This window comes from Lactuca sativa, chromosome 2 (assembly GCF_002870075.4).
Source record: "Lactuca sativa cultivar Salinas chromosome 2, Lsat_Salinas_v11, whole genome shotgun sequence".
Lineage (NCBI taxonomy): Eukaryota > Viridiplantae > Streptophyta > Magnoliopsida > Asterales > Asteraceae > Lactuca > Lactuca sativa.
Window position 1 is genome coordinate 187,502,713 of NC_056624.2, and position 72,089 is coordinate 187,574,801.

A 72,089-nucleotide genomic window follows, 5' to 3' on the forward strand; every position below is an offset into this window, starting at 1 on the left:
TCAACATATCAAACTCAAAAAATATCACACAATCTTTAAAAAAAAAAAATCCAGATTATTCATCCATTTCAAAAGTGCTTTCTCCTAAACCTAACAATTATTTTGTATAATTTGGTGAAGAACCCATATTTTAGATGTTTTACGGATGATTAAGGTAATGATAACATGATATTGCCATATGGGACTATGGGAGTCCCACTGCAAAGGGAGTCTACTTTTTGCCAGCTATCCTTTTATCTTTGTCATGTAGTCAATTAGCACCCTAATATAACCATTTCCCATTTGTCTTTTCCCCGAACTCTGAAAACATTACCCTACAACCGACCCCATCAATCTTTATGTTGATTGAATATTACCCTACAATCTCTACACAGTCCAATTCTTCTTCTTCTTCTTTTTCTTGATCTTGGTCTTCTTCTTCCCTTCAACAATGGCAGAAGCTTTCCATTAAATGCTTCACCAGTGTCTTCTTCGGTGCTTCCAACCACCCTCCATTATTTGCACCTCCTTCCTTCCTTTCTTTTCTGCCTTTTATTTACAACAGTCACGATCCCATTTTGCATAAAACACGGTGCCTTAATTGCCCACAACCAAACCCTATTGTCTTTGGTTGTCTCCTTTGTACTCTTCCCTTTAACTTCCCCTCTAAAACCAGCTTCCCCAAACATTCTTTTTTTAACTAACTTTATCTTTCTTTTTATCTCGATTCAATCCAAGCATTCATTACACAAATCTCTATCACCCAGTTGGATGTTGATTTGGTTTCTATATTTTATAATGATTTATCTCAGATTCATGCTTTTAATGCTCTGACTACTTCCTTTAAGTAGTTTTGAATGATAAAGTTGGAAACTTTAATCTCATGCCTTGTCTTTATCTCATTTTTTTATGCTAATTTGCTCTATTGTTGAGAATCTTGAATGGGGATCCATTGGTTTCATGTTCAATTCAAGGAGATAGTTTTAGGGTTTCATTAAACAAACTTTTGGAGTCAAATTTCGTTACCAGATGGGGTGCTACTGCTCAAATTTGGTGTTCTTCATGCTGTTTCTTTCATGGGGTTTCTTCATCTCAAGCACCCATCAATTACAATCAACTCAAACTCAGATTCTTCTCCAACTCAGAAAACATTTGGAGTACCCACTGCAATTAAGCAATTGGGAAAATTACAATGGTGATTTTTGTAATTTGGTTTCAAACCCACAAGTGAGCATCAAATGTGAAGGTAATTCAATCTCCGAGCTCAAAATCATGGGAGACAAGCTTAAAAAGGTTAGTGATTTTCATGGGTATGCAGTTCAAAATCAAACTTTATCTGAAACTTTCTCCATTGATTCCTTAGTAGTCACATTAGCAAGATTGAATACCTTAAGGGTGCTTAGCTTAGTGTCGTTAGGAATTTGGGGCCCACTTCCTGAAAAAATCCATCGGCTTTCCTCTCTCGAACTTCTAGACATGAGCTCAAATTTCATATTCGGTTCTATTCCAAATGAGATTTCAAAGCTCGTAAAGCTTCGTACTTTGACATTAGATGGAAATTTCTTCAATGAATCCATCCCCAATTGGTTCGATTCATTATCAAACCTCACCATTCTGAGCCTGAGAAACAACAAATTCAACGGTCAGTTCCCTTCTTCAATTTGCAAAATCACATCTCTCACTGAAATTGCTCTTTCTCACAACAACCTCAACGGTAAATTACCCGATCTGACCCCTTTATCTAGTTTAAACTTATTGGATTTGAGAGACAATCATTTCGATTCTGAACTCCCGTTGTTACCCAAAGGAGTTACTACAGTTCTTTTGAGCAATAGTTCATTCAAGGGCCAAATCCCTGAAGAATTTGGCAAACTTAATCGACTGCAACACCTTGATCTATCATCCAATTCCTTGGTGGGCACGCCACCATCCAATCTATTCTCCTTGCCAAACATAAGTTATCTGAATCTTGGATCCAATATGTTAAGTGGGTCCCTTCATAACATCATAAAATGTGGCGACAATCTAGGGTTTGTTGATATTTCAATCAATAGGTTAACCGGTAATCTTCCTCCTTGTTTGGATACGAATTCTAGCAACAAAAGAGTTGTGAAGTTCAATGGGAATTGCTTGTCTGGGGTTAACAACCAGAAGCATTCAGATTCAATCTGTAAAGAAGATAATGTGAAGAAGAAACAATCTTGGGGTAGTGCAGCCATATGGGTTACAATTGGTGTGATTGGTTTGATGGTGATCTTTTTGGTTATAGTTGCCTTTATTCGGTTATTCTTTCATAAAAGGTATAATCGAAGAGAGACTGTTACACTACAGCACACAGTGCCAAAGTTTATCCAGGAAAGTTTACCTTCAGGGATTTCTTCTGAAGTTCTTGCAAATGCCAGTAAGTTATGTTAACTATTCTTATTTCTGGTTCATATAGAGATCTAGCATATAAACCATACATATGTGGAAAATAAATTGTAGTTTAAAATAATAAAAAAGGGCTAAATGCACACACCATTTTGGTCTCAGGGATCATATCGGAAGCATCTAAGTTAGGGACTCAAGTTGCACCATCATGTCGTGTGTTTTCTATAGAAGAGTTAGCAGAAGCCACAGATAATTTCTCTTCATCAATGTTTCTAGGGGAAGGTTCAATTGGAAAGGTATCATTAGAATAGTTTCTGCTTTTCTTTAAATCGAATGTTTAAATCCAAGTTTTGACTTTTGAGGTCAAATCACCCAAAATTCCAACTTAAATTTGGTTTGCCTTTTCAAAATTTGGAGCAACACTTCACAATCCCATTAATTTTATAATACCATACTTTACTTTAAAAAAGCACACATATGAAATCCATGATCAAATTTGCTTCATTTCGTTTCTTTAAAGTATCAGGTTTGACCTCAAAAGTCAGAATCATGTTAAAAACAACTTAAAAAACTAGTTGCTTGCTTTTTGCAGCTTTACAAGGGAAGATTGGAAAATGGAGGCTATATTGTCATACGATCTCTCTCATTATATAAAAAATATTCAATCAGAAATCTGAAAGTTAGGTTGGATTTGCTCTCAAAGCTTAGACACCCCCATCTTGTTAACTTTTTGGGTTATTGCATTAATGATGTGGGTTTAGAAGATACCACTTCAAGCAGAGTCTTCTTAGTGCATGAATATATATCAAATGGAAATTTCCGGACTCATCTCTCAGGTTATTATTATATTTTTTTTTTGAGACATGACTTAATCTGATAAGCTGTATCTTTAATGCAGAAAGACCGACTTAATACAGAAAGTCAGTCCCTTTAAGTCATAAGTAACTTTTACAAATTTGTTTTCAAATATTTTTTAAACATCATTTATCCAAACAACATTTGCAGAGTGTTCTCCACATCAGATTCTCAAATGGTCTGATCGGTTGGCTGTTCTGATTGGGATTGCTAAGGCTGTTCATTTTCTGCATACTGGTGTAATTCCTGCTTCTTCTAGCAATCGATTAAGAACAAATAATATATTGCTTGATGAGCATCGTATTGCAAAGCTAAGTGACTATGGAATGTCCATCATTACAGAAGAATTAGAACAGTTTGAGGTTTTTCTTTCCCTCTTTCTTTGATTTTTTACTCAAAAATTTGTGTCCTAACATGGAATTATTTTGATGTAGGCAAAGGGAGACGCTCCAAAATCATGGTAACAAACCCTATAATATTAATTCTTCATAAACATTTGATAGGATACTCATGTGTCAATGGGACAAAAGACATGAATGCCCTTCTCATCCCATCCAATCTTGTTCAATGTAACAAAAAAGAATAATTTCTTAACTCAAATGTTTCAGGCATATGAAGAAGTTGGCAGATGATGTGTATGACTTTGGGTTCATTTTGCTCGAAGCACTTGTGGGGCCGATTGTAACAGGAAAAGGCGAAACATTTCTGCTGAATGAAATGGTTTGTGATATCTCATTTTTAAGATTTTCTTGAAAAAGATTTATAAATATCAAATCTTTTTTTTCTTGTGTTATGCAACAGAAATCGTTTGGAAGCCAGGATGGTAGGCAAAGAATTGTGGATCCAGTGGTGTTAACAACATGCTCACAAGAATCGTTATCAATTGTGATATCAATCACCAATAAATGCATATCAATAGAACCAGAAAATCGGCCTTCGTTTGAAGATGTGTTGTGGAACTTGCAGTATGCAGCTCAAGTACAAACCACAGCTGATTATGAACATAAATCAGAGGGTGCACTTTAATGACATGTAGCAGCAGTAGATACAACTTGAATTCAAGATTCATTCATATTTTAGGCTAATAATAATTAGATGTTTAATGCAGCTTTGAGTCTCTCTGATCATCGTGTTTTCTATAAGATTCTTGTATCAAATCTGTAAATTCCAAGTTGTCTACTAATTCTTTGGTATGCTTTAGCAATAACGACAAATTCAGAATGAACACTCATGGATCAAAAGAATACATTATTAACTTGCTATGATTTATTACTTTATAGTTTATAAAATATCAAGCATTATAAAATTTTTAATTGTGAAAACAAATGAAACTACAAGAATTATAACACTCACAAACATCCGTTAATGTAAGTACAAAGAAAAATCAAGATTATCCGGTCTAAAAAACTGAATGAACCCTTGACATATACCTATCAAATATGATTGCACATATGTTATATGTATAATAGAAAATATATAACCAAGTACTATTAACGAGCTGATTATTTACATATTCGTTATTGAAAAGGTGAAGGAGCTGATTATTTGTTAATCGCTAATGTTCTTGATAACAAGAGGTTTACAAGAGCTTTCACTGATGGCGATTTGCTCTTCTTCCTCCCCTAATTCTGGTAAGAACTCCGCCGCAAGTTTAGACAACTTCTGCACAATTTCTCCGGCATTGGGCCTCAACATCGGATCATCCTCTACACACGCTGTAGCAAGATTCACTAACGTGATCGCTGCATCAAACGAATACTTCTCCCCTAACATGTTATCCATAAATTCATTCAGTTCTTCAGAAGAACCAATAGTACTTGATCGTAATATAAACTTGATTTTCTCAGATAGCAAAACAGTAACACCCCCTTCTTCTTCGCTCTCGGATTTATTGCTGCTGACTGGTGGTTTTCCTGATAAAATCTCAAGTAAAACCACCCCAAAAGCATAGATATCAGTGCTCGGAGTCGGATCGATTGCACTTGAACCTAAAAGTTCAGGTGCGATGTACCCTCTATCCCACGAAGAAGATGAAGAAGATTCTACTTCTTTGGGAAAGTGATCGTTTTTAACGCATTCTTCCATGCCAAAATTCCCAATCTTGGCATTGAAGTCTTCATCTAGAAAAATATTCCGACTCTTGATGTCTTTATGAACGTAACTTGGATTCATTATCTGATGCATGTACTGTAACGCAGTGGCGATATCCAAACAGATCCTTAGCCTCTGGTTCCATGTCAAGAAACAGTCGCATGAAGCAATGAAATGACTCTTTATTGCTAATCCACCATGAATCCAGTCTTTTAAAGACCCGTTTTTCGCATACTCGAACACCAAAAACCCACCTCCGGCCACCACACCGCCGCTTTCTTCATCGCCTGTACAACTCCCCAACAGCCTGATCATATTGGGATGGAAATGTGTTGCATCGTGAAGGAGCTCAAAGTTGATCTTGGAGATGGTGAAATGATCTGTGCGCTTGATCGCCAAGTTCTTGCCGTTCAGGCGGCCGTGATACACGCTGCCCTTGATGAGGTTGCTGGAGCAGAAGCCTGCGGTAGCTGCAGTTAGCTCCTCCACCGTGAAGCTTTCCATAACCACCACCACCTTCTGTGAAGAAGATTCAAACGAGACTTTGTTTTCGCTAACCGTGCGTATACTTAAACTCAACTGTTGAAGCTCCAAATCGACGCTCTTGTTGCATAAAGAACCATGATGCAGCTTTGTCTTCTTCCTCCGTAGGATCATGTAAATGGTGAATGCTGCAATGGCTACACATACAGTGAATATTGCAACAACAATTACGGGGATATAAACTTGAGGTTCCCACATTTTTCGACTATGATTACTGTATGCAAGTACTAATATTATAGGTCATATAAAGAAATCCACAGTTCAGTAACATACCCAACAAATGAACAAAATATAGATCTGGTCTTTTAAAAAAGAAACCATGTTAAATACCATCATTTAACGATAATCCCAAGAAGGCCAAAAAAAGGGATCATCATTTTGAAAAAGCTGACTCGATGAACATGTCAATTTGCCCAGGACGACAGAGAACACATGTAGATTTTTTTTTTTTTTTTTTTTTTTAATTTATAAATTTCCTAGCAAAATAGCGTTAATTAATAAAACTTTGCAAAAATAGGGTATTTTGAGATAGTAAAGTCATCATAAAACCATATTTTTCCAGACTTTAAAAAAATAAACACAACTCCTACTGGAGCTCTCATACTCAAATATAGGTCAAAGACCAACATGTTATGGTGCAATGTAGAGGTCATTAGTAAAAGAGAAAGTTATTAGTAACAACATCTTCCTTAATAAATGAAGGTTTTTTTGCCACATGTCTATCTCTCGTGAGTTTTGACACTTGTCATTTTGTAGTAATTTTGAAATAAATATTATCCACTTGTCAATTTTTGGTTAATTTGTTTCAATTTTTAAATTAAAGTCATATACTTATATATGTAAGTATTAAATATCATATATATGATATTAAATTACAATAAATACATTTATTTCTTTCTTATTTTAAAGTTATACATTAAAAAATATTTTATGTTTACATTATAATGTTTAATTTTTTTTTAAATCAACCCGTATAATATACGGGTCTCACACCTAGTTTTTTATCTTACCAAATATACCTTGCAATCTCTATCACCCTGCTCTCGAGTTCATTAAAGGAAAGAAAAGAAAAGAAAGGAAGAACAAGGAGAGAAAAGAAAAGGAAGAGAACGGAAATAATAAAGTATTCAGTGCTCCCAAGTTCGAAAGAAAGGAAAAGAAAGTATTCATTTTAAAGAAAAGAAAGTAAAAAAAGATAATTATACCCTTTTATGTTTTTGAGTAAATATTAAGTCTTTACATCCCCACATTCATTCTACCGTACCCCCTACCCCCCACCCCCCAAAAAAACCAACAAACAATAAGTACTTAAGTATGTACAGAAAAAATTAATTTTTAATATTGAATTTAAAACTTATTTGTTAACTGAACTTTTTGAAAAACCAACTTATAGTTTCTTAATTGCTTAAAAAAGGGTATATCTGGGAAAACCACAAAAGATCACAGGAATGAAATGAAAATATATAAAAAGTTTGTTATCATTAGTTCTATATATTTCTGCCCATTTGCTGATATATATTTACTGTGAGCAGAAAGGAAAAACAAATTTGCTATATAGTCATTTGCTGATATCTATTTCCAATTTGATTTTATTTCCAATTTTACCCTTTTTACTTGAAATATGAAAACAAGTTGTTGTTTATAAGAAGAAATTACATACAAAGAAATTATGTACAGAAGAATAACCAAAAACAAAACACAAGGAAGACGATCAAGAATAGAATATCTCCCAAAAAACTAGTTTGAAGCTGTATATATGAAGAAATTGTGCTGTATATAAGAAGCTGTACAAAAAAAAAAAGAAAAAAAAACAGTATATAAGAAGAAATTGTGCGTACCAGTTGGAGAAGGCAGTTGGAGAAGGCAGAAGGCTAGATGATGAAGAAGGTAGAATAGAAGACAGGGGCGTATCCTTTTATCATCAGGCTAAGGGTATTTTCGTCATAAGGTAACTTTTTATCTTCCATGCGTTTCTTTCTCTCCAATTCCTCCCGATTTGGGAGGAAAGTTTGGAGCGATACAATTCCTCTACAATCCGTTCTGTTCTTCTCTTCTCTTCTCAAAAAAAACTAGGGAGCAACCAAAATTCTCTGTTTTCCTTCCAAATCCTCTCAATTCCGTTCTGTTCTTTCGTTAAGTGATACTCAGGAGCGGGGCGTATATGACAAATCATCGTTTTGTTCTTTAGAAAATCTAACAAAATTTGTCTACAATGTCAGTGGCGGAACCAGAAACATTTAAAAGAGGTAGCACAAAAAAAATCCGATAAAAGATAGTAAAGTATAGTTTTTAATTACGATTTCAATAGAAATAACAAACTAGCGCAAAAGTTTTACATAACATTTCAAAGTTAACCTCTACGATTGCCCATTTTCCGAAAGCGTTCTATCACTCATTCAATCTTAACATCCATAAGTGCTTCTTTTTCTACACTACAAATCAAAACATCATTCAAAAAATTATCACCGATTTTATTACATAAGTCAGTCTTCAAGAGCTTTATTGCGGAAAAACATCTTTCAACGGTTGCGGTTGCTACGGGCAAAACCAAAGTCAACTTTAATAGCCTATAAACCAAAGGAAAAGAACGATGTTTCCCTGTTTCCACCATCAAACGAGAAAGTTCTGCAATTCCCTTCAAATTAGCAAATCTATCATCATCAATCAAAGAGTGATAATATGTTTCAAGTTAACCATCAACATACACTCTTTCCAAATCATTAAAATCATTTTGGTATAATTCACTTAGCTTCACCAACTTTGATTTTTCAAACATAGAAAATGTATTACAAGGACTCAAAGCCGCCATGTATTCTAGTAAATCGGTGCTCACTTCACTAAAACGGTCACCAAATTTTTGAATTTGCATATCCAAAACCGTGTTGAAAATATCAACTTCAAAGTGATGTTGATTAGTAACCTTGGTTCTACGGTTTCTTGGAGTAACATAAAATTCGGACATTTCCACAATTTCAATTTCATGTTTACGACAAAAAGAAAATACCAGTATTGAAGGAAACCCATTATTTCTTAAAGCTTTCAACGTTTTCATCGTTACTTTCACCAAAGAAGCCGCTTCCAAAATATTTTGATCCTTTCTTTGAAGATGTTTTGATAGAGTATTCGTGAAACCAAAAATGTCCAACATCAAGTGTAAATAAAACACAAAATCAAGCGTCTTAAAATACGACACAAAATACCGTACGCTTGATTTTAGTTATTTAAACTAGATCCTAACATTGTATTGAACTTTGTAAAGTTCAATGAAAGATATATTTAAAAATTTAAAAAGATTCATTTTTTTCTTTAAAGAATTCAATAAACATTGAAGAATTAGGAGTTCATTGATTAACGAAATCCATTTTCATTAAATGTCATTATAACACAATTTAATCATTTGAATGTCAATTAGTAGGTGTAACCGAGCCGAGTCAACTCGATTCAAGTTGAGCTCGAGCTCGAGCTCAAGCTACTTGAGTATATTATCGATTCGAGCTCGAGTATTGAAATACTCAGCCCGTGAAAGCTCGTGAGCTTAACCGAGCATAACTATATTTATACTTTTATCCTTTATTTTATTCATATTTTACATAATTGAGCTGAGTTGAGTCGAGCTCACGAGCTTAATCTTATTTTCATTTCAATCTAATGCAGTTATATATTTTTTGTAAATAGTTGAGTCGAGTCGAACCGAACTCGAGATTGTCGATTACTTTATTGAGCTCAAGCCCAAGTTTGAAATTTAGGCTCGAGTCAAGTTTTGATCCCGAGTTTTTTAGTCGATTCGATTTCCAAACTTGACAATACTTGACTCGACTCGACTTGATTACACCCCTATCAATTAGGTATATCACCTTATTCAACTCTTCCAACATGACATCTCATAATAGTAAAGTTTAATCAATTGAATGTTAATTACGCATACCACCACATTCAACTAAATCTCCGACATTATGAATGTAAAGGACAAAAAATAGGTTGTGTATCTTTATATTTGTCCTATTTAATTTAACAAACATACCACTTTATGTAACTATAACATCCATAAAATTTAAACTTTTCCAAACAACCATTTTTCTATGGAAGTGATTACAAAACCCATTGTTTCAATAACATTATTTAAAATCATGATCGTTCTCAACATAGTTTTCAAAACTTTGTCACTATCAGAGTATCCCAGAAATCATAAATCCAAAAACGCGAGGATGTGTACGGTTACGCCTTCACCATGACAATATCTTCTGAAGTACCTGAAACCATAAACCAAAACTGTAAGCACGAAGCTTAATGAGTTCCCCCAAAATACCAACACACAAACATATAACATATACCAAGACCAGCATACATACAGGGTCTTCAGCATGACTGAAATGCCCCACCGGCCTACAATCCATCTGGTACGCTCACAGAGCCTTCAGTCTGACAGGAACGCCCCACCGGCTTGTAGTCTATCTGGTACGCTCACAGAACCTTCAACACGATTAGTACGCCTCACCGTACCTTCAATCTATATGGAACGTTCTCCGGGCCTTCGGCCTGATTGGTACGCCCCATTGGCCTTCAGTATATCTGGAACACCCTGGGTCTGTAGGCCTTTAGCACAAAGCTGGATCGTCTCAACCCAACCACACATAAACCATGTCGAAATATACATAACAAATAAGCATACATATAACATACCGATATAAATATTATCGGGTTTGTTTATTGGCTGCACAAAGCAGTATAGTCTTAACCCAACCACACTACATAAACACATGCAACAGGTAAACATATAGCCAGAACATATAATAGACAGATCTAACAGATCACTAAGCATAACATCATCCTATCTACCATGATACATATCTAACATATCACTGCAACACTTAATCATATGATAAAACAAGATAACAATCCAAAGGGCCGACCTTCGTGCCTTCGACCCATATGTACAATGAGGAAGTCTCACCTCAAATACTGAAGTTCACTGCAAGAACCCTTAGCTGCTGCCCTGACAACACTTTCGATCTATTCGATCAAAATAACACCCAATTAGCAATTGGGTTTCATTCTAAGGCCCACCACCCATACTTAGTGTAAAATGACCATTTTACCCCTGACCCAACATGAACCAAAACTGAGGCCCAATTCCATTAACCAAAAGGTCCAAAACCAAAAGATCCACAAAGGCCCACTAGTGGCCTAATTTTCCAAATTGGGCCCTACCTAATATGAGTCTTATCCTAAGCCCATAATTTCCTTTATTACAATTTAGGTTACATCAAGTACCCCCCTTAGGACAACTTGGTCAAAGACAAAAAGTCAAAAGTCAAGGTCAACGGCCCGAGTTGGCCTAACTCGCCGAGATGTTCCCTCAACTCGCCGTGTTTTTATCATTTAACTGCAAAACCGATCCAACTCGTCGAGTCCGCTCAAAACCCAACAACTTAATACAATAAGCACAAAAGTCGGGAAAAATTGATCCAACTCGCTGAGTTTTTCAATAAACTCGCCGAGTCCGCTCAAAACCCAACAACATATGGCACTTAATCCATAAGGACATGGCCCCAAAACCTAGATATGACGTCCCTGAGTTGGAAAATCACGTAAAGTTGCCAACTTTATGTTCATGCATGTCTAAATGAAGTTCTTAAGCTTAAAATGGACTTAAGAATTGACTTAATGAATGCATGACACCAAAATTCTCATAAAGCTTGCAACTTTAAGCCAAATGAGGTCACAAAATGGCCAGATCTAAAATGACAACCCATTGAAACACTCAAATCCTTGGAGAATCCATCAAAGAAACCAATAATCAAGATAAAACTCCAAAAGAAAAGATCTAATCAACGAAGAAGAAAAGTACAAGCTTTATACCTCAAAGAGACTACAATAAGTGGGGAGGTTCTGGATCTAAAGCCTTTCCACTAAGCTAGACACTTTCACTTCAAGGCTTATTCAAAAGTGTACCAAAAATCAACACTCAAAGCTCTCCACAAGCTCACACACTCTACTATGGAAGATGATACTTGAATTTAGGGTTTATGGACATAGGAGGCTGATAAGGAGGCCAACCAAAGGACTTAAGGCCTTTAAATAGGGTGCAATACCTTAAAAATTAGTGTTTCCTTCCCAGCTGTCAATTTGCCGAGTTGAGGCTCCTCAACTCGCCGAGTGGCTTCATTAAATCCCGCGGCCAAAACATTCCTCAACACGCCGAGTTGAGGCTACCCAACTCGCTGAGTTCGACTGGAAAATCATACAAAAGATAATTCTTGTGCCTAGAAGTCGGGATGTTACAACTCTCCCCCGCTTAAATTAGATTTCGTCCTCAAAATCGTTCCTTTCTAACACTTAGATCATACCAACATCCCGAGGAACGCAACCGCACATTTTGCACATAAAACGACTTTCCCAAAACAATAAAACCCAAACAGAAACTACCAACCTGAAGAAGAACAACCCATAATCCCATGCAAGTACCCAACCTTATGATGGGTTTTATGCATATGAAACAATCATATATGCTCATACAAACCCTAATGCTTGGATCTAGGTTTCTCTATTGTACATGCTTTGAATCCAAAGCCATAAACCCTAGATCTAACATATAATTGTTGGGTTTTGAGCATTCTAACACTCCTATGGTGTACATGCAACCCTATAAACCTTGGATCTATGTTTTCTCTATTATACATGCAAATAAGAACTTTCCAAGGCTTTAATCCTAACTAGCATATTATGATGTTCTTAATCTACAAAGTACTAGTTAGAAGACATACCTTTTGATGTAGCTTGATGTCTTCAAGCTTTAAGAGCTTAGCCCCAATAGTGTGGAAGCCTCAAGTGGAATCACAAATCACCAAGACACCTTGGAAGACTTTAGAGAATATGAATACTTGGTTTTCTCTTAGTGAAATCGGCTAGCCCTCTTAGTGTATCACCACTAGTGCCAATTTCACCAACCAAAGACATCTTTATATAGTATGGAGGATTAGGGTTAAACCCTAATACCCATGACCTTTCATTTCCTAGGATCCATGGGTTAAACACTCCATGGACTATCCATGAAAGCTTAGCCCAACCTAAATGAACTTGGCCCATTCCATATATATAAGAGTCCATATTTAATTAGTTCCTTTTGATCACTTAATTAATTATAAATTAATTCTTGATCAATACTAGTTAAATAATATGATTCCATATTAATATATTAGAACTTATAATATATTAATATTAATCATAAACATACTATTCTCAAAAGATTATCCATATAAATTGTGTCGGTGAAGTGCAACCCAAATGGACCATGCCGGGTCGGGTCAAGTACATACCAAATATAGTTATGGACTTAGACATTAATCCAACAGTCTCCCACTTGGATAAGTCTAAAACTATTATTGCGTATGACTTCAAACCTAACTGGCAATCGTAGCTCTTAAAGCTGCTGTCGAACTCTGATCTTGTCAACGAACTTGTCCATTAGATAAGGGATCATATATTCCTCCATTCTAGATATCATATGGACTGAGACATGGATTATAATCATTCTCTCTGTCCATTTGTTGTTTCCCGATTTCCAATTTATGACGACTGACTAATTGAACGAATCAAATCAGTCCTGGCCCGGCCGAGCACTTCCATTTGTCATCATCAAATCATCGAGGGGCCCACAGATATCGCTTTTATCCTGAAGGTAAAAGGAATGGATAAACTTCGACTCATATGGCTTGTTCTACTACTTGTTGAATCATACACAAAGGCACGTTTTATAGCACCGAGTTACCAAATGCGTTTTCGTGCAATCAATGTACAACCAACTCATAGTAACAACTCATATCTCTAGGTTTGAAGAATATAAGATATTATCGTCTCATGATCACTCGTGATAAAATCCATGAAGTGATTCCAATGAGCGCGGGTTGAATCCAATACTCAGAACTTATGAGCACTCATGAGTGTTGTAGCCCTTTGTCCAACACCTTAGACCTCTACAAGCCAACCCATGACAGTCTTAATTCATATCTACTTCCAACATATGACCGACTGTGGATGGTTTGAATAACTTAGTCATTCCGGAAGAATAACCTAGTTTATTCGGGAAGTCAAAACATGCAAAGTGAAACACAATAATAATTGAATCCAATATGGTATCAAATCTTTGAACATAAATAAAACACCTTTTATTTATCACCATATGATTACACATTATTCATTGTATACTGTTTCAGCTATCAACTTTATTCTTGAATTTAAAACAATAGTTGTCCCATGCTCCAAGCATGTACACTATGTTTTCTTAAACACTAGTCATGCCACACACCAAGTATGCATACTATGTTTGTCTATGACCTTTACTTTGTGAACTAGATCAATTGAACATAACTTCAATGAATCTCTTTTCACATTCGCAAATCCTTACCGCAAATGCAAGAATTCCAAATTCATGCCATTTACTGAAATCTGTTAGATTCTAAACTTATATGCATTGATCCTCTTGTAACGATTATGCACAAACTCACAAAGACTTGACAACAATCATTACAGAGCATTACAAAGGAGATCAACTCCTTGGAAATATCCTTCTTGCATTAAGTTTCCTTAATCTTACACAGATTGAAATTTCTAACTTTGAAACATTTCCAGATTCCATTCTGACTTATCACTTCTGAACAGGAGTTGCCTCCTTACAGACTATGTCAATATGGTCCTTCCAGAATTATCACTGCCATTTACTGAAATCTGTTAGATTCTAAACTTATATGCATTGATCCTCTTGTAACGATTATGCACAAACTCACAAAGACTTGACAACAATCATTACAGAGCATTACAAAGGAGATCAACTCCTTGGAAATATCCTTCTTGCATTAAGTTTCCTTAATCTTACACAGATTGAAATTTCTAACTTTGAAACATTTCCAGATTCCATTCTGACTTATCACTTCTGAACAGGAGTTGCCTCCTTACAGACTATGTCAATATGGTCCTTCCAGAATTATCACTATACTTCCAACTGTCCTTGAGCAACCAATCTTTGGTAAACCTTAGATTGTCCTCGACAATTGTTTAATCCTTTTAGTCATATCCAGTTCTAAACCTTTTCCCTTCTTAATGCCCTAGGCATTTGGAAAATTTTTAGAAAGGATGAATATAGCACATGTAATCGATCCTATATCCGAAGCATATGGGACACGATTCATGATGTCTCACATAAAGACTAAACCAGTCTTTTGCTATAACATTTCCATTTCTATTTGCCAAGTTCTCATATTTCAGATTATGAAAAGGGATGCCGTAATCATAATCGAATTTTAGAACGCAAATAATGGACCCATATACAAAATTTCCTTATGTTGAGCCATTCCCACATGAAATTCATATATATCCTTGACTAAATGATTAAAACCTCATATCTAAACCTTATAGATTTGATATGAAGTATAATTTCCTCTCCCTTAATTATAGCAAAACAACTTTTTCCCAATTGAAATTTTTTGTTTTCTATAATTAACATTGCTAACTTGCAATACTTATCATAATTATCATGCTCCCACTAACATGATGATTATTAGCATAACACTTATGCTCCCACTAGCTTTGACATGTACTCAGAAATCAGCTGGACTTCTAGAAATCAATACTTCATTGACCAAAGTTCAGATTTCTGATGCTAGATTGTTTTGATAAAGTTGTATCAAAATCATACACCTTCCCTTAGATAGCACACTTGTGAGTCTAAACAATTATGAAGAGGTATGCCGTAATCATAATGGTTAGACCTTTTTGCCACTTCTCACAAGTCCAGGTTAGTGTGCCGGTTAACCACACGCGCTCCACTAATGACTTTGAGAATGCAAATATCACAATTGCTATCTAGATAAAATCTACTTAGTGAAAGTGTTTCCTCACCATCATTTTCATGAATCGGAGAGAAACCTTATGACACTTAGATTTATATGGTGTATGAGTTCCTACCCATATGAATTTGTCAAACCATAATCACAAGACAAAGATAATGACAAATCCAAAACCATATGGATTGAACTCAATCTTAACTTCTTGCCACCTGGCAGCTCAAGGGCCTGCCATTGCTTCCAAGTTGTTATGCAACAAACTGAGAACTCTAAGAACTCATATGCAAAGCCAACTTTAACTGGAATGGGCACAGATATGTCAACACAATAGATTATAAACCTCAAATTGTGTGCTAGAGAAGAACTTTAGGTTTTATTCTTGATTAGTTCTTGAGACTTTCAAGACCTTTAAGACTCCCACTGTCCTCTTGACATATAAGACTCCCTTGTCAAACATCCAAGAGATAGTGCGGATTCTAATCAAGAAAAACACTTTACCCAATTGGCCTAAGTTGGTCTTTGTTTTATCCAAAACATCACAACTTACCAATTTCAAATGTACAAGAGTAGAAAACTTTTACTCTTACATTTGACAAGTGTTTTAAACCTTCTTTAAGACATGTCACTCAAATGACAATCTTGGAGTATGACTCTAAGACTTGTATTGGAACGAAGTATGACTCATCTTCTTGATTTAACCATTTCAACAATTCAAGTTCCTCTTCTTAGTCATAAGAATGCACTAAGATTTCCTTAGAGAACTAATTTTGATATGGTTTCTTAATCATTAAGATGATCACAAAACTGATACTAAAGTACTCTCCCATCTTTTCAGATTTGAGAAACTTTTATCCTTCTGCCTTATTTGATTCTTCTTATCGATCTTTAGTGGTGGACTTAATCAGTGCACAAGAATGTGTACTCGATCCCTAAGTCCTTTACTTGACTCACACATCCATGTGAACAAGTAATTAGTCTTAATTTTCCAAAACTTGAAAGTTCTCATTCATCATGCTATACAACTTGCATGATTCCAAGTTCCGGTCCAATTGAAACTTGGGTGATGAGAATCTTTCCTTATTTGGTAAATTTAGACATTACCACAAATGAAAGAATCAATTTCATACTTCCACTCTTGCTACTAATGGAATCTTATAAGCAACAAAAATTTCCACAGATGCCATTGTAAGGATATTTTAAAATAAATAAAATCAAAAATTTCCTTTTATTTTAAAACTTTGCGGAAAAACTATCCTTACAATCCATATGAAAACTTGTTGTTATCTATTCCTAAGCAATATCTCATAACTCCTAAGAAGTAGCTCAAGAATCCGATTTTTCAAACTATGCGATAGAAATCCATCTATGCGATCAGATTCAGCATATTCTTCCTTTAAGTTTCTTCACTTTCCTTTGATTCTTAAACCATCACCATGCGACCCGGTCACATCATGTATCAAGAATCTCAGAATAGAAACTTAACAGAGTTAGATAGTGGATTTTACCTGAAGTAGAGTCAAACTTATTGACTTTAACATCCTTAGGTAAATTTTGGCAGCTTCGCAACCAATGCCCCTTCCTTTGGCAATATAAACATATGGACCCTTTGATAATGGTACACGAGACTATCACAGACTTAGCTTTTCTCTTTACCATTTGGTCAACCGAGTTGACTATGGCCGATCCCTTTCCATTGGGAAGAGAATGCTTTACTAGATATCCAATGTCATCATTGTCAATGTCCATAAAGTTTTAGGAAGTTGATCTTAGCAAATAGATAAGATCATTAAGGGTCTTGTCATAGTCGGTTTCATAGGTGTTCCAAAAGAACTCACTATATGACTTAGAAAGTAGTTGAACCACCAACTTTCTCAAGACTTTGACACCCAACTCTCCCGGCTTGTCAATATGTGAGTACATCTCCAAGATGTGCTCACACCTAGACCTTGCCTTGCCAATAGGGCTTGAGTGACCTTAAACTTTTCAAGAACTTGTGGGTTGGGGAGAATAATTGGAGGAGGTGAAAGAAGTATGATTTCCAAAGGACATCATCTTCATTTAGGAAACCTTGTTTCACTAGATTTGGGAAGATCATAGGTGTCTATTACAGACATCTTTTGGGAGATATTCAAGATAGTTGATTTAAAGTCCTTAATATGACACCCAATATGAAATATTAAGGCTAGGACCCAACAAACTATTTTATAACTTAGAAGAGGTATGCCGTAATCCAAGCTATAAAATATTTGAAGGTAGGTGAATGACGATTCACCAATTTCCACCAAGATAAACGAAATGTATTATTAGGTTTTAATTGGTTTTGAAACTCCTAGATCTTTGAGATTCATTGAACTGTTCAAAGGCATGTTTCAATCTCGAGTGTGCCCTTCAGGTTTTGTGACTGGGATGCCGAGGATCACAAAACAAGGTGTGAAGTAACCATGCAAATCACTTGGTACCCTTAATAAATTACCCCTCAATCGATGTGCCGGTTAACCACACACGCTCCATCGATACTATGATAAATATTAAGTCACCCTTTACCTACCTTGTTAAGTCCAAGTTAGTGTGCCGGTTAACCACACACGCTCCACTAACGACTTAGACAAAGTGTAAAGTGTAATTTCATGGGTTAGCACCTTATTCACATTTTTCCTAAGTAACTAAGATTGGGTATTATTAAGAGTTTAGTTACTTAGTATTATCATTAATACTTTTAATGAATGAGAATTATAGTCTTGTCAAACCCGTTCGGCTAACGACCCTCCACCGGTCAAGCAAGCGGTGGGTGAGAGTGGACACCCATTAAGTTGCCATTTTATAGGCAACAACCTTATACCCACCTTATAGACCGGCTTCGTGAATGAGGCGTACTAGCGGTAAGACTGACTTTACTCTTATACTTATATATATTATTAACTTATAATATTATAAAGTATAAGGGTTGAATTTTAACTTTTAAAATTCTAAGGGCTAACTTGGAATTAAAGTATTCATTAGAGAAAACTTTACAAATTCCAAAACTTGAGGGCAAGTTTTGAAACTATTCAAAACTAATTAATTCCATAACTTATGTGTTTAAAGTAGTTTTAATCCAAAAACTCTTCAAGTTCCATAACTTGAGGACAAGTTATGGAAGACTTTAAACTAATAAAAGAATTAACTTTTCTTTATTTTATAACTTATGGAATTAATTAAGGTTACACCTTTTTTTTTATTTTATTTTATTTTATTAAATGAAGAGACTCTTGGTCCTCCATAACTTGAGGACAAGTTATGGAGTCATAAAACCATTTAATTAGAACTAGACTCTTCATTTTGTAACCTTTGCCAATTTTTATGAGTTTTATGATTCTTAAATGTGACTTTTCATATAACTTGAGGACAAGTTACAAAAACACATTTTAGAATCAATTCTTAGATTAATTTGGATTAAAACCAACTATCACATAATTTTCATCATTAATCCAAATTCACTCATAAAACAAGATAACACAAAAAACTTTTGGTGATCCATAACTTATTCTTAAGTTATGTAATCCTTTAAAACATTAACACCAAATTTTGTAACTCCAAAAAAACTTTGAATCAATTTTTTTTTTTTTTTTAAAACCTTTTCAAATCCATAACTTATGGAGGTTTCAAAAAAAAATAAAACTTTTTAGATCAAGCTTTTAAAACTAATAAAATAATCATATTATTTTATCTTTTATTAAATTTGACCTAATTCAACTCATAAAGCAAATTATTCAAATTTTACAAATAATTAGTTTTTCACAAGAACAAGTAATTATCTTAAAATTTGACGAACTTCATGTTTTTTTTTTCTTTTTTTTTTCAACTTTGAAAATAAAATATTTGCATCAATATAACAGAAAACAACCTGGCTCTGATACCACTGTTGGGTTTTGAGCATTCTAACACTCCTATGGTGTACATGCAACCCTATAAACCTTGGATCTATGTTTTCTCTATTATACATGCAAATAAGAACTTTCCAAGGCTTTAATCCTAACTAGCATATTATGATGTTCTTAATCTACAAAGTACTAGTTAGAAGACATACCTTTTGATGTAGCTTGATGTCTTCAAGCTTTAAGAGCTTAGCCCCAATAGTGTGGAAGCCTCAAGTGGAATCACAAATCACCAAGACACCTTGGAAGACTTTAGAGAATATGAATACTTGGTTTTCTCTTAGTGAAATCGGCTAGCCCTCTTAGTGTATCACCACTAGTGCCAATTTCACCAACCAAAGACATCTTTATATAGTATGGAGGATTAGGGTTAAACCCTAATACCCATGACCTTTCATTTCCTAGGATCCATGGGTTAAACACTCCATGGACTATCCATGAAAGCTTAGCCCAACCTAAATGAACTTGGCCCATTCCATATATATAAGAGTCCATATTTAATTAGTTCCTTTTGATCACTTAATTAATTATAAATTAATTCTTGATCAATACTAGTTAAATAATATGATTCCATATTAATATATTAGAACTTATAATATATTAATATTAATCATAAACATACTATTCTCAAAAGATTATCCATATAAATTGTGTCGGTGAAGTGCAACCCAAATGGACCATGCCGGGTCGGGTCAAGTACAAACCAAATATAGTTATGGACTTAGACATTAATCCAACAATAATAAACTGAATTAGGGTTTAGAGAATTACCTTAGATTGTTATATAGCAATAACAATCAATTCCTTGCTTGGATTGGCTTCAAAAGCTTAGTGCCTCAAGTGTTGCACCTCTAATGGAGTCACAAACACCACTAAACAACTTGATGAAGAAGGAGAAGAGAGGAGGCACCCAAAAATGTCTAGAAACCCTAAGGATTCAGTTACCCATGTTTTTGGGGCCTAAGGGGTCCTTTATATACCTGTGTGGGTTGCTAGGGTTTCAGTCAAAACCCTAATGGACAGCTTAAACTTTAAGCAACCCATGGAACCTTCTGGATAAGGCCATGGACGAAAATATGATGGGCTCCCATCATAATTTCGTTAACCCCTTGTTCCTTTAGCATTCCTTAGCCCAATAACTCAATTATCCAATAATTGCAGTCCAGTCTGTGACATCCCCAAAATCTCGGCCAGAAAAGACCGATTTTCATTTATGCTTTTAAATATTTTCAGAGTAAATCCTTTTGATTTGAAAGAGTTGCGGAATTTGTTCCCAAAAACAAAACATGATAAAACAATGTTTACCGAAGCATTTCATAAAAGAAATGTATTTTCATTATAATCAAAACTCGGGGTGTCATGTTCCGATATAGACCAATAAGCATAAACGAATACATTACAAGTCATTTATCAAATATAAACATATGCAAACTTGTAAACAAAACAACTTGATGGATCATCCATCTCATGCCCTTCCGCCACTTCCTGTAATACAATTTAAAACTGAGTGGGTCAGGCTTGAGAGCCTGGTGAGCATATAGGGTTTTCAACCCACAATAAATATCATATTTAATTTTCACCAACCAACAATAACCCAATTACCCATTCCCGTTATTCTCACTTTAATGTCCCTAAAACAACTAACATAAGGGACCTAGTCTAAGAATATTTCATCGGGGCGACAACACATGCTTCGGGGGTACCTCAGCAATATAAGTCAAATAAGGCAACCATGAGGGGGATGGAGTACAGCGAATGAACACCCAAGTTCATTAACACCTACAGGTGGCGAACCTGCTAATGTTTCCACAAGACTGTCTAGAATAGCCAGTGGTCGTCATCTAAACTCCGCTAGATGACTCAATCAAACAACAACGAGGCCTCTCATCTGTTTATTACACACCAACTTTCTACCCATGTTCTACCCAACATATTAGTAGATAAAAATATACATTTGTATACATAGTTTAAAGAAAACCTGTATAGCATGCTTTAATCAACACATATATCACATAACAGATGAGGCACACACACACACATAACACATATCTCATAAAGAAATAAGCAGATCTATAAGATAGAAGAGAGTGAATACACGTTCACACGTAACACAACCAAATATATACACATAGCACGTATTTCATATAAAATACTTCGTATTATTGTATTAGAAAGAAAATAACTACACACTCACTTGATCAGAAGATGATCCGACAGCACTACGGCTTATAGAAGTAGTATTCCTCAGCAGATCTGGAAGATCTCCTCGAAAATCGAACTTCTCGCGGGCAGAGCTTCGACTCGGGAACCGCACTTCTCGGGATCTTCGGGGTCTCGGGACTTGCCTCGGGGCTAGAGTATGATACCGGGGCTTCGGGGTGGATCGGCACGCAAAACGATGCAAAAGACTAGAGAGAAGAGAAGAAATGAACAAGAATTTTGGCTGCCTTTGGATCCCCTTTTATAGTGCTGGACCCTCGCACGAACGCGGGGCGTACGCCTGTACGCAGGGCGTACAGGGCTCCGATGCGTCACTGCATGCGTCATCCGAAATGTCGACACTCTTCGGAGTACGTGGGGCGTACTCGAGTACGCAGCGCGTACCTCGGATCAGATCAATGACTCGCTTCGGATAAGGCTTCTGATTTTTGATTTAAATTTAAATACAAAATGATTAATAAACTTCGGAAATTCATAACTTCTTCATACGAACTCCGTTTTCGACGTTCTTTATATCCACGGAAAGGTGAGACCACGCTCTACGACTTTCGTTTAGACTCCGTCGGCTAATTTTGACTTTATTTTTATTAATTATTTTTAATAGGCCGGGACAGAAACTTTCGTTATAAATTCATAACTTCTTCGTTTGACGTCCGTTCTCGCCTAACTTTTTATCGCTTCGATACCAACAATGAGATCTTCGATTCTCATTTAGATTGCTTCGGCTAAAAAACCGCTCGATCTCAAATCGAGTAAAACAGGCTGTATACCGCTAAGTCGGAACTTCGATAAATCATAACTTCCTCATACGAAGTCAGATTTGGGCGTTCTATATATATTCGGAAACTTCGTTTCAATTACTACAACATTAATCAAAGATATTAAGTTTATTTTACACTTAAATTTTGACGCTGATTTTTATTCTTAATTAATCAAACCACATAATTAAGCAATTAAGCACAAAACACATAATACTCAAATAATACAATCTTATTATTTCAAAACGGGTTACAAAGGTTAACCTAGACTATTATATTGCTACAAATGGCAAGCCCGGAAACACAGGCGTTACATTTCTCTCCACCTTAGAATGATTCCGTCCCCGGAATCACACATCAACAAACAAATGCGGATAACGACTCAACATGTCACTCTCCGTCTCCTAGGTGAGATTCGGCCCATTCGCGTGTTTCCATCGGACAAGCACTAACCCAACCATTTTGCGTCACAACTTCTTAGTCTTTCGGTCAACAATTGCCTCTGGTTCTTCAATCAACCTTTTGTTCTCATTAATTCTCAATTCAGAAATTGGAATTATATCGGGAACTTCTCCCGTGAACTTCCTCAAATAACACACATGAAAAGTGTTGTGAATTCCATTCAGTTCTTCGGGTAATTCGAGCTTGTAAGCTTGGTTCCCAATCCTCTGAAGGACTTTAAATGGTCCAATAAACCTTGGAATCAACTTTCCCCTTTTACCAAATCTTATAAGCCCCTTCCACGGCGAGACTTTAAGCAAAACCGAATCTCCAACCTCAAAAGTCATCGGTCTTCGCTTCTTGTCAGCATAGCTCTTTTGACGATCTTGAGCTGCTAACATTCTTTCCCTAATTATTTTCAACTTTTCAGCAGTTTGATGAACCATCTCCGGTCCCATAAACTGCTTTTCCCCAGCCTCAAGCCAACAAGACGGTGTACGACACTTCTTTCCATACAAAGCTTAATAAGGTGCCATCTTAATGCTCGAGTGAAAACTATTATTATAGGAAAATTCTACCAACGGTAAATGTTCATCCCAATTACCTAGGAATTCCAAGGTACATGCTCTCAGCATGTCTTCAAGTGTTTGTATTGTTCTTTCACTCTGACCATCAGTCTGCGGATGGTAAGCTGTGCTTAAACATAACTTGGTACCCATTTCCTCTTGTAGACTTTTCCAAAACCTTGAGGTGAAACGGCTATCACGATCCGATACAATCGTTAACGGAACACCGTGAAGCCTCACAATTTCCTTCACGTAAGAATTCGCAAGCTTTTCCATAGACCATTTCTCCCTGGCCGCTATGAAATGCGCACTCTTAGTGAATCGATCAACGACCACCCAAATCATGTCGTGACCATTCTTTGTTCTGGGCAGTTTAGTGACAAAATCCATAGCAATGTCATCCCACTTACCCATAGGCACATGCGATGGTTCTAAACTCCCGTACGATTTCTGATGTTGTGTCTTGACTCTCGCACAAGTCACACACTCGGCCACATACTTTGCAACATCAAGCTTCATCGTCGGCCACCAGTAGTAAGGTTTCAGGTCCTTATACATTTTAGTGCTACCCGGATGAATTGAGTACATGGTTTTATGAGCTTCTTCCATCAGAAGATCCCTAATTCCTCCTGACTTAGGTACCCAAATACGATCTTGGAATACCTTCAGTCCATGACCGTTAGTACCAAACACCAACGTTTTACCCAAACGTTCCTCCTTTTGGTCATTTTTCTCAGAAGCTTCCTCTTGAGCTTTCTTTATACTTTCCACAATGGTCGAGACAACTTCAATTCTCAACGCTCTTGGCCTCTTCCTTTCAAGATTGACCTTCCGACTGAGAGCATCAGCAACAACATTAGCTTTACCGGGGTGGTAAAGTATCTCGCAGTCGTAGTCTTTAAGTAATTCTAGCCAGCGTCGTTGCCTCATATTCAATTCTTTCTGATTAAAGAGGTATTGGAGACTCTTATGATCAGTGAAAAGTTTGCACTTCGTGCCATAGAGGTAATGCCTCCATATTTTCAGAGCGAAAACTACCGCTGCCAACTCCAAATCATGAGTCGGGTAATTCTTTTCATGCTCTTTCAGCTGTCGAGACGCATATGCTATCACCTTTTCTCTTTGGGTCAAAACACAACCCAATCCAACACCAGACGCATCGCTATAAACAGCGAAGTCTTCAACTCCATCGGGTAGAGAAAGTATCGGTGCCTCGCATAGCTTCTTCTTTAACTTCTCGAATGCTTCTTTATGCTTCTCACTCCAAGCATAAGTAGCTCCTTTGTGGGTCAAAGCTGTCAATGGAGTAGCAATCGAAGAAAAGCCTTGGATAAACCTGCGGTAATATCCGGCTAATCCCAAAAAGCTTCGAATCTCCGTGGGACTTTTTGGTTGTTCCCACTTCGTCACAGCTTCGATCTTCGCTGGATCAACCATTATCCCTTCTTGGTTGACCACGTGACCCAAGAATTGGACTTCACGAATCCAAAAATCACATTTGGAGAACTTTGCATAAAGCTTCTCCTTCTTCAAAACTTCTAACACTCCTCGCAAGTGTCTGCCATGCTCCTCCTGGCTTTTCGATTAGATCAGAATGTCGTCTATGAACACTATCACGGATTTATCAAGGAAATGATTACAAACCCTATTCATCAAATCCATGAACGCTGCTGGAGCATTGGTTAGTCTAAACGACATAACCAAGAACTCGTAGTGTCCATATCTAGTTCTGAATGCAGTCTTCTCGATATCTTGCTCTCTTACTTTCAGCTGATGATATCCTAACCTTAGATTGATCTTCGAGAAATAGCTTGAACCTTGCAATTGATCAAACAGGTCATCAATCCTCGGCAACGAATATCTATTCTTTATTGTTTCCTTGTTCAGCTCTCTGTAATCGATGCACATTCTCATACTTCCATCTTTCTTCTTCACAAATAACACCGGAGCTCCCCAGGGCGATGAACTAGGTCTAATGAAACCTTTGTCCAATAACTCCTGAAGTTGCATCATCAGCTCCTTCATCTCCGTCAGTGCTAATCGATAAGGTGCTTTTGCTATTGGCGTGGTTCCTGGTAACAAGTCTATTCTGAACTCCACTTGTCTATCAGGTGGTAATCCAGGAAGATCCTTGGGGAACACTTCCGGAAAATCACACACCACTGGAATGCTCTGCATCACCTTCTTTTCCTTCTTAGCATCAATCACAAATGCTAAATATGATGTACATCCCTTGGTCAAACACTTTCTGGCTTTCATTAGAGAAATGATCCCAGAATTCACTCGCCGTTTGTCCCCATACACCATAAACGAATCTTTTCCAGGCGGGTTTACTTTAACTATCTTTTTCTTGCATAAAATTTCGGTATCATTGGCGCTAAGCCAATCCATTCCCAAGACGATGTCGAAACCATTAAGTTCGATAGGCAATAACGCCTCGTGAAACTTATTCCCATTAAGGCCGATCAAGACGTTTTTCATACGATGGCTAACAGGTACAAACTTGCCACTAGCTACTTCGACTAATAAAGCATTATCTAGTCTATCAATAGGCAAAGCTAGCTTTCTACCAAACTCATGCGAAATAAAGAAGTAGTTGGCTCCAGAATCAAACAATATATGAGCAGGTAATTCGTTTACGAGAAAGGTACCTGAAGCGACATCAGCTTCATCCTTCGCAGCTTCCAGTGTCATCTGGAATGCTCTCGCCTTTGGCTTTGGTGGAATGTTGGGCTTTGCTGCCTCCTTCTTCCTCGGACAGTCCTTCAAAATGTGCCCCTCTTCATTACACCCAAAACACATCCTTTTGTTGTTCGGACATTCATTGACAAAATGTCCAACCTTTCCACACTTGTAGCAGGTCACATCCTCGCTACATTTCCCAAAGTGCTTTTTCTTACACTTATCACACTACTTTGCTTCGCCTCCTTTTCCTGCAAACTTTTTCGAATCAGATTTCGAAAATTTTCCTTTCTTACCGGAACCAGATGTTCCCTCAAACTTTCTTTTCTCACCAACATCAGCCTTGTCGGTGGTTCTCCCCTTGATCATGTTTTCAACAGACTTGGCAGCCCAGATAGCTGCCTCTAGAGTAAGTGCCTGACGTACTGGCACCTCGTACTCCCATGGAAGTCCCTTCGCATACCGATCCACCTTTGTCAGCTCGTCTGGAACGATATGCAAGGCAAACTCCATCTTATCGGTGAATTTATTGGTGTATTCATCAAATGACATGCTACCCTTCGTCAATGTCAACAACTTATTCTTCAACTCCAACAGATTTTGAGCCGAGCAGAACTTACGCTTGAACTGCACCAAGAACTCTGCCCATGACAACTGCAGTGGCTCATTAGGGCTCAAAGTCTTCCCTAGAGTGTTCCACCAACGAACGGCTCCACCTCGGAACTGACGCACTGCATAGATAGTTTGCAACTTACCTCTGCAGCCACACGTCATGAAGGCTAGCTCCATTTCGGAGATCCAATCCATAACCCCAATCGGATCCTCCTTTCCATTGAAGGTCGATGGTTTGCAAGTCAAAAAGTCCTTGTACTTGCATCCCATTCCATCATTCCTTCCTTCATGGTTATCTTGCCTTACTATCGGTGGGTTGGCTGGACTAACAGACCCACTGAAGTTTCCACCTTCCGAGTGTCCTTCATTTAATTCAGGCTCTTCCACACGAATCGACATTTCTTCACGATTTTGTTGAAGCAACCGTCTAGTTTCATCCATCTGACGATCCAACATCGTCTGAATCATCAATTGCACACCAGCCATGGTTATTGGCTCAGGTGCTGCTGCTACGACAGGTATTGGCTCAATCACTGGTGGTTGATTCCTGTTTTCGTCAGCATTTCCAACTCCACTTCTTGTTCTCACCATTTTGATCTACACACCGAATAAGGTGAAATTAGATCCTCAATCATGATAGATATTCAAATCATCCTTATCACTCCGAAACGTTTACATGCTAGTTCTAATATCGTAGACGTACGCTTAGAATCCTACACACATAAGGTTTCTAGATCCGGTCGGCAACAGACCATAGATCCGAACAAATAATATCATATATATGGCAACATATAACATTTAGCACATAAAAGCATTTTAGGCAACTTTCCTAAAATAAACTAGTGCTCGTGTCTAAATCACAACAGACACACATCTCAAAACTTCACTTAGCATTCTAAGTTTAAGTCTAGAAATCCTACAAATTCCTAGTTCGCTTAAACTAATGCTCTGATACCAACTGTGACATCCCCAAAATCTCGGCCAGAAAAGACCGATTTTCATTTATGCTTTTAAATATTTTCAGAGTAAATCCTTTTGATTTGAAAGAGTTGCGATATTTGTTCCCAAAAACAAAACATGATAAAACAATGTTTACCGAAGCATTTCATAAAAGAAATGTATTTTCATTATAATCAAAACTCGGGGTGTCATGTTCCGATATAGACCAATAAGCATAAACGAATACATTACAAGTCATTTATCAAATATAAACATATGCAAACTTGTAAACAAAACAACTTGATGGATCATCCATCTCATGCCCTTCCGCCACTTCCTGTAATACAATTTAAAACTGAGTGGGTCAGGCTTGAGAGCCTGGTGAGCATATAGGGTTTTCAACCCACAATAAATATCATATTTAATTTTCACCAACCAACAATAACCCAATTACCCATTCCCGTTATTCTCACTTTAATGTCCCTAAAACAACTAACATAAGGGACCTAGTCTAAGAATATTTCATCGGGGCGACAACACATGCTTCGGGGGTACCTCAGCAATATAAGTCAAATAAGGCAACCATGAGGGGGATGGAGTACAGCGAATGAACACCCAAGTTCATTAACACCTACAGGTGGCGAACCTGCTAATGTTTCCACAAGACTGTCTAGAATAGCCAGTGGTCGTCATCTAAACTCCGCTAGATGACTCAATCAAACAACAACGAGGCCTCTCATCTGTTTATTACACACCAACTTTCTACCCATGTTCTACCCAACATATTAGTAGATAAAAATATACATTTGTATACATAGTTTAAAGAAAACCTGTATAGCATGCTTTAATCAACACATATATCACATAACAGATGAGGCACACACACACACATAACACATATCTCATAAAGAAATAAGCAGATCTATAAGATAGAAGAGAGTGAATACACGTTCACACGTAACACAACCAAATATATACACATAGCACGTATTTCATATAAAATACTTCGTATTATTGTATTAGAAAGAAAATAACTACACACTCACTTGATCAGAAGATGATCCGACAGCACTACGGCTTATAGAAGTAGTATTCCTCAGCAGATCTGGAAGATCTCCTCGAAAATCGAACTTCTCGCGGGCAGAGCTTCGACTCGGGAACCGCACTTCTCGGGATCTTCGGGGTCTCGGGACTTGCCTCGGGGCTAGAGTATGATACCGGGGCTTCGGGGTGGAATCGGCACGCAAAATGATGCAAAAGACTAGAGAGAAGAGAAGAAATGAACAAGAATTTTGGCTGCCTTTGGATCCCCTTTTATAGTGCTGGACCCTCGCACGAACGCGGGGAGTACGCCTGTACGCAGGGCGTACAGGGCTCCGTATCGTCACTGCATGCGTCATCCGAAATGTCGACACTCTTCGGAGTACGCGGGGCGTACTCGAGTACGCAGCGCGTACCTCGGATCAGATCAATGACTCGCTTCGGATAAGGCTTCCGATTTTTGATTTAAATTTAAATACAAAATGATTAATAAACTTCAGAAATTCATAACTTCTTCATACAAACTCCGTTTTCGACGTTCTTTATATCCACGGAAAGGTGAGACCACGCTCTACGACTTTCGTTTAGACTCCGTCGGCTAATTTTGACTTTATTTTTATTAATTATTTTTAATAGGCCGGGATAGAAACTTTCGTTATAAATTCATAACTTCTTCGTTTGACGTCCGTTCTCGCCTAACTTTTTATCGCTTCGATACCAACAATGAGATCTTCGATTCTCATTTAGATTGCTTCGGCTAAAAAACCGCTCGATCTCAAATCGAGTAAAACAGGCTGTATACCGCTAAGCCGAAACTTCGATAAATCATAACTTCCTCATACGAAGTCAGATTTGGGCGTTCTATATATATTCGGAAACCTCGTTTCAATTACTACAACATTAATCAAAGATATTAAGTTTATTTTACACTTAAATTTTGACGCTGATTTTTATTCTTAATTAATCAAACCACATAATTAAGCAATTAAGCACAAAACACATAATACTCAAATAATACAATCTTATTATTTCAAAACGGGTTACAAAGGTTAACCTAGACTATTATATTGCTACAAATGGCAAGCCCGGAAACACAGGCGTTACACAGTCCCATAAATTTAATTAATCTCTTTTAGCCACAAAATTAGTTCTTAATTAATTCTTGACTAATATTAATTAAACAATATGATTTCTTCTTTAATATATTATTCTCATAATATATTTATAAATCATATTTAAACTTTTCTCTCCTTAATTCATCCTACATATTGCTATGGTGAAGGTAAACCAAAAGGACCATGCTCATAATTGGGTCAAGTACATACCAAAATAGTTATGGTCTTAGACACTAATCCAACACCTTATATATCCGAACTTGGGTATCAAATTGGTCTGACTCACTGACAGGCCTCCCAAACTGAACCAATTGCTAAACCATGACACTTATCCACCGAACAATCTATTCAACCTGTGATGATAACAATTCCATAAACACAATAAGATACAAAATACATACTTCCTCAACTATTGGACCGATACACTGCTGCTAAGAGCCTAAAACCTCATCACTTGCCCTTCATTCACAAGGTGGAACCATCCTGGAGCACAAGTACATAAGCTAAATTCTGAACCCTCCCATTGATGCCTTTGACATAAAGATTTTTTAACCCCCTCTGTTCTGGATACGGACTTTGCACAAACCCACTCGCGATTCCCAACACGAGTTACCACCAAAAGCCTGCTTGAAAATGGCTACCCATGATACCTCCTCACGGAACCTTACCTAAAATTGATGAATATCCATTTGAATCCACCCCAACCCCTAACTGGGCACTACTAGAAACACGCGGAGTGATCCTTGAAACACATCGACCGCGAACTTTAACCAAAACCATACCATATGATAAACCAAAACCTTAACAATTCTTGGCTCTTTGCTATGTCATTACCAACCACTGCTTTACCAAGCGAAGATGATTAAACCAAGAATTTACCCGCTACTTCTAACTACTTATAGGCTCAAGTGTACCCCCACCACTCAAGACAAATTTGAAAAACTTTAGGACTTGCGACCTCATAAGAAATTTCCAGCTAGAGAATCAAAACCTTAACAACAGTTTGCCAACAACTGGAAATATAATGCATACATCCCACATAGACTTTCTGATACATGATTGATAACACACTGACCTTGTCGACACTCTCACAACGCCAACTGAGCACAACATAGCTGCTACCAAAGCAAAACCTTACGAAAACAAAGTCGCACACGATCTGCAGATAGGATAATAGTTGCACTCTTGATCCAAATCGGAAGCTGAAACCCAAGAGAACCATGCACAAAATTCGAACCAAGAGACCCAACGCCCTATTTCCTAACTCACAAGGAGCACCCCTATACCCATACTTAAGAAACCCATAATCTCCTCCGAAGAGAAAAAACACCATAGATAATTGAAAGGCCACCTTAATCAAAACAAAAAGCATCCTCATGATCGGTAAAACAAGACCCCATATTTGGTTGAGACTGGACGGATTCCATCACTACCCCACTAGCTCGAGAAGACCTCCAAGATGATCCTATAAGTTACCAAAAATTGAGTCTGCTATGAATCAGAACTCCACTTCACCATTGAGGGTAAACATACACAGGGACCAAGGGAACATAACATACTTCACTGGAGGGTAGGTGACACATTCCTTGATCTTTAACGGTCTCCACTTTCATCCTTTGGAGAATTCCCACTGAATGAAGAACTCAACGACCAATGGTCTAGAACACCTTGATGCATAAACTAGAGGACCACAGACCCACCTAGAGCTAAACATACCCGCTTCTAGAAAGGGTTCACCGATTAACATCTGCCCAACAAATCTAATAGCAGTAATCCGAACAACGAACTGACAATTTCCTCAATAACTGACACTCAACCTGAGAATCCCAATTCTCCCCCACTTAGAACTTGAGCCACCACCCACTGGTAGTGAAACCAAAACATAACCCAACTAGCCCAACCAGGTACAACCATACTTGACCATGGAATGAATATCATCCGCATAATGGTCCTCCTGATACGGATCAAATAAACCCCAAGAAAACCTGAATTCCTGCTGAAAACCTATGAATTTCCAATAATAACCACTTACAACGCATAGGAAACTACCGATTTATGATCAAAACATGCACCCCTTGCTTGCAACCCAAACGACAATCCGAAACCTGGCTTTCTCATCTCACAAGGATACGACCCTTGCTTGCATCGGAAGGTACTCGTGCCACATCAAACCACTTGCACACACCGACGTTGATATATTGTCGCCAACCACCGCGACCAACATACCTCAGGCTGAGAATCCAACCTAACTCAGGAGGTCACAAGCCTACCCACTCCTTCGAACTTAGAAATCTGAAGGGCAAGATCCTTGCCACGGATAAAGACAATCTACCACTTAAATCCCATATGCAATTTCTAAACTGATCATATCAACTGCTTCCTCCCTGTGCAGCCCAATCCAAAGATCGACAGATACGGAACCACTGCCTCGAACCATGGTATCCAACTATGTTATCTTCCCTGACTAGTCCTTAGAATCCCCGAAACGTCCCTTGATTCGAGTATGGATCATGTGCTTCCAGTAGTACGGGCCCAATACTACCTTCCACACCTATCCATACTTTCCTCACGGATCATCTCGGGTCCTCTAAGAGCTACTCATGATAATACTCCCATTACCCGCTCAACAGCAAAACCACCACCCTAAAATACTTCCTAGGCTCTCCTAGGATCCCCCATCTCCCCTGCCATCAGTTGTTGAAGAACTCCTCATAATTTCAATTAGCTACTTTATGAACACAATCACATGTAATAAAGCTCAAATAATCCCTCAAGTAAAAGACTTATCCCTATAACGGTTGGACTCAGACAAGAGCTGCGACATAGGGTCAAATCCATCACTCTGAGATTATTCAAGCTTAATTACATGTGACATTACATATTCACTTAACAACTAACTCACATCACTTAAGAGTCCCACAAAGCACAAAGCAAGCAACATTCGAGTAGTGGAGTCGACTGACACTAAAACATAATAAAATCCGACAGATTCCCGCACAAAGTTCCAGTCTCCAACTCCCAGTATCCTGGATACATACTAGCATACTTATGCACTCCATCCTCACTCCCTAGAGGAAGGATAAACATATCATGACTGGTCGGCTGACCCCACATAACTCATCCTACCACCAACTGCCACATGACCCTCCATTGGCGCCAGATGACTATCACATACTACACAACTTAAACAATCTTAGGCTAAAACATTCAATCCTGCAACGGTTGGACTTAGACCAGAGTTGGGCAACAGGACCAAATCCCTTAACCTAAGGCCATTTAACTCATGCAGTATGCAAATTAGCGCATTCACTCAATAGTCAGATCACACACGAAAGAGTCACATAACAGTCAAACAGGGAACTCTATAAGAACAAAGGCATCACATAATTAGGTAATTCTATCATGCAATTCCTGAAGATAACTTGCCTATTACTAGCATGTTGTTCTAACATATCATAACATAATCTCAAATAACTGTGTGGTAATTTAGGGTCTACTTACTGGCTCTGGCTGATCATACACATCGCATCCTCCTTGTTTATTTTGAAAACCATTTGAAAATCATTTTTTTTTTAATTTTTAATCTTTTTCCTTAGTTTGAGACTGGATTCACACGAGTGTTCCTCCAATTCACTCAAACCAAGGCTCTGATACCAACTTGTAACATCCATAAAATTTCATAAAACTTAAACTTTTCAAAACAACCCTTTTTCTATGGAAATGTTTACAAAACCCATTGTTTCTAAAACATTATTTAAAATCAGAATCGTTCTCAACATATTTTTCAAAACTTTGTCATTATCAGAGTATCCCAGAAATCATAAGTCCAAAAACGTGAGGATGTGTACGGTCACCCTAACAATATCCGCTGAAGTACATGAAACCATAAACAAAAACTGTAAGCACGAAGCTTAGTGAGTTCCCCCAAAGTACCAACACACAAACATATAATATATACCAATAACAACATACATGGCCTACAGCATGATTGGAACGCCCCACCGACCTACAGTCCATCTGGTACGCCCACAAATCCTTCAATCTGACTGGAACACCCCACTGGACTGCAGTCTGTCGGGTACGCTCACAGAACCTTCAGCATGACGAGTACGCCTCACCGAGCCTTCAACCTATCTGGAACGTTCTCCGGGCCTTCAGCCTGACTAGTACGCCCTACTAGCCTTCAGTCCATCCGGGACACCTTGGGTCTTTTTGCCTTCAACACAAAGAAGGACCGCCTCAACCCAACCACACATAAACCATGTCGTCATATACATAACATATAAGCAAACATATAACATATCAATATAAATATTACTGGGTTTGTTGACTGGCAGCATAAAGCAGTACAGTCTCAACCCAGCCACACTACATCAACACATGCAACTGGTAAACATATAACCAAAACAGATAACAGACAAATCTAACAGATCACTAAGCATAACATCATCCTATCTACCAGGATACAAATCTAACATATCACTACAACACTCAATCATATGATAAAATAGGATCACAATCCAAATGGTCGACCATGGTGCCTTTGACCCATAAGTACAATGAGGAAGACTCACCTCGAATACTGAAGTTCACTGCAAGAATCCTTAGTTGGTGCCCCGACGACACCTCCAATCTATTAAATCAAAATAACACCCAATTAGCAAGTGGGTGTCATTTTATGGCCCACCATCCATACTTGGGATAAAATGACTGTTTTACCCCTAACCCAACATAAACCAAAAATGAGGCTCAATTCCATTAACCAAAAGGTCCAAAACCAAAAGATAAACAAAGGCCCACTAGTGGCCCAAATTTCCAAATTGGGCCCAATCTCATATGAATCTTATCCTAAGACCATATTTTCCTTTATTATAATTCAGGTTGCCTCAAGTACTGTAACGCCCGTAGATCTGGGCTAGTCAACTTAAGGACAATGAGCGTCAAAAATGATTTTTTGGGAAATATTATCTAGAAGGAGTAATCTTAAATAAGATGGAGTTTATGTTATGAGGTTTCCGAATATATAAAGAATGTCGAAATCCGAGTTATAACGAAGAAGTTATGACTTGTCGAAGTTTCGCGATAGAACCGACACGACACGACGCGACGTAAATAGTGAATTAACGTTAGAGCGATATTTATCCAAAACAATCTAAATGAGAATTGAAGATATCATCGATAGTAGTGCAACGACAGAAAGACGGACAAAAACGAACGTCAGACGAAGGAGTTATGAGTTTATAACGGAGTTTTCCTGTCCCAACCTACTAAAAATAATATATAGGTAATATAATTATAATATATCAAAAATAAATTCAAAATTAGCCAATGGAGTCTAAACGCGAGTTGCAGAGCATAATCTCACCTTCGCGTCGATATAAAGAACGTCGAAAACGGAGTTCGTATGCGAAAGTTATGAATTTCTGAAGTTCGGGGCGCGAAACCCCCAAACTGTCAGATACCACAACGTGGCCAGTCTTCTGACACCTCCGGGAGTCCCCCTGATGCAACTTGAGATGACGCATGTAGTGATGACCAAGCCCACGACGTGGAAAAAGGTGCCACGACGTGGCAAAGGCAGATTTTGCCCTATAAATAGATTTGAAGGGCCAGCCGAGTTTGGTTGCTCATTCTCTCATCTCTCACCTGTACTGCATCGATTTACATGCAAAGAAATAGCCCCGAGGCCCCGATATCAACCCCGAGACCCGAAGAAAGTACCGAAGCCCGAAGATCCTGAGAAGAAAAGAGTTTCCGAGCCAAAGCTTTGTCCGCGAAAAACCCGGTGTGTGAAGTGATACCGGTTTCACCGAAGAATATCTACTTGAAGAGCCGTAGTACTGTCCGGTCATCTTCTGATCAAGTGAGTGTCTGGTCACTTTCTTCTAACACATAAATATTAAGTATTTGCTATGAAATACGTGCTATGTGTATAATATAATGTTGTTTATACGTGTAGGTGTATAGTCCCTTTCATAAACACGAGTATAATACAAGTATTGTTTGAATGTATTAAGTATATGTTTGGGTGAGTGTGTAGTTACTTTCTTCTAACACATAAATATGAAGTATTTTCTATGAAATACATGCTATGTGTTTATATATTATTTGTCTATTTGAGATGGGCATGGAATTGAAGTTTTATATAGGTTTTAAATGAGTTAAACTGTATATGTATTTATCTCTACAAATATGTTGGGTAGACGAAATAGTTGGTGTGTAATGAAGGATGAGTTTGAGGATGAGACGAAAGATAAACCTCGGTAGCTATGGATTTAGTACTGTAAAGATAAGCCTCGGTAGCTATGGATTTAGTACTGTATATAGATGAACCTTGGTAGCTATGGATTTAGTACCGTATAGACGAACGTTGCTAGCTATGGATTTAGTACCATATAGACGAACGTTGGTAGCTATGGATTTAGTATTGTTAGATAGACGATGATAGCTATGGATTTAGTACCTGTTAGATAAACGTTGGTAGTTATGGACTTAGTACCTAGTACCCGATGAATGAACCCATAACAGCTATGGAATTAGTGCTTTACGAAAGAACCCTGACAACTATTATCTTAGTGCCTAATAAAGAATCCTGGCAGCTATTGTCTTAGTGTCTATTACGGAGTGAACGAATAGATGACTCTTAGGGTAGACCGTTAAGAGTAAGGAAGATAATGGGGATGGGTAATTGGAATGATCGTTTGATGATTGAATATATATATATATATATATATATATATATATATATATATATATAAGATATAATATTGTGGGTTGAAAACCCTATATGCTCACCAGGCTCCTAAGCCTGTCCCACTCAGTTTTCTTTGCATTACAGGTAATGACACAAGGGTATAAGTTGGTGGACTTGACGAGAGATTTTGGATTATAGATCAGTAGTTATAAATAACTGTTGTAAGGTCTATTTTATATTGTTTATGCTTTTGGTCTGTTTCGGAACATGACATCCCGAGATTTTGTTATTTAATGAAAATACATTCTCTTTGAGAAATCTTTTGATAAATGGTTATCATATTTTGTTTTTGGAACAATTTTCGCAAATGTTTTCCTTAAAAATGATTACTTTGATTTTAAAACAAAGCATAAACAAATCGGTCTTTTTTGGCCGTGAAATTAGGGATGTCACAAGTACCCCCCTTAGGACAACTTGGTCAAAGACAAAAGTCAAAAAGTCAAGGTCAACGGCCCGAGTTGCCCCAACTCGCCGAGTTGTTCCCTCAACTCGGCGTGTTTTTCCATTTAACTGTAAAGTCGGGAAAAACTGATCCAACTCGCCGAGTTTATCAATAAACTCGTCGAGTCCGCTCGAAACCCAACAACTTAATACAATAAACACTTAATCCATAAGGACATGACCCCAAAACCTAGATCTGACTTCCTTGAGCTGGAAAACCACGTAAAATTGCTAACTTTACATCCATGCATGTCTAAATGAAGCTCTTAAGATTAAAATGGACTTAAGAAATTACTTAATGCATGCATGACACCAAAATTCTCATAAAGCTTGCAACTTTAAGCTAAATGAGGCCACAAAATGGCCAGATCTAAAATGACAACCCATTGAAACACTAAAATCCTTGGAAAATCCATCAAAGAATCCAATACTCAAGATAAAACTCCAAAAGAAAAGATCTAATCAATGAAGAAGCAAGGCACAAGCTTTATACCTCAAAGAGACTGCAATAAGTGGGGAAGTTCTGGATCTAAAGCCTTTCCACCAAGCTAGACACTTTCACTTCAAAGTTCATTCAAAAGAGTACCAAAAATCAACACTCAAAGCTCTCCACAAGCTCACATACTCTACTATGGAAGATGATACTTGAATTTAGGGTTTCTGGACAGAGGAGACTAGTAAGGAGGCCAGCCAAAGGACTTAAGGCCTATAAATAGGATGCAATACCTTAAAAATTAGTGTTTCCTTCCCAGCTGTCAATTCGCCGAGTTGCTTCATTAAATCACGCAACCAAAACATTCCTCAACACGCCGAGTTGAGGCTATTAAACTCGCCGAGTTCGACTGGAAAATCATACAAAAGATATTTCTTATACTTGGATGTTGGGATGTTACAATAACATATTTACAAAACATGATAAGTCTACTTATGTTTAATGGTTTAATGAAGTATATAACTTGGAATTATAAATTTAAAAAAATGTTCGGCGTAGTTAACCTAAATAGAGGATTTTGTGGCGAATGATTAGACGAACCACAAAAGGTGTTTGCCATAAACCAATAAAAGTATTGTCTTTCAAGACCTAATTTTTGTGACAACATGTTATTTAATAACCTCCAAACGAATTAAACGTTATGTATTTTTATAATTGAGTCTATAAATCTTACATATTCTCTGCATGCATGCCCAGTATTTCATGCATGAATCAACATTCAGCTTCATTTCTCTTTTTCTTATTAAAAACACCAATATTAGGTCAACCACAAAAACTCAACTCAATAAAGTCCATTTAAAATTAAAATTAAATTTATTTGTCCCATAAGTTATACAAGTGGGTACACAATTGTTTTTCACACATCTACAGATTTATACCATCTCAAGAATGAAATTGTCCCCTTCAAGGAAACCTATGTACTAAGGGTGCTTTGTTATGTGGGATTGGATTAGATGCAACTAGACAACAATAAGGATAAAATTTTCATTTTGAATGTCTTACATAACAAATGAGGGCTACATTACCATTTGCATTTACCATAAATCATAAATATGACTGTTAAATAATTGTTCATAGTTATAAAGATAAACACCACCTTTAAAAATTAAACATGAATTTATCTCCTTCAAACTTCAGACTTACGATCAAAGCATCAATTTTTTTTCGTATTCATCTCTTTTTGGGTTATCAAAAAAAAAAAAAAAAAAAAAAAAAAAAAAAACAAACTTTGGATCTATACAAAGAATAGTAGAGTTCATGGACAGGTTTATTGGGGTTACAAAATTACACACTTTGAACACTTTATGTCATTGCAACCACAAATCCAAGGGTTCAATTGCCAATGTTCCTTGGTTAGACAAAATCCTAAAGCTTTACTATGCATGTACATAACGCAATCGGAGCTGTGCATTGGTAATAAGTACATGAAGACAATACAGGCTACAAATGTCAATTTAAAATGTCCATTTAGAAAGTTTAAGCGGAAATAATGATGAGATTCTTGTCATAGGTTAAGAGATTGGTGACATACTTGCCATGTTTTTTATCATGTTACTACATTTGTGCCTGACACACCATTTTATATATATTACGAGAGACAAACGCAAAAATTTAGAAAATAAAAAGTGAAATTGATATAACAAAGTACAAAGAAAGGGTTAATATGACATTTTAAAAAATAAAGGGGAAAGCTGTCATTACACAACAAATTTTAAAAAATATAAGTGTACAAATTGTCATTTAAAAAGTTAAAGATGCAAATCCACGGTGGAATCCATTAACGTTGCCTTTTAATATATAATATAACTAATTTATAACCCGTGGGAACCACGGGTGCGAAATTAATTATATTTTCATACTAAAATATCGTAATTATTAATCAAATCATATAATTAAATTATTAATGAATACTTATTTTATGTAGTTATGTAAATTAAAATCGTTGATTCAAATAAGTATGTGAAATTAATTTTCAATATATATTATATAATTTTTATTTGTGAAAAAAAAAACATTACGATATAATATAATGATATATTAAATTTATTGTAAAAATAAAACAACCCCAATAAGTGAAGTAAATTAAAATTGATAAATAAATCAAAAATTTAAGTTGTTAAAATAAACGTATATTATAAAAAATAAGAAATAATAAAAGAAAAATTAACAAAATCTTATTAATAATAAGAAGAAAACATGTTATGAGGAATAAAATTTTACAAACAACTTACAAAATTTCTAAAAACTTCTTTATAAACAACATTAGAAGTTTTATTTGTAAGTTTACCATCCTTATCTAAAATTAACAATTTTAATCATTCTCTACTTTGAACTCTAGATAGCGCAACATATAATGACCATGTGTAAAAACCGGATCTTTCAAAAACAAACCAACCTTAGATAAGAATTGTCCTTGGCTCTTGTTAATTGTCATTGCAAAACAAACAGCTAATGGAAATTGTCTTCTTTGGAATTTGAATGGGATTTTTTTTTTCAGATGGTGTTAAGGTCATTCTTGGGATAAATGTCCGATTTCCAATATTACTTCCAGTTATGATAACTGCCTCAATAACACGTTTGCCCAAAGATATCATCTGTAGTTTAGAGCCATTACATAAGCCATTTTTTTTTATCAATGTTTCTCAGTAACATAACTGGAACCCCGACTTTCAAAACTAACTTATGATTAGGCATACCTGAGACTTTAAGACCATTTAAAACATCAGGTGAGTATAAATTGGCATCAAAGTGATCATGGACAAACTCATATTCACATAGTTTATCTGAACTTAGATATTAAACTTCATCTCCTGGAAATAATGCAAGCAAACAATCATTTATTTTTCCGACAACTTCATTTTTTGGAACAAGTATTGCTCTTTCTTGAAAATATTCTGGATTGCTAGAAGCTTCAAGAATTGAAGGATATACAAACTCGATTAACGAACCTATAGGATCATAAGGATCATTAATCAGAAGATCATCCGGAATATCAATAATCGCTTCTCCATCATTAAAACCACCAAGTTTCCCTTCTCCTATATCCAAAAGCCATTTTGCAAAATCCATTGTCTGTTGAAAAGTAGATGTATCACTTCCAACAGTTAGCCTCATATTCTTGGTTAGTTGATAGACTTTGCATTGTTGCCATAAATGTGATGAACTTAATGAAGCATTAACAATGTCTTGTCTACTACCACCTGGAATAACAGACAGAATTTGTCTAAAATCTCCTCCAAAAACAATTACTTTCCCTCCAAATGGCAAAGTTTCGTTTCTAGGATTATGACACTTGAATATATCTTTCAAAGTTTGATCTAAAGCTTCAAATGCATGCTTGTGAATCATGGGTGCTTCATCCCAAATGATTAATGAGGTTTTTCGTAATAAACTGGCGAGTTCACTATCTAGTGATATGGAACAAATAGAAACCTCAGTAAGAACCAAAGGAATTATAAACCTTGAATGTGTTGTCCTGCCACCGGTTAATAATAAAGAAACGATTCCACTTGAAGCAACATTTAAAACAATTTTAGCATTACATCTAACTACGGTCGATAATGTCTTCCAAACGCAAAAATTTAGAAAATAAAAAGTGATTGATATAACAAAGTACAAAATGAAAGGGTTAACATGACATTTTAAAAAATAAAGGGTAAAGCTGTTATTACACAACAAATTTTAAAAAATATAAGTGTAAAAACTGTCATTTAAAAAGTTAAGGGTGCAAATCGACAGTGGAATCCATTAACATTGCCTTTTAATATATAATATAATTATGATTTAGAGACATTAATATTTGGAAAGAGTAAATTTTATTTCTAGTTATATTAGTATTCATAGTCAAAGAGTTGTTTTTGAAAAAAAAAACAACTTTATATAAATTGTAACAAAACTAAAAAAGTGACCGGCAATTGACATTTTGACAAAATATATGATGACATATCGTAGTAAATAGCTACCTTACTCTCAATACTAATATAATCAAAGTATTTTAGTGATTTTCCTAGGGTAAATGACACAAAAAACACTTTTTTTACACAGAAATTCGATTTTGACACTGTGTTTTTTTTTTGTCAATTTTGACACTATGTTTTTCAATTTGTTACAATTCTGACCACTTGACCGGTTAACCAGGTTGCATGCTGATGTGGCATGATGACGTGTCAGTTTTGATGACGTGGCATGCTGACATGATATGCTGACGTGTCAAAATTGAATTTTTTTCTCACAAAAAACACTAAGTTTTCATTTTTTTTCGATTTTGACACTACGTTTAATTTTTTCTTTCAACTTTGACACTATGTTTTTTTGTTCCAAATCGAACATCATTTTTTCCAATTTTGTTCAATGTTGACAATTTTCTATTTGAAACCGTATAAATATTTTTTTAATACATTTAAACCATATAAATATGTTTTTTTTTCATGTAAAAACCATAGTTTTGTATAAATACATTTTTTTACACTCAAACCATATTTTTATGTATAAATATGTATTAGCTATATAAAAATTGTATTTTATATTAATATGCAACTTTAAAATGTGTTTGAAGGTTTATAGGCGTGTAGTTGATCAAAATTTGGATATCAAGTTTGCAACCCATCAAATTTTTATATCTTATTAGAAGCTTATGGTTAGTTTGATTCTCATGATATAACTAATGCTTTGAATGTAAGAAAAAAAACACCTTGTATTTCAATAAAAATGTGGTTTTTAAACGAAAAAAATATGTTATACGGTTTAAAATGTAATAAAAAAAATATATTTATACGGTTTCAAATGGAAAATAGACAAAATTGAACAAAATTTGATAAATGATGTTCGATTGGAACAAAAAAAACATAGTGTCAAAATTGAAATAAAAAATTAAACTTAGTGTCAAAATCAAAAAAAAGTGAAAACTTAGTGTTTTTTGTGGAAAAAAAATCAATTTTGACACGTCAGCATATCATGTCAGTATGTCACGTCATCAAAACTGACACGTCATCATGCCACGTCAGCATGTAACTTGGTTAACCGGTCAAGTGGTCAGAATTGTAACGAATTGGAAAACACAGTGTCAAAATTGACACAAAAAATAACACGGTGTCAAAATCGAATTTCTATGTAAAAATAGTGTTTTTTGTGTCATTTACCCATTTTCCTACGGTAACAATGTTGTTACATTTTTAACTCATAATATTTATATTAATATATTTTTTTTTATCAGTAATAAGATAATAACTAAGATAATAACAATATGTAACCCCAAACTCATAAATTTTACTATGTTGATGGTCTATAATAAGAACTAGTAAAATGTCCGGGTTTCGCCCCGGATCGATTATTTTTTTCTTTTTAAGTTTTTAAGTTCTTTTTTGTTTGGTGTGTTCTTTTTTTATTAGTAACTGTGGGTGTCGGATTATCAGGATTGTAATAAATTTGTTCGGCAAATGGTGCACAACTTATATCTTTTGAAGCGAATCAAAATACTCTATACTAGTTACACAAAATTATCAATTATATGTCTTGTTATTACAATCAATGGTTATATCAGTGGGGGGTACTTTCTCCACCAAATTGATCCACATATCACTTTCTGTTACAACCTACAAAATAATACTTAGAGCAAATCAATCCACCCTATTTTCAATACTTTCTCCACCAAATTGATCCAAATCACTTTCTGTTACAACCTATAAAATAATATCGAGAGCAAATCAATCCACCCTACTTTCAATGTTGTTAACAACATGTCGTCATCCATCCAGCTTATTCTTGCATAACATCACATGCCCAAAAGTACCATGGCCTAACACATCACAAGTTCACAACAAAAGGAATCAGAATTGAATAATAATTCTAGATGGAAGTAGACTCATAAAGTTTTGGGCAAAATAGACATTTCCACATAAGGAGTGAATATTTATTTAAATAAAAAAAATGAGAAAGTATCTTTTTCTTTATACTTCGCAGATTTGAAGTGAATATATACACACTAAAATATATTTTGTATTGCATAATATATAATAGTATTTAGCGAGTTGATATGGCTTTGTAAATTAGGGAATAAACTTATATGAACCCCACCACTATCATCCTCTCCAGATAAGCTTGTAACATTAAGCTTTTCTATAATACATCATTCCTCGCAGTGTATATGGTTAAGCAAATAAGATTATCTTCTTCATTCTCGATAAGTACCGATTTAGGGGTATTTTTGTAACATTTCAAAAATATTGATGAAAAATTTTTATTTTTAAAATCATCAAATCCATACATAATTTGATACATCATGTGTTTCAAAACTAATCATAATACAAATGTATCAAAATCATTAGAGTGAAATAATCATGATGCGGAAATCATAATGGATGTTGTACAGTTAAGTCGGGTCATTCTCTTTGAAACTAGAAGTATGTGAAATATGTTTAAACCGCAAACCATAACCATAAAACTTAGTGAGTTTCCAAAATACCACATACCATACAAATAGACCCGACCCAACATGTAAATGGGTCTTGCCCAACGTACATACAACTGGCCCAGCCCAATCATGCAAATGGGCCCAAACAAACATACATATACATGGACCAACCCAACATATAATAAATAGGTCCAACCTAACATATAGTAAATGCGCTCAACCCAACATATATATATATATATATATATATATATATATATATATATATATATATATATATATATATATATATATAGTGAGAATACTCACTTGTCTCACGGGATTAACTAAAACACAACTCACTGCCACGTGAACGGCACTACAACACATATATCGAATCAAATAAGGTCCCACCATAGTCTAACTACCAAAACTAGCCATTTTGACCAAAAGTCAAACCAAGTCAACGATCAAGGTCAAAGTTAACGGTTAGCACTTCCAACAACTGACCCTCATGTTGTGACCAACTCATCAGGCAGATCCAACTGGTACGCCATCTTGCCCTTCCAAGCAATAATCTTGAAGGGACCAATATACATAGGGGCCAACTTGCCCCGCTTCCTGAACCGGATGACACCTTTCCAAGGTGACACCTTCAAAAGCACAAAATCTCTGACCTGAAACTCGAGGTTTGAACGTCGCCGGTCAACATAACTCTTCTAGCGACTTTGCACAGTCCGCAACCGATCGTGTACATGCCATATCGGCTCGGTATTCTTGATTACTACCTTAGTACTCTCCATAACCCAATTTCCAACCTTACCCCAACAAACTGGGGTCCGATACTTGCTCCCGTACATCATCTCGAAAGGTGGCCGATCAATTATCATGATAACTGTTGTTGTAGGAGAACTCGACCAAATGAAGGTAAGTATCCTAACTCCGGCCAACATACACGCCCCGAGCATATCCTCGAGCGTCTGAATAGCCCGCTCACTCTCTCCATTGGTATGGGGTGGTATGCTATGCTGAAATGAAGCTGAGTATCCAAATCCTCATGAAACTACCTCCAAAACCTGGAGGTGAAACAGACATCACAGTTAGAGACAACATAAACTGGAACCCCGTAATGAACAACCACCTCCCTGATGTAGATGTCAACAAACTTTTTGGAAGAAATACTCTCAGAAATAGGTATAAAATGAGTACTCTTGGTCAATCTGTCAACAATCACCCATATAGAATCCACCCCTCGCGCCGTCCTAGGCAACTTCATAATAAAATCCATGGTAATCTCCTCCTATTTCCACATGGGGATGGGTAATGGTTGCATCTTCTCATGGGGTCTCTTCATGCAGGGGCACCAGTAACTCAACATCAGGTCTGGTACATCTTTGTGACTCTCGGATGAATCAAAAACTTCTACTTATGAGCCTCCTCCGATAATGTCTGCCTAACCTCACCAGCAACCGAAACCCAAACCCTACCACACTGAGTCAATAACCCACGAGTATCCATGACAAATAATGGAATATGACCCCTGATCCTCTCTTTATTCCAATTTTCTTCTTCAAACCTTCTACTTGAGCCTTCTTGATCAACTCTAACAATGATGAGACAATAACAATCCTCAATAATAATCTCCAGTAGGTGCACTTGTTGCCTTATGACTCAAGGCATCGGCCACAACATTGGCCTTCCTAGGGTGATACAAGATCTCGCAGCCATAATCTTTCCCCACGTCTAACCATCTCTGTTGTCTAATGTTTAAGTTCGGCTGATCCATCAGGTGCCTCAGGCTCTTTTCATATGTATAAATACTAAATAGTGTACCTGGCCCTCTATAAATAATGTATCTAAATATTGAGGTCAAAAACCATAGCCCCCAGCTCCAAATCGTGCGTAGGGTAGTTAGCTTTGTGAGGCTTCAACTGCCTCAAAGCGTATGGAATCACATAACCCCTCTGCATTAACACTGCTCCCAAACCCAAAATCGATGCATTGTAATAAACCAAAATATCGTCCATACCCTTGGGAAGAGTTAGAATCAGAACCTCACACAACCTCTGCCTCAAAGTCTCGAAAGTTGCTTGTTGATCAAGCTTCCACCGGAAAGTAACATTCTTATTCATCAATCGGGTCAAGGGAACAACAATCTTGGAGAAATATTGAATAAGTCTCCGATAATAACATGCTAAACCAAGGAAGCTCCTGATCTCATATGGTGTCTTCGGAACCTCCCACTGCATCACTTCCTCTATATTGGCCGGTTCAACCAATATGTCATTCTGGTTGACGACGTGCCCCAAGAACTGCACCTCGTGCAACCAAAACTCACATTTGGAGAACATGGCATAAAGCTTCTCCCCCCTCAACGACTCCAAGACCTCCTATAAATTCTCTTCATGTTGCTCCTTGGTTTTAGAATAGACCAAAATATCACCAATGAACACTATCACAGGCTGATCCAACATTGACCTACACACCCTGTTCATGAGATCCATGAACATTGTCGGTGCGTTAGTAAGCCCAAATGACATCACCACAAACTCGTAATGAACATAGCGAGTCCTAAAGGTCATCTTTTGTATATCCTCATATGGTGATATCTCGACCTCAAGTTAATTTTAGAAAACCAAGATGCTCCTTGAAGTTGGTAAAGAAATCGTAGATCCTAAGAAGTGGGTAACGGTTCTTCACTTTCAACTTGTTTAATTATCGGTTGTCAATGCACATCCTATGTGAGCCATCCTTATTTTTCAAAAAACAGGATCAGAGCTCCCCACGGGGAATTGCTCGGTCTAATGAATCTCTTGTCTAATATCTCTTATAGTTGTATAGAAAACTCTTGCATCTCCAGAGGTGTTAAACGATAGGGTGCCTTGGTTATCGGTGCCACACCCGGAATCAGATCAATGCGGAACTTAACTTGCCTCTCAGGAGGCACTCCCAGCAAGTCCTCGAGAAATACATCGGGGAAATCCCAAATAATGGGCACGTCGTCCACCGCCCTCTTACCCTCATTTCGCATATCTACCACGTAAATAAGGAACCCGTAACATCCCTGCTGAATATACCTCTTAGATCTCGCAATTGAATAGACTGATGGCCTATGTTGAGCACCCTCACCATGAATAACCAGTTCTCCCCCACTTGAGCTTCGAACTCCCACTAAATGATGCTCATAATCAATCATAGCCCTATTAGGATTCAGGATTGTCGAAATTTAGGATCCTCGATTGCAGGATTAAAGGTGTCGCTTCTTGAGGTTTGTGGATTTTTGCCCTTATCCTATCCACTTCCTTGAGTAGCGTTCTAATGTCTTCCTGTTATTGAGCAAATTGTTGTGTCAACGCCTTCATCATGGAGAAGAGTTCGTTATTGGAGACCGAGGCAGGAGGATCTTGGGATCCCAGGGATCCTGGAGCAACCGGATGAGTATTCTTCTTTGGCACACTTAAATTTTTCCTCTAGCCAAGTAGCCCGCTTGGAGGAGGTGGAAATTTTTTCGGAAGAACATAGGGAACAGAGGATGAGGAAAGGATTGGTTGTGTAGACATGATTTTTGGGGATTACGAACACCACAAACCCACGGTGGGCGTCAAGTCGTTTTGGTAGAAAATTAATCAATTAAAAATCAACCAAATTGTATGAAAGGTTGTGATGTTGTAATCAAATCAGGTGAGCAAATTAAGAGTAAGTGACACAAATGGTTTACAAGGAAAGTCCTTGATCCTTGCTAGGATCTCCAGCACAAAACCTTGGGAGGTGATAACCATCACCTGCCATGTTAATTTGTATTAATTTAAAGATGAGTTACGGATGAAATGATGAATGTACAGGTACAATTGTTGTAGTAAGTCTATATGTGTGTAATGTGTGTAAAATACATGTGTATTTATACTCTAGTCCAAGTAACAATATGTCTGATATTCACATGATCCTCTTGAATAAAAATGAAAGCGTTGGTTTGACTTAGTATTCCCGGGTTTTTTGTCTGGTTGAAGTATTTCTTCGTTGAGAATGAGTCTTATATTGACTAATTATGTACATGTGAGAAAAATACCAGAAATATATCCTTTAGAAGTATTAGGAAATTATAATATTACTTGTCAAGATCCTGAGATAGGTTTAGGATCCTAAAAGATCTTGAAGATCCAGGATCCTTAATAGGGTTGATGATCTTGGCCCTAACAATGATTACTTTGCATTATGAATAATTTTTCGAAACCCTTTGGGAAAAAAAAAGCAAATATAATTGTTACTATTTTAATCTACTACCTAGAATACTTGATCAGGAAGTAAAGTATACTTATTGTAAGTTTCCTCTACATAGGGATAAGCTTGAAGTAGGTTGCCTCATCTTACATATTGTAATTCTTCTTCCTTGCAAGAAAATGATCAATTGAAGCTATAGTATGAGAAAGAGGTTTCTTGGAATATGGCTTCTACAGTACCGTAGAGGTGGTTTATGAAATACATAGTCATAATTAGTTAATTACTCTTTTTATGGCGGTAAGACGTTTCACTAGGAGATTTGGGACATAAAATGTCTAAAATGCCCCTCATGGGAGGGCACGTGAAGAGCATTAGCGGAGCCATCTAATCGGTAACGGAGGGAGGAATTAGAGGGAAGAACTGAATGTGTTATTCAAACCTACAATAGGGACATTTTTTGAAAAATCCAAAAGATTACAACTTAAACGCAAAATCATGCCAACCACATGGATCATATTTGTAATTTAGTATAACCCGATACTTTGGTTATCATTTATGACTCCAACTACTGTTTGTTACAAATATTTATGGAGATTATTAATCAGCTGTCAATAATATTATTGAAATATTATTAAATCAGCTGTTAATAGTGATAATTGGTTATTACTTATGATCCCAGCTATTATTTGTTATTATTTAACGGTATTCATAAAAACAGAAACATTATTGGACTTTATAATATTATTGAAATATTAATGACAGAAATATTACTGGACTTTATACTATTATAAAAATATGAATGAGTTTTATAAAATATTTATGTTTCTAAAATTTATAATTTAAAATAAACACTTTTGAAACGGTAGTAATTTGTTATTATAATACAATTAATAATAATAATGATAAAATTACACTTGCACTTCTAACGAATATATTTGTTTGACACATCTTTTTGTTTGATTAAAATAAAATTAGATATAAATATATTAGATTTAATGTTAACAAAAATAAAAAAGTAAATTAAGTTAAATATATTTATATTATTGTGAATAATAATAATAATAATAATAATAGGTTTGAAAGTTAAATAATAATAAAATAATGATAATAATAAGAATAAAATAAAAAAAAAAACATTAATAATTGTATTTCACATCTATCGTGGCCCTCTAGATGATGTTGGGGTTAGCCGAAGGAAGTGGTATCATAAAAATTACAATCCATTCACTGCCAAATCGACGATATGTCAGCGACTACCACAAAAATGTGGTTTCATGCCACATACAAGGAGTGGTGTCACACTCCTTTAATTAATTTTATTTTTAAATAAATAATTTTTTTAGTTTTAATTAAAAAAACAAAAGATTTCATTAATTAAAATATAAATCATTACATTACTTAAAAAAACATGACATTAAAAAAAACCTAGAAAATTAAAAAATAAAAAACTAAAAAGCTTAATCCTACAACTTAAAAAAAAAAACAACAAAAAAAAAAAAAAAACAAACAAACAAACAAACAAACACACACACATCAAATGATTAAAAACTTGGAAAACAACTAGAAATTAACCATGATCAGTGTAACGTTTTTCACGTCTTCCTTCATCGCCAAAACAACTTGAAGCGCATCCTCTGTCATATTCGACGTGTCCTTCGCTAGCACTTTCAGGTTGTTGAGATCGAAACCAAAACGGGCATCCAATGAAGTGTGTTCGGATTCGGAAGTTCTTACCATTTTGATCCACTATTGATGTGTTCGTCGCTTGTTTTTAAATTTTGCCATTTTTGTGACACTTGAACGGGCTCATCCTCATTGAGGTCAAAACCAACACGGACATCCGATGAAGTGTGTTCGGATTCAGAAGTTCTTGACCGTTTTGATCCACTATTGATGTGCTCATCACTTGTTTTTAGATTTTTTCCATTTTTTTGTTGCCTTTGTGTAGATTCCAAACTTTAAAAAACTTGAAAGTCTTCTTTTGCTCTTTTTGGTAAATATTAAAAGTCTTCTCCAAAATCACATCGTCACTTTCGTCGCTTTTCCATTGTCGTTTCGTTTTTTATACAAATCGTTAAACAACATGGCGTCTTTGTTCATCTTTCCCCATTTTGAGTAGACTTGATGTTTAGAATGATATGGTTGTAGGTCCATTCCTTTGTGGAACCTAGCTCTAACGCGCATCCAAAAACGATCATGTTTTTGTCCCTTCCCGTCTTCGCGTCCTATGAAACGTCAATCTATGATCGTGCAAATACTAACACTTCCTGACCTTCCCACATTTTAGATTTTGCCTAATCTTTTCTTTTATTTCCTGATTGAGAGGGTTGAGTTTGTGGAACAAATTCTGGTTCGGATTCGGAAATGGGTGTTTATGGTTGTGATTGTGTTTGTGGAACAAACTCTAGTTAAGAATTAAAATCAAAAGGATCAAATATGACTCAAATTATGGTTGTGTTTGTGGAAATGGTTGTGTAGGGCATTGTAGTTGTTGGATATGTTGCGGAAAATAAGGAAACATACCCCCGTAGTGGTAGAAAGGAGGCGAATAAACCGGTTGATCGAGTAAAGGTATTGGAGTTGTGGTTTTTCTAATGGATGTTTTTTGGTTGGTGAGATTTTTGGAGGATGACATTTTTGTGGGTTTTTAAATAAAGAAGATGGTAAAAAAAATAAAGTATTTGTGAGTGATTTTGGTTAATATGATAAGGTATTTATAGTGTTAGTATTTTTTTTTTTTTTTTTGAATTTTGACCGTTTACAAATGGTAGGAATATTGACTAATCAAAGAAATCCGAGAAACGCTCCCTCCGAAAGTCGTAGTGCGGCCTCAGTTGCACCTGTACCGCACCCAGGGGGTGGTGTTTGTGCTTACGTGTCAAAAGGATTGCGGCCCCAGCCCCAGCCACTCTGCCTGGTCTTATACGCTTATACTTAAGAGTTAAGAGTGAGAGGATGTTAAGATCATTTAAAAACAGATAAAAATACATAGATAGTTATTTAACACTTTAAAATTAAACATTACCATTTCAAAGGCATATCCACAAAAATATCTGAAACATCTATATCATACTATATTATAAAGGAAACATTTTTTCTTTCACTATATTCATTTGAAACTCCCATGCATTTTTCCTTTTACCAAACTCCCATGACGTTTCAGTTTCTTTATAATAATGACTATAAGTTGGTTAATAAAATTAAATAAATATCAAACATAAAGTGTAATCTTATATAAACTAAATTTTAAAATTAAAAGAATATCTTTACTTCTAGTTATAAAGTTATGTTTTTTTTTAAACTTTTTACATATTATACTTAATTTATTAGTTTTAATATATTGTTGGATGTAAACCATTATCATTTTAAAGCTACAACTTTTGAACAATTTGTATAAAATATTTAAATTATAAACTTAAATATAACATTATAGGACAAATTTAAATATAAATTTTAGTTTAACCTAAATAACCCAAATAATATTTTGTAAATAGTCAAAAGTGATAAATTATAGTGTCTTTCTAATAATGATTATAATTTGGTTAATAATGTTAAATAAATATCAACCCTAAAGTGTAATCATAAATAAACTAAATTTCAATATTAAAATAATATATCTACTTCTACTTATAGTGTTATGTTTGGAGAACGATAGAAATTTCAATAATTATAATGATAGAAATTAAAACGTTAAGAAAATAAATTTAAAAAAATTAATTAACAATAACAAAAACTATAAATAACATTAAGTCATATATTATATTTAATTTTATTCATGAGTAACTCGCTGATAGAAGTCATTCAAACGGTTGATATTATACAATATATATTATCATAACTGGACCACCTGCAGAGATTATAACCTAGACCACAAGTATTTGTTTGTTTGTGTCTAGATTATAATCTTCGCAGGTGGGGGACAACATTCCCTGTATGGGAATTATTGTCTATCCTTGTGGTCCATTGTTAGGAGTATTAGTAGCTAGTTTTTCTTATCATTTCGGTAGCTAAGAATTAAATTGTAAGAGAACTTTGTTTTTCTTTTGGAGAGACTCTCACCTCTAGAATTGTGAGAAAACTATCTTTATGAATATTATCAAGAGTTTCTGTTAGTGTGAGTGTTACAATGTCTAGCATATACGATAGATTCAACAAGGGTCTATCAATGATGTTTTAAATCACCATAAACAATAATGTGATAGTCAGATTCAGACATAGAAACATAACCATTCAAATCTTCAAAATTTGAGAAATATTAGGTGAAACATTGATTAAATCGAACTAAAAATACAAAGGAGTAAAATGTTATCAAGACGAAATGTCAATGAAATGGGTTCCAGTTTTACAGTTAATTAGCTGCAATTAGCAAGCTAGAAGATGTAATTACCATCTTAAAATTTCCACACATATGAATCCATTTACGGTACACACTCATTCTGTTTCATTAGCCAACTGTTGTAGCACCCATTTTCTTAAATTTCGATAATAGCAGTCAAGGCAACTTTGCACCCCATTTTGTTCAATTTGCAACCCCCACTTCCATAAAACCTATCGAATTCCTGACAAAGAAAAGGTCAAATAAATGTCACATTGTATCGTTAATAAAAAAAGCCCACCTTCTTGATTCGGGTTTCAGGCTTCCATAAGCCTTCATATTTCCCAACTGTGTGTTTCTCTATATCTCCTTCGGTTTTTCTCAGATCTAGAAGTTGACAACAAACAATACCAAGTTTGATGGTGGTGATGAAGTTTGTGGTGAATGAGGAAAAGAGTGGCGATGGATGGTTCCTATGGAGCACGGTGTTGAAGGGTTTTAGAAAGAAAGAAAGTGACAGCGATGAGGCTAGGATTTTTGTTGGTGTAGTAGCGATGAAGTGGGTGGGTGGTTGGAAGATATTTTCCTGGTGATAGTGGTGGTAAAAGGTAGTGCTATGGTTCAGTTATGGTTTTATAGGTTAACTGAATCATTATTAAACGAACCGTTAACTTTATATTTTAATATATACAAAATGTAGATTATATATAATATAATATAGTCAAACTTATTTAAGACCCATTAAAATTTCAAAATATAATTCATTAATCCTTACTTATCAAGAGACGAACGAGCAATCAAACCATCAAAGGCTGATCATGCACCTTTGATCACGCAGACACACACAATCTTCCAATCATGTATTGAGTTAGATTATTGATTAGTGTTGTATTTCCTAATAGGAGAATTCTACAATTTATAAACATTATTCACAATTAGTTTAATCTTCACACGCATAATCCTAATCAGAGGCTTCTCACACTGTTAATCCTAATCAAATATTGTTTTGGCTTTATAATCCTATTCGATGAATTTTTTGACTTTATAATCAAGACTTCTAGATAAGTTAAGTTTTTTGTTCTTCTTGAATTTGTGATATATTAAGAATATATTTCTTTTGATTTTTTTTGGATTTTTTTATTTACTATTTTTGACTTAATCATATAAGTGATTGAACTTTTTTTTATCCAGATAACACATAATAAGAATGTTTGACTATTTTATTTTATAGTTTTTTGATTTAATCGCATTGAACATGTATGAATGTTTGACTTTATTTTAATGTTAATATCAATTATCAATATATGAAATTATTTATGTCAATTTTTTTAATGTTTTATATTTTTTTGATTACTTTTATTTTGAATGTGATTGTGTGATATCTCACTCCGAGTATCAAAGGTACATATTTTATTTTATTACTATAAGCTAGGTTGCAAACATCGGCGCCAATGACTTTTTTGTTTTCTCTTTTCATTTTTTATGTCAATATACTTTTGCCATTTATATTATTTTAAACATTATGGTTAACCAATTTTAACCATTAACCAAAACCGTTAATCGACAAAAACCATTAACCATAATCAATATTAACCATACCCAATGGCTACCAAAATGCATTAACCAATCATATTTGTTATGGTTCGGTTTTGACTACCATTAATCATAATCAATATTAACCATACCCAATGACTACCAAAATGCATTAACCAATCATATTTGTTATGGTTCGGTTTTGACTAATAACCGAATCAAACCGCCCCATACACACTCTAAACCATATCGTCTGTAAGGCATAACTTAAGATGACAATTTTATATATAATTAATAATTGTATATATATTTTCTGATATTATTTATTTTTATATACATATATCAATTAAGGTAACATTTCATTAAAGTTTGACGACAAATAAAAGCTTTGAAGTCATGACGAGCTTTTTAGAATCTTGTTTTTAGTTGAAAAATAATAATATTATATATATTTAAAATGACATCAATATAGAAATTTTAAATAATATATATGATACAAAGAAAATACTTATTAGATATCAATGAAATCCCTGAAAACCATGATAAGAGTAATTATTATAAATATTAAAAAAATTAAGTTATTTCTTTACATACCTCAAAATTATATGGTCATTTTTATAAGGGTAATTTACACGATCGGTCCCTATGGTTTTAGGTAGTCTATATGATTGGTCTCTATAAATAATTTTTAACTCAGATCGTCCCTAATGTTTGTATTTATAGCGATTTCGGTCCCTAACCAACATAAAAAGACCAATATACCTTTATGGATTATTTTAAATTATTGTTTTTATTGACTTAATTATTATAGCATTTTATATCATTAGTTAAATAGTATGGGCCCCACCCATTATCATACCCCTTTCTATGCCCTCGTTCTCTGTTCTTCCCATGTATGCTCGACCTCTCGATTGTCCGCTACCTTCTTCTCGACCTTAAACCTGAATCATCGTCCCTACCACCAATCATCTCCACATTAGATTCCACCATTCAAGTTTGCTTTATGCATCCTTACAAGAAATTACAGCTTTATGCATCCTTATGTTTCTGTCTTTTGATCCCACACTAGTTCTCACCGGAGAAGATAGAAGACAAAGTTCTTAGAAAATCCATGTAACAACGTAAATTTTCAAAATAATTTTTCATTTTTTAAAAAACATTCATTCATTCATAAATAATGTCAAACACATTGTATTAAATGTTATTATCACAAAACATTTCCCCAGAATCTCTACAAAAACTCCAATACGTGTGTGTACGAATCATGCCGGCGCCTTCCCGCGCTCATCACTAGTACTTGAAACACATAACACAACAACTGTAAGCATAAATGCTTAGTAAGTTCCCCAAAATACCACATACATCACATACGCCACTCAAGGCTATAATACGACCCTCCGGTCAATGTGTCTCAGCGGGACCCTCCAGTCTCGTAGCTCGTTGGACCCTTAGGTCCGGTCATAGCTCGTTGGACCCTCCGGTCCGGTCTATATCATCATACAACATACAAATATCACATAGCACATAATCTCATACATAACACATAAGACCCTCTGGTCATCACATAGTACCACTCTAGGTAACGTATAGTGAGAAGACCCACCTCAATGTCTCGGAAAATATTTGACTCGGAAGAAGTATGATCTAGCCTTCGGCTAATCACATAAAGTAATACTCTCATAAATACAACTGTACTCAACCCTAAAAGTCAACAAGGTCAATGGTCAAACTTGACCCGACTCGGCGAGTGCACAAGGGCGACTCGGCGAGTCTACACATGTCCACTGACTCTCTTAGACCCTCTCTTGGCACGTCGAGCACTTCTCTGGAATCGACGAGTTCCACCTGGCATGAATCGCGGGGCTACCCCGACTCAACTCACCGAGTCCAAAGAACAACTCGGCGAGTTCCAACGTGAACTCAGACCCTTGACTCTCCCTGACTCACCGAGTCATTCCCCCAACTCGGCAAGTCCACTCACTGAGTGATTAACGGACAACCTTCATACTACTCATCGAGTCTGTTCTTGGGACTCGGCGAGTTCATGCCATGCACAAACTCAAAACGACTTCTGAGGTCAGATCTGTTCCATACAATCATAGATATGGCCTCCCCAAGCATGATAATCACGTAAAGTTCGGACCTTGACACACAAATAACATAGAAATGGTCCAAAATGGTGATTTAGCCCCAAAAATGACATTCCAAGCTCATGACTTCCAAAATGACTCATAAAGCTTCAAGGGTTAAGATCTCTGGACCTCTTTCGGTCCAGATCCAGAACACAAACTCGAGAAGGGACCAAATACACCACTTAATCAATCTCTAAAAGGGTTAGGAAAACCCTAACACTAAGAATCAACACCAAAACTGAAGAAGGTCCGAGAATAATACCTCAATGCAATCTCTATGAGCTCAAAACCACCAAAAATCGCACCTCCTTCAGCCTCCTCTTGCCTTAAACAATTCCTTCTAGCAAAAACACCCACCAAAGGTCAAGATTAGCCTCTCCTTCCTCACAAACGCTCTAGATCTCTTTAGGGTTTCTCTCTGGGGTTGGTGGCCGCAAATGACGGCCATAAGGCCCTTTAAATAGGTCTCAAACCCTGGAAATTAGGGTTTCATTAAACAGTGTGGACTCGCCGAGTCCACTCATGAACTCGCCGAGTCCAGCTGTGAACTCGCGTACAAATCCGCTACCATACTCGGCGAGTCTAGACGCCAACTCGCCGAGTTCCCCCATAAAACCCAAAAATAAAGGAACAAAATATCATATATGGGAATCCGGGTGTTACAATTCTCCCCCACTAGAATCATACTTCGCCCTCGAAGTCTCACTCTGCAAACAACTTTGGATGTTGCTCCCGCATCTCACGCTCCGATTCCCAAGTCAACTCTAACCCTTTCCGATGTTGCCACTGGACCTGCACCAACGGCACTTCCTTGTTTTTCAAAACCTTGATCTTCCGATCCCTGATCGCCACCGGTCTCTCGGAATAATTCAGGCTCGCATCCACTTGAATATCTTCTAATGGCACCACTGCCGACTCATCGGCTATACACTTTCGCAACTACGACACGTGGAAAGTGTCATGAATCTGACCCAACTTGGCTGGTAACTCCAAACGATAGGCTACCCTGCCTACCCTCGCGATCACCCTGAAAGGACCAATATATCGGGGCCCCAACTTGCCCCTCTTCATGAATCGGATCACTCCTTTCCAAGGAGAGACCTTCAGGAGCACGAAGTCGCCGACCTGAAACTCGAGCTCGGACTGGTGTCTGTCCGCATAACTCTTCTGATGACTCTGAGCGGTCAACAACCTCTGTCTGACCTATTGGATCTGCTCTGTCATCTGAAGCACAATCTCGGTGCTACCCATCACACGCTGCCCTACTTCTCCCCAGCAAATAGGGGTTTGACACCTCCTCCCATACAACAACTCAAAGGGTGGCATGCCAATGCTCGAATGATGGTTGTTGTTATAAGAAAACTCCGCCAAGGGTAAATACGTGTCCCAACTCCTGCCGAAATCCAACACACATGCCCGGAGCATGTCCTCGTGCGTCTGAATCGTCCGCTCACTCTGTCCGTCAGTTTGTGGGTGGTATGCGGTACTAAAATGCAGTTTCGTACCCAATTCCTCATGAAACTTCTTCCAGAATAATCTCGATCTGAGACAATTGAGATCGGCACTCCATGCCGCGATACCACCTCTCTCACGTACATCTCTACCAACTTCTCAGCGGAAGAGCTCTTAATGATGGCCAGGAAGTGAGCACTCTTCGTCAATCTGTCCACAATCACCCAAATTGCATCGACACCCCTCGCGGTTCTTGGCAATTTGGTGATGAAATCCATGGTAATCTGTTCCCATTTCCATTCAGGAATCTCTAATGACTGTAGCTTACCATGTGGACGCTGGTGCTCGGCCTTCACCCTGCGACGGGTCAAGCACCTCTCTACAAAACATGCGACATCCCTCTTCATACAGGGCCACCAATAATCCTTCTTCAGGTCTAAAAACATCTTAGTAGCCCTGGGATGGATCGAGAATTTCGATCAATGAGCCTCTTCCAACAAAATGGTACGCGTCCCACCCACAGACGATACCCAAATCCGGCCCTGAAATGTCATAAGACCCTGGCTGTCGGTAACAAATTCCGATACCAGCCCAACAACTCGCTCCCTCTTTTGACTCTCTAGCTTCACAGCCTCAGCCTGGGCCCCACAAATAGCATCCAACACCGGGGTCATCACTAACAATCTCAAACAAATGTCTCGATTTGGGGTGCCCTCCGCCCTACGGCTCAATGCATCGACTACCACATTAGCCTTGCCCGGGTGGTACAGGATCTCACAATCATATTCCTTGACCACATCCAACCACCTGCTCTGGCGCATATTCAGGTTGGGCTGATCCATCAAATACTTCAAGCTCTTGTGGTCCGTGTATATCGTACACCGGACCCCATACAGATAATGTCGCCAGATCTTAAGAGCGAACACTACCGCTCCCAACTCCAATTCATGAGTGGGATATCTCGACTCATGAGGCTTAAGCTGCCTCGATGCATAAGCAATCACATGCCCCCTCTGCATAAGCACCGCTCCCAATCCGGATATCGATGCATCACAATAAACCACAAAATCTTCCATCCCTTCCGGAAGAGCTAACACTGGTGCTTCGCATAATTTCTGGCGAAGTGTCTCGAACGAGGTCTGCTGCTCCGGACCCCAAGAAAACGCAACACCCTTCCGGGTCAACTTGGTGAGTGGCACGACGATCTTGGAGAAATCCTTTATAAATCTCTGATAATAGCCGACCAAACCCATAAAACTCCTAATCTCGGTGGGTGACCTCGGTACCTCCCATCTCATGACCGCCTCAATCTTGGCCGGATCGACCAATATCCCATTCTGGTTAACGAGGTGTCCCAGAAACTGAACCTCTCGTAGCCAGAACTCACATTTGGAGAACTTGGCATAAAGCCTCTCCGATCTCAGAACTCCGAGGATCTCCCTCAAATGCTCCTCATGTTGCTCTCTGGATCTCGAATACACCAAAATGTCATCGATGAACACGATCACTGAGCGATCCAACATCGGTCTGCACACCCTATTCATGAGATCCATGAACACCGCCGGTGCGTTGGTGAGTCTGAAAGGCATCACCACGAACTCGTAATGCCCATAACGAGTTCGAAATTCCGTCTTCTGGACGCCCTCCTCCTGCACCCTCACCTGATGATACCAGACCTCAAATCGATCTTGGAGAACCAAGATGCTCCCTACAACTGATCAAACAAATCATCGATGCTCAGCAATGGGTAATGGTTCTTGACCGTTAGCTTATTCAGCTCACGATAATCAATGCATATCCGAAGCGAGCCATCCTTCTTCTTGACAAAAAGGATCGGCGCCCCCCATGGCGAACTGCTCGGCCTGATAAACGCCTTCCCCAGTAGCTCCTGAAGTTGTGAGGATAACTCCTGCATCTCCAGAGGCACAAGGCGATACGACGCCTTAGCGATAGGCGCAACTCCTGGAACTAACTCAATACCGAACTCTACCTGCCTCTCCGTAGGCACACCCGACAATTCCTCTGGAAACACATCCGGAAACTCGCGCACTATCGAAACCTCATCCACCAACTTCGGTCTCTCTGAAACAACCCTCGCATCCATCATATATGCCACAAATCCTCTACAGCCCTGTTGTAGACTCTGTCTCGCTCTGGCGGCCGAACAAAATGTTGACCCCGTACGTGTACCCTCGCCGTACACTGTAAGAACTCCCCCACTAGGGTCTCGAATCGTCACTAACTGACGCTCGCAGTCTATCACAGCTCCACATCGGCTCAACCAATCCATACCCACTATAACACACACGTCCCTCATCGCAATCGGAACCAGATCTATCGGGAACTCCACACCGAAGATTTCAAGGACACATCCTCGAATCACATCTGAAACATACACTGCTCGCTCATCAGCTATGGAAACTCGTAGAGGCCGATCCAACGCCTCTCGATGGACACTAATATGCTGACTAAATGTTTTGGAAACAAACGACCGACTCGCACCCGAGTCAAATAATACCAACGCAGGCACAAAATTCACAAGAAAAGTACCTACGCATATCATCATATAAGCATAAAAACTCAACTCAAATAAAAGATGAAAAAAAGAATACATACCAGCCATAACATCGGGCGCCGTGCGGACCTCCTCTGCGGTCAACTGAAATGCCCTCCCATGAGCCTTCGGGGCCTCGACCTTCACCGGCCGAACCTCGGTAGTCCTAGCAGCAGGCACTGATGTGTGTAAAACCCACTAGTTTTAAACCTACTTTTAATTATCAAATAACACACAAAAGGCAGTGAACCTATCAATTGTGGTATAGTTCAAGCAAGTAGGGTATCGAACACAGGGAACGGCAAATTAAATACTAAAAACTAATTTATCTAATTTAGCTAATAAGTAGGGGTTTTCTCTAGTTTTACAAGACTAGAAACTTACTAATTATTACTTGTTAAGCTAGAAAACAAAGACTTGACTAGATTCAATAACGGAGAAGTACTTCTATTTAGTTCAACTTAATTGATCCTATGGTTGATTTCAAGGTAAAAGTGCAATGGGTTAATTCTTTTGCTAGTTACCGATTCAATTGATTAGTTCCGTATTCACTTCATTAATCCTTAGCAAATAAATCAATTTAAACAATGGCCAGTTGTCTATTTCAATTAAATTTACTAGATATAATATTCGGGTTAAGTTAGACTTGCAATAGTTAATTAATTTATCTTTTAATTAACTTCTTGTTTAATGGTCATCTCACAAGCTTGCACATAAGTTTACTTGATTTTCTTATTAATCCTAGTTTCATGTTCATTGCACTAGACATATGACAAAAAGTGTTCACTAAGCATATGAGATTGATAACTAATAGATGTTCATGCTAATTAATTATCTCCCTATTAACAGAAAATCAATTATCATTCATACACAAGGTTCTTTAGCAAGCTAAAATAACTAAATTAACCGACATAGAATTAATCCAACCAAGAATCAAACCATATTACCAATTTCGTATCCCCAAATAGAAGTTTAAAGAATTTAGTTCATAACTAAGGTAAATAACAGCAAACAAATAAATTCAAGTTGCTTAATCATGTTGACAAAACAAAAGAAATAAGTAGAATGGTGGAATTATGCCTTAATTACTCCCGGAATTGGATTCTAGCATCCTTGGTCGACTTCTAGGGTTCTTCTGGCTTCTTATTCGCAGCTAAGCACTTCTGAATCTTCCCAGAACTTCTGCCTCTCGATCTGTGGAATTATCTTTAAATAAGCGGTCCGACTCGTCGAGTCAAGTGGTGACTCGTCGAGTCCCTCTCACATTCTACGTATTGCGATAACTATCTGGAATCCCGAGTCATTATCCTTCTGATTCCTCGACCGGACTCGTCGAGTAGATATATGACTCGACGAGTAGAAGCTTCTTTTTCAGTGTTTTCCTTCTTCATTCCACTCTCAATCTTCTAACCGCTTCTCTTGCTTCCTTTTACTTCCGAGCTTCATCTTTGGACTGAAAAACATAATTTAACACTTTTAAGTACCTTTTATCCATAATATGCGATAATTTAGCTAATATATGAATAAAAAACTATACTAAATACACACTAAATATGCACATATCAAAATACCCCACACTTGTCTTTTGCTTGCCCCCAAGCAAAACTGAATTTTAATCATATTAGAATTATGTATAACAACTCCAATCTAACCCAGCCATTATGCCAAGACCGCAACGCATGCATTTGTGTCTAAAATTTTTCCTAAAGAACCCCCCATATTCCAAATACTCACAATCCTCATAAACATTCACCAACTCACCCCGAGCTATGCTCATTTTATGCAACCCTCCGAATCCATCCGCAGAAAACCTCTTTACCCTCAAGGTGTTTTTAATTGAGCAACCCAAGTATACATATTCTAGAAAATTACAATTTTTCAATACCACTATGGAATTCTTTGAATTCTTCACTTCTTTGACATTTGATCTTTAATTTTTGGGTATCTTCAACTTTTTTTTTCAGAACATTGATCTTTGAACTTCATACTTTAACTTTGATGCTCCAAAAATTCTTCAAACTTTTCTTGTAATTCTCTCTCTTTTTTTTTTTACATGTAACTCATTTTTTTTTCCTTTCACTCAAAACCTACATGCTTAAGCAGGGGCGCTCAATCTCAACCTTTATTGGCTAATGATAAAAACTTTCCTGGATACATTTCAGGTTTAGGCTGCTAAACATATTGCATCCCTCAGGCTGAGCAAGGTCGTGTTTTTGTCTCATGATTTCACTGAAATAAGGAAGCCACAGATGCACTAGAACGTGTATAGGCTCAACTAAACATTTGGGTTCTCATGCAATTATTAATACAATTCTAATATGGAATCCTAATTTTTACCAAAATTTTCTAATTAAATCCTAAATAATACTTTTGGTATGCAAAATTTTTGAAAATTGACTATTATGTAATCAACCCCCTACCCCACACTTATGTGATGCAATGCCCTCATTGCATATGATGCATAAAAAACATAAAAAAGAAACTAAAGAGAGAATTGGAACAAACTCCCCTGGGATAGCAGTCGATAGGCTGATCACTTCCATGTTAAGCTCCAACTTGAATCAACTTTAGACATGGTAACATCTCATCCATGCCTTGGGTGTCAAAACTCGTGTGGGTCGCTCCAAATACGCGGAAATCAATGTAAGATCTTCAAGAATGGAAATGGAAGAATAAGTGAGCAAGTGGGACCAGTAGCAGCATCAAACAGCAGTCCATCGAGATAAAAAAATGATCGACTCGTTGAGTTTTATAGTGGACTCGTCGAGTACCAGCGCGCCTTCTCAGAATATGTAGAAATACAAGGCGACTCGGCGAGTCAGCTTAGTGCACTCGTCGAGTAGGCCACTGAACGAAAAAACTTGGTATTTTGCAACTGTTTTAGCCTTTAAAAACTTCTTTAACCCTTCCTCACATTTGGACTCAATTGCTAATACCCTCTAGGACCGGACTCAACACTTTGACGTTAAAAACTCGCTTCCTTGACTCGCTCTTACTCTAGAAAACATCCATGCTTTACATCTCTAAACCATCATAAATAAGCAAGCATAATTCAATCCTGAAAAATACTAAAACAAACAACCATTAAACATAATAAAATTTCAAAGCATACACACCAAATAAAAAAAAATAAAACAAAACAAAACAAATTAAAATTGTTTGATTAAAAACACAAAAACATCAATCGTCATCTTCTTCATTATCATTAGCAGCTCCACTTCCCCCGGCTCCGCTTCGTCTAGCAGCAATCCTCTCATCCCAAGACGGAATGAATGGGTAATTCCCACCATCAATATGTGGGATATTGAAGTGGTCAAAAAGTCGAATGTGGGATTGGTTGCTAAAATTCAGCCCCCTCGCCAATTGATCCTGCATCCGCCTCATCTCTACATTGTACAAATCCATTGGTACATCTTCATTTTCGACCGGAATCACTGGCGGCTCGTCCTCCACATCCCGTTCTCTTCTCGATCTCACCCTCCTTCCCGGTGCATCGGGACCAACAACGGGGTCATCATTTGGGATGGCATAATGGCCACCACCATAGTCTTCGATTATCCGTGCTCGTCGGAAAAGAATGGGATTAAACGGGGGCGTCGGGATCATTGTCATGAAGTTCCAGGCTCCGCGGTTCATCAACCCGAATGAATTCTCCAATCGAGTGACAAACATTCCTCCATTGATATGGGAGGTTTTGCGATCTTTGACCGCACCCTCCGAAAGGTATGAACCAATACACCATGGAATGTTGCAAAAGACGTCGGGTGTTATTATGCTCCATAAGTAGAAAACATCAAGGTTGGAGACCTTGTCATCGTCTTTCCTTTGGTTGATGGTGGAGGAAATAAGGCGGTGAATGAGGCGGTGAGTCGGGGATCGGATGCTCCCTTCTTGTGCAGACTTTGGGATGTAGACTTTGTTTCCTATGGTATTCCACCAACCCGTGCTCGTGACTCCATCGGGGAACGCCATATGAGTGTTTGCCAAGAAAGCCCGAAAGATGTTTGTTGTCACTAAGGGTTGATCATAGATCCCTAGTCGGCAGGCAAGGTCCACCACCGAGCATTGACGATACTCGCCCCCAAGACAAAAAGTAAAGCTCGTCGGGTGATACACATCCACTCCCCTGGTGAAAGACACCGTGGAAAAGAATTCTAAACATAGTTCCAAATAAACCGGTTCTTGAATACGGAAGACCCGACTCCACCCATCACACACCATACTGTCGCCTTCATGTTGGAACTCCTTCAAAAGGTAAGGAGCTAGTTCTTCTTCATAGCTAACACTTTGCAGCCATTCCCAATCAATTCTGTTCGGTACATACACCTCCTTCTTCTTAATGTCGGAGAGCTTCTTCTTCCACTTCCTCATTGTTGAAGCGGATTCAATTTGCGGGAAGTTTAACCATGGAAACTCCCCTTGGCTACCAGTTGAAGATTGTCCTCTTCTGAACATGATTTCTTTTGAGTTTAAACCTTGAGAAATTGGAAGAAGATTTGAAGATTTCTTTGAATGCTTGAAAGTGTTTGCGAAAGGGATACTCGGCGAGTGTGGTGTGGAAACTGAATTTTTAGGGTTAAAACCCTATTTACCAGATGTAAAAGTAATTTCGAAATTATTTTTTTCTGTAGATAAAACCGACTCGTCGAGTCAGGGTCAGACTCGACGAGTCTAGTCGCGCAGTTAAAGATTTTCAGTAATCAATATATACTCGTCGAGTCAGGGTCAGACTCGGCGAGTCATTTAACAAATTTGCATATTTTTCAAAATTTTTCTGTTTATTATGAATCATTTCACCCCACACTTAGGCTAGGCACACTCTCAAGCAGATATGTCCGATGATTTGGAAGATTAGAATTGTGAAACGAAACAAAAACTAAAAAAAAAAAACTAAAGAGTAAAAGAAAGCAAACTTTAACGACGGGTTGCTTCCCGCCAAGCGCTTCTTTTTGAGGAGTCATGAGCTAGACTCCTTCCCATTTACGTTTTGTCATCTTCAAGCATCGGGAATGTACGCCTCTCTTTTTGTGGTTTATACTTGGTCTTGTAGGCGTGAATCTTTTTCTTGTAAGCCCTCTTCAATTCGTCTCTTCTCCTTTTCATTGCCTCATCTTCAGCTGCTTGGTCTTTCCTTTTTCTCTTTTTCTGCTTTACCCTTTTCTTTTTCACCAATTCTTGAACATCCTTCTCTTTAAATTTAATGACTTCATATTTCATGATGGTCCGTGCTCTAGGTTTAGTGGTGAATTGGTGATCAGCTTCCTCCTTCCTTTCCTTTATTCCTGCATCCTTTCCCGTGCTTAACCCTTCTCCAAATGGCATCGTATCAAGGCATGCCACATCGGCGTGTTGAACCTCCATTCCCTTTACTTCTTCTGCCAATTGTTCTTCCAAAGAATCCAAAACAGTAACTGAACCCAGGGTATGTGAAGAACTATCAATAAACAGATCAGCTTTGGTCAAGTTTTTATCCAAATCGACTGGACTCGTCGAGTCCATTATGATGACTCGGCGAGTCGGATCGGGTTCGATCAATCTTGGAGTGTTTTCTGAGTTGGCTCCTTCCAGTAACTTTTCTAGATCCTCCAAGTCTTTGCTAGCATCTTCAACTCCTTCAGAGTGTAGTGTGAGCTTACTTGGGTCTTCTTTTAGTAAAATTTCAAGCTCTTTTTGTAATACCTCATCATCCAATTGGATATATGAGATTTTTTCTCTCTTTTCTTCTTCTTGCTTGACTTCTGGAATAGCTTTAAACATCACCGACTCATCCCCCACTCTTAATGTCAATGTAGACTCACATATGTCAATTAGGGCACACGCGGTGTTTAAGAATGATCTTCCCAAAATAATTGGTATTTCGGGGTCTTCTTCCATTTCCACCACCACGAAGTCTACTGGAAAAATAAACTTGTCCACTTTGATAAGGAGGTTTTCACAAATGCCTTGTGGATTAATTATCGTTTTGTTTGCCAAATGGATTCTCATATTTACCGGCCTTGGTGCTGGTAAATTTAGCTTCTTAAAGAATGAGTAGGGCATCAAATTAATGCTTGCACCTGAATCGGCCAATGCTCGTGTAGAAACTTCATTACCAAATTGGCATGGAATTACTAGGTTACCCGGATCACCCTTCTTCTCAGGCAGCTCACTCATCAATATCTCTGCGACTTCAGCCAAATCCTTCCTAGCAGCAAAAAGGCCTTTAAGCAAGTTAAAGTATTTAGGAGTTTGGAGCATTGTTTCCACAAATGGCATATTGACTTGTAAAGCTTTAGCATGCTCCATGAAGGTTCTATAGGTTTGAACTTTTTCTACAGGCATGGCTCTGGTTGGGTATGGCAAAGGAGGGTTGTATGGTTTTAGGAGACTGGCAGTATCTTCATTCCCGACTGGACTCGTCGAGTCCATGAGAGTGACTCGGCGAGTCTGGTCGGGTTTTTCTGGTTCTGGTTTTTCTTCCTTTTCTGCCTTCTTCATGGGGACCCTTTGTGCTTTTGTAAATTTTTCTTCACCGCTGGAGGTTATTACGCTCACGTTATCCTTTCTTGGATTGGGCTCGGTGTTGCTCGGAAGTTGACCCGGTCTTCTTTCATTCACTTGATGTGCAAGCTGTCCCAGCTGTTTCTCAATGTTGAGAATGGAAGCTTGCTGATTCCTCAGCATGTTTCTGGTTTCTTGCATTGCTACATCGTGATCATTATGTCTTTTCTCGGACGCGGTTATGAACCTTGTGAGTATATCTTCTAAATTTGCTTTCTTTTCCGCCACCGGCTCTTCCTTTTGATAGAATCCCCTCTCCCTCTGTTTGTATTTCTCCTCCTTAGCCTTTTTATACTCTTCGTATGGGAGTCATTCCTTCTTGGGCTTCCTCCAGTCTTCATCGTATCTATCGCCACTGGAATAAAATACTTGAGCCTTTTTATTTCCATTCTCGTCTCGATCACAATCCTTGGTAAGATGGGGGCCGCCACAATTTTCGCATCCTACCCTAATAGCATGGATCGTTTGATCCATTTTCGTCATTCTTCGGTCTAGTCTATCGAGTTTAGCTATTACCGCCGCCATGCCATCGTTCACCGAGTTTACTGCTCCTCGACTCACTTCATTCCTCGGATTGTGGTATTCTCTAGAATGCTTAGAGAATTCTTCAATTAATTCCTTTATTTCCGGAGGTGGCTTTCGGGTGAGCGCGCCTTGTGAATCGAGTAGTTGCCTTGTGGTGACATTAACTCCATCATAAAAGATGGAGACCTCCTGTTGGCTATTAAGATCATGGTGTGGGCAATTTCTAAGTAGGCTCTTGTACCTTTCCCAAGCTTCATAAAGAGATTCTCCGGGTTGTTGCTCGAAGTTGGCAATGGCTTTCTTTAGCTTGGCTATCTTGGAAGGCGGGCAGAAATGGTCAATGAACTCTTCTTTCATCTTGGCCCATGTGGTGACCGATCCGGGAGGAAGTGATTTTAACCAATCTTTCGCAGCGCCTTTAAACGTGACAGGGAGCATTCGAAGAAGCTGGGTCTCGCGTGGAACATTAGGCACGTTGAAGTAGTCGGCCACATCATTTACTTCGTCCAAATGCTTGTAAGCGTCTTCATGATCTCTCCCGTAAAAAGGGATCTCCTTGAGTTGAGCGAGAATATGGCCCTTTAGCTCAAACGTAGCGGTTGCGGGAATTGCGGGTTGCACAAGTCCCGGTCCGGTGTCATCACGCATCCTTTTCTTCCACTCCCCCATGGGGACTTCATTGATGTTAGCCATAGTGATAGCTAACTCTTCTTCGGAATCGGTTTCGTGCTCGGAAATATGCTCTTTTTCTTCCTCGGTCTCGTACTCGCTATCTTCGTGAATTGGTTCTTCAATTGTTAATGAGGCACTGGATACTCCTGATTTGCTGCCTTTCTTCTTGCTGAAAACGGATTTCAAGTTCTTGAGAGGTGAGTTCTTTGAAGTTGCGGTTTCTCCTACGGCTTTTCCCTTGCTTCTCTTTAGTGCGGATTCCGGGTCTTCCAAAGGTGGTACTAGAGGTGTGTCCGATCCTCGGGTCATGAAACAGCTAAAAAAACGAAACAAAAGAAACGAAACGCGTAAAAGGAATAAAAACGAAATAAAAAATAAAGACTGAAACAACGATGGACTCGCCGAGTCTGCTCGAATGCACTCGGCGAGTTCAAGGCAAAAACAGAAAATAAATATTTCTAGTTATTCTAAAAACGAAATTTTATTAAAACTAAATCTACTTACTGATTTGCTTTATAAATAACTTTGTGTAAGATAAATCCCACACAAAGGATCGATTAAACTAGATTTTACTATTAATTTTAGAACCCACTAGTTTTAAACCTACTTTTAATTATCAAATAACACACAAAAGGCAGTGAACCTATCAATTGTGGTATAGTTCAAGCAAGTAGGGTATCGAACACAGGGAACGGCAAATTAAATACTAAAAACTAATTTATCTAATTTAGCTAATAAGTAGGGGTTTTCTCTAGTTTTACAAGACTAGAAACTTACTAATTATTACTTGTTAAGCTAGAAAACAAAGACTTGACTAGATTCAATAACGGAGAAGTACTTCTATTTAGTTCAACTTAATTGATCCTATGGTTGATTTCAAGGTAAAAGTGCAATGGGTTAATTCTTTTGCTAGTTACCGATTCAATTGATTAGTTCCGTATTCACTTCATTAATCCTTAGCAAATAAATCAATTTAAACAATGGCCAGTTGTCTATTTCAATTAAATTTACTAGATATAATATTCGGGTTAAGTTAGACTTGCAATAGTTAATTAATTTATCTTTTAATTAACTTCTTGTTTAATGGTCATCTCACAAGCTTGCACATAAGTTTACTTGATTTTCTTATTAATCCTAGTTTCATGTTCACTACACTAGACATATGACAAAAAGTGTTCACTAAGCATATGAGATTGATAACTAATAGATGTTCATGCTAATTAATTATCTCCCTATTAACAGAAAATCAATTATCATTCATACACAAGGTTCTTTAGCAAGCTAAAATAACTAAATTAACCGACATAGAATTAATCCTACCAAGAATCAAACCATATTACCAATTTCGTATCCCCAAATAGAAGTTTAAAGAATTTAGTTCATAACTAAGGTAAATAACAGCAAACAAATAAATTCAAGTTGCTTAATCATGTTGACAAAACAAAAGAAATAAGTAGAATGGTGGAATTATGCCTTAATTACTCTCGGAATTGGATTCTAGCTTCCTTGGTCGACTTCTAGGGTTCTTCTGGCTTCTTATTCGCAGCTAAGCACTTCTGAATCGTCCCAGAACTTCTGCCTCTCGATCTGTGGAATTATCTTTAAATAAGCGGTCCGACTCGTCGAGTCAAGTGGTGACTCGTCGAGTCCCTCTCACATTCTACGTATTGCGATAACTATCTGGAATCCCGAGTCATTATCCTTTTGATTCCTCGACCGGACTCGTCGAGTAGATATATGACTCGACGAGTAGAAGCTTCTTTTTCAGTGTTTTCCTTCTTCATTCCACTCTCAATCTTCTAACCGCTTCTCTTGCTTCCTTTTACTTCCGAGCTTCATCTTTGGACTGAAAAACATAATTTAACACTTTTAAGTACCTTTTATCCATAATATGCGATAATTTAGCTAATATATGAATAAAAAACTATACTAAATACACACTAAATATGCACATATCAAAATACCCCACACTTGTCTTTTGCTTGCCCCCAAGCAAAACTGAATTTTAATCATATTAGAATTATGTATAACAACTCCAATCTAACCCAGCCATTATGCCAAGACCGCAACGCATGCATTTGTGTCTAAAATTTTTCCTAAAGAACCCCCCATATTCCAAATACTCACAATCCTCATAAACATTCACCCACTCACCCCGAGCTACGCTCATTTTATGCAACCCTCCGAATCCATCCGCAGAAAACCTCTTTACCCTCAAGGTGTTTTTAATTGAGCAACCCAAGCATACATATTCTAGAAAATTACAATTTTTCGATACCACTATGGAATTCTTTGAATTTTTCACTTCTTTGACATTTGATCTTTAATTTTTGGGTATCTTCAACTTTTTTTTTCAGAACTTTGATCTTTGAACTTCATACTTTAACTTTGATGCTCCAAAAATTCTTCAAACTTTTCTTGTAATTCTCTCTTTTTATTTGAAAGAGTTGCGGAATTTGTTCCCAAAACAAAACATGATAAAATAATATTTATCAAAGCATTTCATCAAGAGATGCATTTTCATTATATAATCAAAACTCGGGATGTCATGTTCCGATACAGACCATAAAGCATAAACGATAACATTACAAGTCATTCAACAAATATATACATATACAGACTTGTAAACAAAACAACTTGATGATTCAACCATCTTATGCCCTCGCGCCACTACCTATAATACAAATAAAACTGAGTGGGTCAGGCTTGGGAGCCTGGTGAGCATATAGGGTTTTCAACCCACAATAAATAGATTATATTTAATTTCTCCAACCAATCACTATCCCGATTACCCATTCCCGTTATCCTCACTTTACGTCCCTAAAACAACATCTATCTCAAGGGACCTAATCTAGGATTTTCATCGGGGCGGACATCATTGCTAAGGGGTTTCCTCAACAATAGATATCCTAAAGGCAACCATGAGGGGGATAGAGTACACCGGTGAACACATCGTTCACAACACCTACAGGTTATGAACCTGCTAGCGTTCCACTGGACTGTCTAAAAAGAGTCCGTGGTCGTTATCCATACTCCGCTGAATAACTAGATCAACAACAACAACAACATCGAGGCCTCTCATCTGTTTATTACACACCAACTATCTACCCATGTTCTAACCAACATATTAGTAGATATAAATATATATTTTCATACATAGTTTAAAACCTGTATAGCATTTTCATTCAATATATATTCCACATTACAGATGAGGCATACCCACATAACACGTATTTCATAGAAAGCAATTCAGATCTATGAGATGGATAAAGTGAATATACATTCACACATATAACAACAAAACATACACATAACAAGTATATCGTATAAAATACTTCATAGTTATGCGTTAGAAGAAAGTAACTACACACTCATACGTATAAACCACAATTTACTTAATACACCCAAACCATACTTGTATTATTATTGTGTTTATGAAAGGTAGTATACACTCACTTCATCAGAAGATGATCGGACAGCACTACGACTTGCAGAAGTAGTAATCCTCAGCAGATCTCTACAAAAATCGAACTTCTCGCAGACAGAGCTTCGACTCGGGAACCGCACTTCTCGGGATCTTCGGGATCTCGGGACTTGCCTCGGGGTTCGAGAATGATACCGGGGCTTCGGGGTATTTCTGGCACGCAAAACGATGCAAAACGGGAGAGAGAAGAGAGAAAATGAACAAAAGAACCGGCTGCCCTCGCATCCTATTTATAGGAGGATGGAGCCTCGAAGTACGCGGGACGTACTGCTTCCGAAACGTCACTGCATGCGTCATCCGAAGACTCGAGTGCGAATGTCGACATCTTTGGTGTACGCGGGGCGTACTTCGGATCGGATCGCTGACTCCCCTTCGGATAATGCCGGATTTTCCATTTAAAATCAAATACAAAATATTTAATAAACTTCGGAAATTCATATCTTCCTCATACGCACTCCGTTTTCGACGTTCTTTATATCCACGCGTAGGTGAGACTACGCTCTACAACTTTCGTTTAGACTTCGTCGGCTAGTTTTGACTTTATTTTTATTATTTATTTTTAATAGGCCGGGACAGAAACTTTCGTTATAAATTCATAACTTCTTCGTTTGACGTCCGTTCTC

At 37.2% G+C, this 72,089-nt stretch overlaps 4 protein-coding genes across 4 annotated transcripts; 1 reads left to right on the forward strand and 3 right to left on the reverse strand.

Moving 5' to 3' along the window:
• Nucleotides 1-315: 315 nt before the first annotated feature.
• Nucleotides 316-4,429, forward strand: LOC111889123 (probable inactive leucine-rich repeat receptor-like protein kinase At3g03770). Its single transcript, XM_023885271.3, has 7 exons — nucleotides 316-2,380; nucleotides 2,512-2,645; nucleotides 2,942-3,185; nucleotides 3,355-3,566; nucleotides 3,639-3,664; nucleotides 3,813-3,924; nucleotides 4,006-4,429. Exons 1-7 carry the CDS (start codon nucleotides 1,009-1,011, stop codon nucleotides 4,228-4,230), a joined length of 2,325 nt encoding a protein of 774 aa, XP_023741039.1. The 5' UTR covers nucleotides 316-1,008; the 3' UTR covers nucleotides 4,231-4,429.
• A 62-nt stretch (nucleotides 4,430-4,491) lies between these two features.
• LOC111889596 (protein LYK2) lies at nucleotides 4,492-6,088 on the reverse strand. Its single transcript, XM_023885742.3, has one exon. The coding sequence runs from the start codon at nucleotides 6,034-6,036 to the stop codon at nucleotides 4,753-4,755; it is 1,284 nt and encodes a 427-aa protein (XP_023741510.2). The 5' UTR covers nucleotides 6,037-6,088; the 3' UTR covers nucleotides 4,492-4,752.
• Nucleotides 6,089-8,230: 2,142 nt separating this feature from the next.
• LOC111889507 (uncharacterized) lies at nucleotides 8,231-8,890 on the reverse strand. Its single transcript, XM_023885661.1, has 2 exons — nucleotides 8,544-8,890; nucleotides 8,231-8,489 (listed from the first exon to the last, which is right to left on the reverse strand). Exons 1-2 carry the CDS (start codon nucleotides 8,888-8,890, stop codon nucleotides 8,231-8,233), a joined length of 606 nt encoding a protein of 201 aa, XP_023741429.1.
• A 31,559-nt stretch (nucleotides 8,891-40,449) lies between these two features.
• Nucleotides 40,450-41,001, reverse strand: LOC111889499 (uncharacterized). The gene has a single exon (XM_023885651.1). It carries the CDS (start codon nucleotides 40,999-41,001, stop codon nucleotides 40,450-40,452), a length of 552 nt encoding a protein of 183 aa, XP_023741419.1.
• Nucleotides 41,002-72,089: the final 31,088 nt, after the last annotated feature.

Bases quoted from the DNA above. Each gene is read 5' to 3' on its own strand.
- LOC111889123 (XM_023885271.3), top strand. From the start codon at position 1,009: ATGGGGTGCTACTGCTCAAATTTGGTGTTCTTCATGCTGTTTCTTTCA. The intron at 2,381-2,511 runs GTAAGTTATGTT...TTTTGGTCTCAG, and splicing joins TGAAGTTCTTGCAAATGCCA to GGATCATATCGGAAGCATCT. The intron at 3,186-3,354 runs GTTATTATTATA...CAACATTTGCAG, and splicing joins TTTCCGGACTCATCTCTCAG to AGTGTTCTCCACATCAGATT.
- LOC111889596 (XM_023885742.3), bottom strand. From the start codon at position 6,036: ATGTGGGAACCTCAAGTTTATATCCCCGTAATTGTTGTTGCAATATTC.
- LOC111889507 (XM_023885661.1), bottom strand. From the start codon at position 8,890: ATGAAAACGTTGAAAGCTTTAAGAAATAATGGGTTTCCTTCAATACTG. The intron at 8,490-8,543 runs GTATGTTGATGG...TGATGATGATAG, and splicing joins TTTAATGATTTGGAAAGAGT to ATTTGCTAATTTGAAGGGAA.
- LOC111889499 (XM_023885651.1), bottom strand. From the start codon at position 41,001: ATGATTCACAAGCATGCATTTGAAGCTTTAGATCAAACTTTGAAAGAT.